Source organism: Scardinius erythrophthalmus (genome assembly GCF_964197995.2).
Source record: "Scardinius erythrophthalmus genome assembly, chromosome: 12".
NCBI classification, from domain to species: domain Eukaryota; kingdom Metazoa; phylum Chordata; class Actinopteri; order Cypriniformes; family Leuciscidae; genus Scardinius; species Scardinius erythrophthalmus.
In genome coordinates this window covers 9,810,717-9,872,071 of record NC_138232.1, presented here as the reverse complement: position 1 = coordinate 9,872,071, position 61,355 = coordinate 9,810,717, and the positions used below count along the sequence as shown (strand labels likewise).

General features: G+C 37.3%; 3 protein-coding genes across 12 annotated transcripts; 1 reads left to right on the top strand and 2 right to left on the bottom strand.

The window, feature by feature from the left end:
- Positions 1-9,568: 9,568 nt before the first annotated feature.
- tcta (T cell leukemia translocation altered) lies at positions 9,569-11,808 on the top strand. Its single transcript, XM_081381452.1, has 3 exons — positions 9,569-9,965; positions 10,653-10,707; positions 11,213-11,808. Exons 1-3 carry the CDS (start codon positions 9,755-9,757, stop codon positions 11,253-11,255), a joined length of 309 nt encoding a protein of 102 aa, XP_081237578.1. The 5' UTR covers positions 9,569-9,754; the 3' UTR covers positions 11,256-11,808.
- glyctk (glycerate kinase) lies at positions 11,310-17,820 on the bottom strand. 9 transcript variants are annotated; one of them, XM_081381442.1, is made up of 6 exons: positions 17,389-17,820; positions 17,198-17,237; positions 15,437-15,847; positions 14,961-15,112; positions 14,260-14,435; positions 11,310-12,927 (listed from the first exon to the last, which is right to left on the bottom strand). In XM_081381442.1, exons 3-6 carry the CDS (start codon positions 15,799-15,801, stop codon positions 12,028-12,030), a joined length of 1,593 nt encoding a protein of 530 aa, XP_081237568.1. In that variant the 5' UTR covers positions 15,802-15,847; positions 17,198-17,237; positions 17,389-17,820; the 3' UTR covers positions 11,310-12,027. The 9 variants fall into 9 exon arrangements, with proteins under 9 accessions (XP_081237568.1, XP_081237569.1, XP_081237570.1 ...); XM_081381443.1 differs by having other exon boundaries at positions 16,844-17,237; positions 17,389-17,625; XM_081381446.1 differs by having other exon boundaries at positions 11,677-12,927; positions 14,260-14,405; positions 17,389-17,625.
- Positions 17,821-41,547: 23,727 nt separating this feature from the next.
- Positions 41,548-51,919, bottom strand: lrrn1 (leucine rich repeat neuronal 1). 2 transcript variants are annotated; one of them, XM_081380021.1, is made up of 2 exons: positions 50,384-50,522; positions 41,548-44,721 (listed from the first exon to the last, which is right to left on the bottom strand). In XM_081380021.1, exon 2 carries the CDS (start codon positions 44,491-44,493, stop codon positions 42,340-42,342), a length of 2,154 nt encoding a protein of 717 aa, XP_081236147.1. In that variant the 5' UTR covers positions 44,494-44,721; positions 50,384-50,522; the 3' UTR covers positions 41,548-42,339. The 2 variants fall into 2 exon arrangements, with proteins under 2 accessions (XP_081236147.1, XP_081236148.1); XM_081380022.1 differs by lacking the exon at positions 50,384-50,522 and adding an exon at positions 51,905-51,919 and having other exon boundaries at positions 41,554-44,721.
- Positions 51,920-61,355: the final 9,436 nt, after the last annotated feature.

The window sequence follows — 61,355 nt, the reverse complement described above, 5'->3', positions numbered from 1 at the left end:
AATAGAGAAAAACAAAACAAAATACAATACAATAAAAATATTACTGCCATTACATTATATAACTATGTAGCACATTTATTTCCATTTCACTGAAACATAAAACCTTTATAATAAGGCTACACACACAAAATGAAATAAATAAAGGAAAGATTCTCAGATGTTGTCCTTAGCCCACTTAAATAGCCTATGGTAAATTCAGCTAATTCGTCATATTTTTCTCAGGAATGCATGAGTCACTTCAGGACATGTCTGTGGTAAACAACTAGCGACATGGAAACGACTCTATAAGGTTACAGCATCCAACGATCTACCTACATCAACTGCAGTTCAAGTTCAGGCAATGTGAAACTTGCAATTCAATCAGCAGATTTCAAAGTAGATCTCAAGTAAGTAATGAATTGAAATCAATTCTCGGCTTAAATTAAATTAGCCATCTGAATTCAAATGGATGAGTGTTTACACTACAAGTGCAATGAGAACGAAAGTGACTTTGAACACTTTCACATATGGTGAATCTAACTTTTATTTTGGACCCCAAATACATCCGTATTTAACATAGTCCCATTTCAAACCTGTTGCCCGAAACAGGTAGCCTGGAAATCCAGACCTAAATCTAAAAGATTAATGGTCTGGCGTAGCCTAGAAATATAGACGCACCCTACCGGCAGCAAAATTTATTTTGTAGCCAGTGTAGTCTAGCAACTCTCCGTTGACTTTCGACGGTTTGGAAAAACCAAACTCTAGTCAGGCCAATCAAATCGTGTACAGAGTCGGTGGGCGGGCTTAACATAATGACGACAGAGTTGTGACAGTTCCGTGTGAATTCCCTGCTACTTGAAAACAAAGAATGGCGGCTGCTGCTGGCGAACAGCGGTCTTTCAGATCGGCTTTGGCTGCGACTCTGGAGGACTTGGAGTTAAGCTTTTCTTTGAGAAAAGAACAAAGAACGGCACTTAAGTCATTCTTAAAAAAGATGTGTTCGTAGTTTTGCTGACCAGATACGGCAAAAGTTTAATCTACTAGCTCCGCTGGTGGGAAAACGCTCTGGTTGGTTGTAGAGCTATCCTATTGCGTGCAGAGGGAATTTGAAAGACAACCGATTATTCCGGCCCTCGGATTGAGCCGTGCCAATGGTGAGTTGCCAGACCTAACATCTTGATGTAGGTCTGGCTTGCCAGGCTAGGTCTGGCGTCGACTAATGAAAATCGGCAAGCTCGAAGGGCGGCACCAAGCATGCATTTGAAAATCTCACTGCACGCAATTGGATAACATTACGACAAATCACAACAAGTTATCGCTTAGCTACCAGCGGAGCAAACTGGTAGCAGAGCCCGTCTACGGAGAGCCTGGCCACTCCCTATTAAGTCCTATTGTACCGAATTTTGGTTGTAGTTCCACCAGAGTTCCACTGGGGGCGATCACAAATGAGTGCAGAATGAATGGGAGTCTATGGAGCTAGACGGCTAAATTTGTCTCTTTCACCCGATTGCTGTTGAGAAATCTCAGATTTGATTGTAGGTTTTGCAAGTTCAACATGGGTTTTAGGTCGAAAGTTGAATGAACGAGTACTTATGTCCTTTCGGTTTCTTACAGGTTGAGGTTGTTGTTGCCCATAACACGCTAGCATTCTGCTAATGAACGCTGATTGGTCAGTGAATGACTGATTACGACCAGAGATACCGCTTGATGGCAACGTGTGTGTGTGTGTATTTTCGGCGTGGTCTTTTAAAAGTGTTTTTACCTGTGTCAGCTGTGTTGTCGATGCCTCGAGAGAAAAGAAAGTGCAGAGCGCGAACGCACCAAAGTGACTGAAGGTTTGCCAGAAAGCAGTATCTCTGGTCGTACGATGTGTATGACGTCATTGACATTTTAAAAGTTTTTTTAAAGCAAATAAGTGACTCTAAAAAATCTAACACCCAGCAATGTGTAATTTCTTTGCATCTCCATTCGAATACAACATTCAGATTACTAGACAAAAAATTATATCCTGAGAAAAGTGGATTTTGAGGGGTATAGCGCCATTGACCTCCATTCATTCTGCACTCGTACTGTGAGCGCCCTCATATGGAACCAGAGTGGAACTGCAACCAGTTCAGAAGCCGGAAGTCTACTGAGAGTGGAAGTTCTCCCCTTATTAGACATTCTCTGCTGGTAGATTAGACTCTTACCGTATCCGGTCGGCAAAAAAGCAAAAACGCCCTTCTTGCAAAGGAACGATTCGAGCGCCGTCTTCTGTTCCTCTTTTAGAGAAAAAGTCTAAATTTTTCATTGTAGCGGCCAAAGCCGTTTCAAACAAATGGTGTTCATCCATAGCCATATTGCTTTGTTTACTAATGACTTTGACGTCGCAGCGCTGTCGTCATCTCGCCTCTGGCCCGCCTATATCAGATAACCCGATGTGATTGGTGCAGCTCAGATAGAGGGGCATATTTAATGAGCATCATTACTCGACACCAGAGTAACTCGCTGAGCAAATTCAACTTGTGCTCTCACGAGAACTCTGGATTACCAGGGTACGAAACAGGTGTAAACGGTGCTAAACAACCTCTAACATAAGATAGTTTTCTGATTGACTGTATTTACATCATTCTCACAACATCTACTGAAGCCATTAAAAAATGATTAAAAAAAAATCTAAAATGTAATACAATTACAGCTAAGCACTGATTATTTTTATGTTTTTAGGTGGTGTTTAGGTGGTGTTATTATGCACACTTTGTTTTAAGGTGCCCTCGTTACAGTGTAATTATACTGAGTAATACTAGTTAACAACATGTACTTACTATGTAATTAGGATTTGGGTTTGGATTAGGGTTAGTTGATTAAATTTGTAATTATGCATAATTTACTGTTATTACTATAGTAAGAACAATTAAGATGTGTAACAGTGACACTGTATTGGCTCATTTCCACTGAGCGGTACGGGACAGCACAGCACAGCACGGTATGCAACATAATTATTTCCCTTTCGATTGTCAGAAGTTGTGAATAGTACCAAAATACCGAACCGTACCGTATCACTTTTTTGGGACCCTTCCGTTGGGGTACCTGGCTAGCACAGTAGTCCGGTACTTTAAAGGCTTGTTTCCACCGAGCGGTACAGAACAGTATTCGATACAGTAGGTCTATACCCTGATCCGGCTTGCGTTTGTTGGCGGTATCAGGGTTACCATCCCAAATCTTACTGTAATGTACCCCTCGGTGGAAACGAGCCTTAAAATAAAGGGTTACTCTTTATTTTAAGGTGACATAGTTACATTATACTCACTCAAATCAGTACCGAGTAATATTCATGAACTAGGCTACATGTACTTACTACAAAGTTACGGTTAGGGTTGGTCTAGGTTAGTTACTTGTAATTATGCATAATTTACTGTTATGACTATAGTAAGTAGGCTACATGTCACCTTAAAATAAATTGTTACCAAATAAAGTATTACCTTAAGTTGAAATTGTATGTAGTTAATCGCAGTTAATAGCAATTAAAAACAATAAGCAATAAACTAGTTATATAACAACTATTACTTGCCTTCAAAATATTCCACAAAAAGAAACATTGAGGCCAATGAAAATTGCATTAGACAAGTAAGGACAGGCACTTTTCCCCAGATTCTTCAACAGGCTTTCTGCATACACTGTCTAAAGAGAATAAATGTAAGAAGGATGAATAGAGAGTATCCACACACACACACACACAAACATGGTCATATTGTCATCTAGGGGTACTCCACCTTTTCGAAAATCCACTTTCTTGTGGTTAAAAATGCAGAAGGTGTCTTTACACTTGTAGTACAGGAGTCCAGACAGAAGAAGAATGCCAGCGCATAGCATGACCAGCCCTGGAATAAAATATGAATTCATGCTTAGCAAGAAGGATTTCAATTGTAATTGATTAATAAATCTGGGGTGGAAGCAATGAAGAAAGAGTACATAAGCTGTAGAAGCGGTCTTTGGTGGGAGAGGAGGCCGTAGTTCTTGAAGGGGCTGCAGAAGAGATGGTGGTTGTCTTCAGTGTGGTTGTCTTCAGTGAGGTTGTCTTCGGTGAGGTTGTCTTCAGTGAGGTTGTCTTCAGTGAGGTTTTATACACTTTGGTAGTCTCTTTCACCTCTTCTGCTGCATTTTTGCAGACGGCATCAGAAGTTCTGTTGCCTGGTAACTCAATCCCACTTTTGCATCTACAGATGAAAAAATGTGGCATAAAGAAAAAAAACATTCTGATGAAATTCTGTCATCATTTACTCATGCTGATATCATAACAAACCTGTAGCTACGACTTCCTTTTCTCCTTCAAAACACAAAGTGTCATTTTGATGAATAGTATTTTTCTTGCCCATGCAATGAAAGTTTACTTTTATAGAAAAGAATTAACCTTCTTCAAACTATCTTCTTTTATGTTCCATAGAAAGAAAGAGTCATACAGGTTTGGAATGACGTGAGGGTGAGTAAATGATGGGTGAGCTTTCCCTTTTGAAATTGTACTTCTGAATCATCAAAAATGCACAAGAGGGCGGTGATCATACATTGAAATTAAGCTGCTGAGGTGATTTATATGCTTTAGGGTCATCAATGAAATTCATTCAACTTTTTTTACTGAAGAATTTTTATGCTTTAGCTCCCCCTCATACATAGAGTAGGGTCTCCTTCGCATCTGTGAGCTCGGGAACATCGTTCTCGGTTGTCTTCCCTTGACAACAGCACTGGGTTTTTTTGCATGAGGCTATCAAACCATATATCTTTTGACATTAATTTCCTTTTTTATCATAAAAACTTACTCTCTCCATTTTTGACAAGTTGAGTCATCTTCGTCTGAGAAGTAGCCTTGGCGACATTCACTGCAAGTCTCTCCTAGAAGAGAGACATATATTCCAATTTTAATAAGATTCACTTTAGTCAGTTGATGTGATTCAGTAAGGTAGGATTTAATGTTTACCTCTTTCATCCACTTCAGAACCTTTTTCACATATGCAATTCTGTTCGTGACGATCAATGGGTTTAAAACCTTTCTTACATTTGCAGCGAATGTCTGTTGTAAATGTGCATTTATCGACAACCATACTACCTGAGGGGAAAAACAATATGTTGAAAATCTAAATACTGGACTGGCTTTTTCTCTGTCTTTGCCTTCATTTCCATATATTCAATATAGTGTTAGTTAAACACCACAGTATCTTATAGCATTACATACATTATACAGTAAAATTCTCAGTTACTGAATCTAGGTGCCTGGAACTTACCTTTTCCACATACACTGCAGTGTTTACAGTGAATATTTCGTCCACTTATGGGGTTGTAGTGATTTTTTTGACAGTCCTCACACTTCTGTGTATTGTAATCAAGCCTCTTACCTACAATTAACAGACATCATTTATGAGGCATTTCATGTGACAAATATCAATTTAGACACACCAGTGGATCCCAAATCCCGGTACTCAACCATAATCATACATACCTGCAGGGCAATCTTTAGCGCTTGCATTTTGTTGAAGTAAAAGCAAACACAGGAGAGTTGAGAGGACTTTCATGTAGAATAACATAACAGCAGAAACACCGTAGTATATTGTTGGAACTGTGTGTAACCCTCAAACAAGAAGAAATGGACTGAAACCTCAGACAAGGTGACATTTAACCTATCAACAGGAACCTCCCCCACTTTCTATTACTAACGGTGGAAAAAAAAACTGTAGGATTATTATAGTACAGTATGTTTCGTGTTTCTTGTGTTAATAATGTCAAAATCCTTAAGTTAGAGCCCTCTTTATATGCAAATATATATTTAAAAATAGCCATTATTCATCTGTTGAATTAAAACAAATAAAATAAAACCTGACACATAAAAATGCTTTAAATTAAAACTAAAAATTAAAAGCCATTTCTGAAGATTTGCCATTGCTACTATACTTTTTTTTTTTTTTTTTTTTTTTGCAGATTTACCATCCTTTTAATTATCAATTTCTAACCATATAACAACTGCTTCAAAATATATATATATATTTTTTTTTCACTTTTCACTTCTCTCTGTGGAACATTCTCTGGAACTAGATACTTCCTATTCTATTTCTCTCTGAAACAGAAGTAAAATCTACTGCAATTACTTTCATCTTGCAGGTTGCTAATCTCTGTCCTGTGTGCCACATTCATACAATTTTCAATGTTCTAACATATAAATGTTCTCATGATAGAATAGATAGGGAACATACTGTAAAATGAATTATTGAATTATTATTATCTCTGTGGACAGCCATTTAATATTTCTAACATGCCAAATTCAGACAACCTAGACTTAGGCTATCTAATGGCATTAATTCAGTTTTCAAGTTTACAAAATGTTTTCAAGATAACTCTGTTGTCACTTCTTTTTTTCTAAATGTTATTTTCTAAATGTTAGCATCTCTAGTTTTCACTTGATTCTTGAAAACATCAGGTCTGGTATACATTTATTTATTGATCTTGATGAGGCAATCAAATGAAATTACACACTCAGTTGTAATTTGTGAAGGTGCTCTCTATATTCTAATGACTCAGAGATGTTTTGCATAGGAAAAAACTATTCTTTAGATTTACTGAAAACAGGTAAGGTCTGACACATTTAGCAGAGTAGTTGAGGTTCCTTGGTTTCCTGGTCTGCTGTGCAAGAAAAAAAAAAGAAGGTTATGTTACACGTGTGTTCTGTTCTACTTTTTATCATCAGTTTAGAAAAAATATATATAAATTGGGTCAATTAGTACAAAAGAATTATAATATTAACAAACAATGGAGTCGACAAGGTGACACCAACATTGAAAACACTGGAAAACTAGTCAATGTAAAGAGAAAAAAAACTGCAACGAACTGCATTTTTGCAGAACAGAGTGCAGAGCATCCATTTACCATGACATAGTGTAGATTTTATCTTCAGCTTGTTCCGGTCGTCAAACAGAGGAGTCTGTGATCCTCTATGAGAAAGAGGATTTCAAAAGTCCTTATAAATATGTAAAGAGTTATGACAGACACCATAAAGAGATACAAAGGAAAAAAAACATAACTGAAAAGACACTTTGACTAAACTGGGTGTTTTCCCTATTTAACTGAGCACTGAAAACAAAATGACTGTGCTAATAGGCTTTTTGCTATACAGCTTACTCAGCTCCGAAGATAAAAATAAAAGATTGAATAAAAGTGATGGTGGGGAATGACACATTTTTTGGAGTATTTACTCTCAGTCAGTGTTGGGGGTAAAAAAAAATACAAGTGATGTGAATTACATTATCAGATTACTTTTTAAAGTAACTAAAAGTAGCGCATTACTTTTACATTTACAACAATATCTGAGTTATTTCCCCCCCCCCAAATAAATACTGAACATCTTGACTGAATTCAATTACTTGACTGAAACATCTCCTGACCTTCCTGTAACGTGTTCTGTTTTAGTTTTATTTTCTCTCTGTTTGCTCTGTTCCCGTTTGCCTGTTCTTATTAGTTGCCTTGATTACTCATTCACACTAGTTTTTTCCAATAGTTATTGATTTCATTCACCTGTTGTTTAATTAGAATCATCATCAGTTTTCCTCAGTTCTTTGTCGGTTATTGTTGAAGTTACATGTTTGTGGATTATATTAAAGTCTGTTTTTCCTTTTACTCCCTCGTCGTGCGGTTACTTGCAAGTTGCAACAACCCAGATGTCGCAACACAGAAGGAGACAGACAGGTGTTAAAGTGCAAACAGTGTTTATTGAAGCACAGTGGTGGTAAACAGTGGGAACCAGACGTGACGACATACCTCTGCTCACTGACATGGTTTCATTTTTTCAACCAAAATGTTTACCAGCACTTTTACAATTTTCTTCTTAATGGGACAACAAATTCAGAGTCAGTGCACTGATACTGAATTACTGTAGTTATATGGTAACTTTTTTTTTCGCCATTAGTCAACCAAACATCCATATCTCAAACTTTGGGGAGTTTGAACTCACATTTTAAAGCTCTCTAAAGCCCGATACACCACCAGCCAAATTTTCACACAGCGTTCTCAACTCCAAAACATGTAAACAATACTAAAAGATTATTACCATGGTGAAGTTTCATTTCATCATGGGTGCATGTCAAATGAAGACTTTCCCCGTTTCAGATGCTTGAATGAAGAGATACATTATCTTATTTCAATCAAATGTCAAACCACTTGAATGGTTCAATGGGCCCTAAGGGTTCTTGACTCAATTTTAAGGAAACCTTTATGAAAAAAGTTTCTAAGGAGAGATGTCTAAATGATTGCAATTCAATACTTTTCAATATAGGCCTACTTTTCAATAGGTTATTTAAATTATTTCGAGTGATTAAGTATTGCAAGCTGTTTAATTCATAAAATTTAATCAAAAATTATTTTAAAAATCAAAAAACCTTTTCTTCTAAGACTGAAAAAATTGATCAACTCCATTCAGAGAAGTATACAAATCATTCCATGCACAGGTGTTTCTTAAACTATGGGCACTTTTGGACCTGTGGGCTTACAATCTCTCTTGAAACATACTCAATACTCAATCACACTCTCACATGCTTTTATTTTAATTTAAATGAATTTGTCCTCTATCAATATCCAAGTCTAGGACTATATAAAAACATCGCAGAATGTCATAAACATTTCCTCTACATCTCAATTTATGTATAGTGTTCCATTTATTTAATATGTGTTTTATTCCATGGTGGGAATGACTCTACAATTGTGGGGCAGTCATGTTTTTAAACAATTACATTTAAATAATTGAATTACACAATGTAAATTTAAAAAGTTTTTCATCATGGTTTTAAACATATAATAATAATAATAATAATGTTATAATGGATATTCCTAGTCTATAAAGTCTGGGTTTTGGACATGGATAAAACAATATCCAACTATATAAAACACATATTTGTAGCAAAAGAAATTATGAATAGTAAAACTTTTAATGTCATAAAAAAGGGAAAAAAGACATGTTTGATTTCACAAAAATATGTCGCTTGAACATAAAAGTAACTGTTGAAAAAGTTAAAAGTTTAAGAAACACCCATATATCCACTAATTTCTGTGGAGAATCACAGATTTAATTATTTAAATACTTTAAAGGGACACTCCACCGTTTTTTTTTTTTTTTTTTTTCATATTAAACTATTTTATTCCCTTAACTAAGAAGACTAGCACTTGAAGTTGGGAGCACTGCAGTAAAAAGTCACTCCTGAAAAATCCTCTCCCTCTCACTTCTGTCATTAGAACCAACGTGACTTATAGTTATCCTTTTTACCCGCTTAAAAAAGCGCCACATTTTATTTGTGTCACCATACTTGGTCGTGTAACTAGTGTAACTGTATTTAAATAGTGAAAACGTGGAGGTGTTTGGTCGCTTCTAACTTCATCTCTGTTTGGTCCCTAATGAATGAACTAGGCTAAGCTAAGTGCTATCAAAGTGTCGCTAGAGCGATTGAGTGCACGCACTGAGACGAGAGAGATATGTATCAACTCGTCTTAGTTAAGGGAATAACATAGTTTAATACGAGAAAACGGTGGAGTATCCCTTTAAATAATTTGAGATTTAAATACTCACTCCAGCCCGACAGATGGTGATGATGACACAGCAAATATTTTCAAACCTCCATATGATGACGTCATCTCTATGCGAAGAAGAAGACTGCCGCTCCTCTTTGTTTACTATTAAAGATGGATGTTCAATCATATGTTTTTTCTGAAAGCACTGACTACCTGATTTAACAACCGACATTAGCATGTAAGGTAGAAAAAACACATCATGGAGGAATCGTGGGATTTTGAATTCTTGTCTCGTATGGTTGATAGTCTGGTTTCCTTTCTGTCCGAATTTGTGGACGATTGGCTGGCCAACGACATGAGAGTTGCAGTGTTTAAAATCCTGTTCAGCTGGCTTGTCATCAGTCTTATTGCTATCCACTTTGCATGGAAAGTGTACGGGAACACTGTCAACGATATGTACTACCGACAGGGTGAGTATTTTCTGAGGTGCTCCGCGTAATCCATAATAATAAGTCCTACTGTATAAAACGTTTTGTGACCATACACTGCCCGGCAAAAAAAAAAAAAAAGTCGCTGTTTGGATTTAAAATTGGCAAATGCTAGTTTCTAGCATGTTATATGTTTGAAAACAGTTCTTCTAACACTAATTGATGGAGTGTGTAGCTTTTCATTTGTTTGAACAACCAGCCTTAAACTGATGCACCACTTGATGGAAATAATTTTGGTCAATACCTTGTATTGACAATGCAAGAGTCCAGTACTCTGTAAAGTCTCTTCCAGCACATCCCAAAGACTTTCAATGAGTTTAAGGTCTGGACTCAGAGGTGCCAATTCATGTGTGAAAATGATTCTTCATGCTCCCTCCAACCATTCTTTCACAATTTGAGTCTGATGAATCTTGACATTGTCATCCTGGAATATGGCAATGATGTGGATGTTTAAGAAATGAAAAGCTACACACTCCATCAGTTAGGGTTAGAAGAACTGTTCCCAAACATATAACATGCTAGAAACTTAATAATCACTGCAATAATGATCCAATCATAGACTCTTAAGCATTTGGCTATTTAAATAAGAATTTTTTTGGGCCTTTCAGTGTATATTGTAAAAAAGTAGTAGGCCTACTTGGTCTAAAGATGTTTGTGTTCATTTCTCAGGGACTGGAGGACAGAATGGCGGGACCCCTGACACGGCGCCTCACCTGAGCGGATGGTAGTTGACCCGCCTTTCTGTTGTTCTCTTCATGAAAGATTTGTTGACCTTAAGTTACAAATGAACTAAACACTCAGGATTTCATTTATCTTTGGCTGCATTATGATGATTTCCTCATTGTAATTTGGAATATGATCAAGGATTTTGCGTGTAGAAAATTAGATTTTTGAATATTGAAAAATATAACATTTTAACTCAAATGGACTGAACAATTCACTGACAAGACAAATCTTTTCGTTCCAAGCGCTTCATTCGCCGAAGCGTCTCATAATGAGCCCTGAACCGATGAGTGAGCTGGTAGCATTATGACTCTGCCTAGGATTTTACTGATGGACAGAGAATGGCTTCACTGAAACTGTAATGAACAGCACTATTAATAAAACTCTATCAAAAGAAGTAGCTTGATATTAGAAACATCAGTATTTTGTTTTAGTATGCAGGCTAATTAGTACATAGCCCTTTTATGAAAACGCCTGTTAAATCCAATGTTTTCCATTTTTCCTAGGGAAAGTGCAGCTGGTGATGCCAAGAAAACCCACCGTGAGTGATGTACCTGCAACTGGACTAAGAGCACACAGAAATACACACACACACACACGATAGAGAAAAGCAATTGCATTCCTTCAAGAGCATTAAATGCATCAGAATTTGTGCTATTAGATCATTTTAACTTGTGAAGATGTCTGTGATGGACTGTGGTGCAAAACTCAAGGCCCAAACACATGAATATGTGCTCGAAAATACATGACTAAATGGTGCTGTGCACTGGAAAGGGAGCTCTAAAGGAGGATACAGTGATGTCTAGCAGCTCTGGCTCTTTTAGGATGTTTGTTTGGATTGAACTCTTGAAGCTAGTAGATAGCAAGACTTAAACAATTCTCACACCATATCATTTGACTAAAAACTGACAGGAATACTAGTCAAAATGCAGGTCCCAGATGTTCACAGTCATGTGGTCTGTTTGAAGAAATCAAACTGATTTCAGTTATATTAGAAAATAGACTTGATTGTACAGAAATAAGAAGACATTTAGTACCTCTGTGTCCGAAAGGTTACAGCTGTCTTTTTGCAGTGCAAATAATAAATACAATTTGTACCTAATTTTGTGTATTGGTTTCCTGTTATTTATTCCATGAATATTGCAGTACACATTAAAAAGCACCTTACTTTGTTTCAGGACTCATTAATGGGGGGAAAAGAAGTGGTTAAAATAAGTGATATTGTGAAAAATCTTAAAAAGTGCACTTCTTGTAAGACTACCTTAGAGGAAAAAATATATTCCCCCATAATTGTGTTGCTTCCAAACAAATCAACCTAAAGTCAAATGACTGGAAGTGTCTGGGGTGATGGTGGCAGCAGCATAACATGCACGTCCATCACATTGGTTCCTGTCAGTCCAGGCATGAGTAACCGTCGTCCTTCAGAGAGCTGTGTGAAAAATGTGAACGAATCATTATTGGTGAGAAAGCCATCAATGTCCAGACCTTGAGACATGGCCTCTTCCATCAGTTCCCCATCTGTGACGGCACCAGCTGCCTCAGTGGGGCCGTCCTGTCCATCGGTTCCTCCACTGAGAAACACTGCACCACTCTTCACTTCACCACCACTGAGCTCAAGCCCCACCCGCAGAGCCAACTCCTGGTTCCTCCCTCCCCTGCCCTTTCCTGTCAGTTGCACAGTGGGTTCTCCTCCAGCTAGCAGACAGGTCGCACCCCATCCTTCCTTCCTCTCCTCTACAAGCACGTTCATGGTGCGACACAAATCCCAGCTTTCTATCCCAACATCTGGCCCTAGCTGAAGGATCTCTGCAGCAAGCTCTGGTGGAGGTTCCTTTCCTGGGGAGCACGCAAAACTTGAGAGCAGCCCGTACAGTCGTGCAACGGAGCGAACGTCACCACACACTCCTGGAGCTAGAATGACAGGTCGAAGTCCTAATTCAATGGCCTTACGGCTTGCACATTCAAGAGCAATGGTGTTTGAGCCAATTACAACGTTTGAGACATGGTCTTTGACTTCATGTGGCTGTTCTTGCACCTGCAGTTCACAAGGCCTGGCTTTGCTAAGCACCTCTTTCACAGAGGAAGGAAGAGAGTCGGAGAGCTTATAACGATCCAAGATAGCCCAGACCTCCTCTGGCCGGGAGTCACTCCTGACTGTTGGACCGCTGGCTATCAAATCCAGAGGATCTCCAATAACATCTGACAGAATCAGCGCCACCACCTTCAAGACAATGTGATATCAGAGAGAGTAAATATTATGCTTTACTAACATCGTGGGGTATTGCTTAATATTCACTTTTCTCTGATGAACAAGGGGAAAGCTATTCAAAAAAACAATAATTTGCTATTAAATGAGTACAAGCAATGTGCAATTCTGAATGGATTCTTTTAAAAGACCTTTTAAAAGTGTTCTATGTCTTTGTTATGTAAGTGTGTTGTGTTTTTATGTAATAGTGTTGTTCAGAGCCATAGAGAGAAAGAGTTGTGACACTCCCATAGACCTCTGTTGTAAAAAATGGCGGCGCTTTTAACCGCCTACTTCGGGGATTTGAAGATCGGATTAGTTCCAGACACTGTCATTTGGGCGTTGGACCCCATTCATTTACATTGTTGCGCGTCGAGTTGTTCCAGAGGTAAGTTTCTGAAATATCGACCTCTTTTGAATTGTCAACTGTCTATATTGTATCAGAGGCCCTTTGCGATGCTTATACTGGTCTTTATTTGTATATGCACAGCGTAATTATTTATATTTTATCTTGGTTGTTTCAACCAATTTTCTAGCATTGCTTGCTAGTTAGCTAGCGCGACTTCGCCAGCTGTGAAGGTAGCATCTAATTAGTTCGGTAATGAATCGCTACCACCTTTATAGCAACTTTTTACAATATAGACAGTTGACAATTCAAAAGAGGTCGATATTTCAGAAACACGTAACCTCTGGAACAACTCGACGCACAGCATTCACCACTCAAACTCAGCCAACACATCACATAATGAAAAGTTAGTATATCCCAAAAATTCAATTAAATAAAAGTTGCTACCCATGCGAACATGAACACTAAGCTTTTCCCTCCAAAAATATAGCCTAAAACTTATCTAAGTAATTAGTAATATACAGTTTCTTCGTTGTCAAGCTGCCTCTCCAAATGCAAAACTGACATTAACAAAATGCAATAATGCAATAACAGCTGAAAAAGTACTTGGGTGTGTGTTTTATTTTATATTTACCGTTCAATAATGCAATCGCTGCTGTCTGTCCCATAGAAGAACATGGCAGCCAGCGTATGTTTTGGAACTATTGGGGCTTACATGAACCACGTGACAGCCATAGCGGCGACATCAAAGAGTGTCGCAACTCTTTCTCTCTATAGCTCTGGTGCTGTTTTACTAATACATTTTCTGGAGCTGAAGTTCAGTGTGTGGACATCTATCTTTTTTCTTCTTCAGTTTTACATCTTAAGGACATCTTAAGTTTTTTTCTTCTTTTGTCCTCACATAAGCCCAATTCTGGGATTTGGGAGTGTACACCTATTTTTTGATTATGTAATTGTGCTACCTTGGCTGGGTTGGCACATTGGGCAAGGCCTCCACCCTTTAACAATGACAGGGCTCGTCTCACTGTATTTAACTCCTGAATTGTTGCACCAGCTGCAGCGAGTTTTCGTGTCACATCCTGTTTCTCCTGCAAGGACATGGGTGGAGCTGGAGCAGGTAAAAGAGCAGAACCACCACCTGTGCATAAATACGTGTAAAAACATGAACATTTCAACAAATACAACTTTATAAAAGCTTGGGGTGAGCAAGATTATTGAAAGAAATTAATACTTTTTTTGAGCAAGGATGCATTAAATTGATCAAAACTGACAGTAAAGACATTTTTAATGTTACACAATATTTATATTTCAAATAAAGGCTGATCTTTTGACCTTTCCATTTGTCAAAGAATTCTGAAGAAAAAAATATTAAGCAGCACAACTGTTTTCAACTTTGATAATAATAAAAAATGTCTCTTGAGCATCAAACTGACTTATTAGAATGATCATGTGACACTGATGCCTGGAGTAATAATTTCACAACATTACTGTTTGTACTGTATATTGGATCAAATAAATGCAGCCTTGGTGAGACTGCTTTAAAAAAAATAAAAAATAAAATAAAATAAATATTAAATAAAATTATACTGACCCCAAACTTTTGAACGGTAGTGCATGTTGTAAATGAAAACTGATTATACAGGAAGAAAATAAGTCACCGTACCAGAGATGAGCACAAGCAGCACATCTTTCTCAGTCAGACCGCTAGCCAGTTCTCGTATACACTCTGCTGACTTCAGGGCATCTCTATCTGGTAAATTGTGCTTTGCTCCTTCCATCACTGTAATTCTGCTGTGACTTTCAAGCATCATCTTCCTGAGCAGACATACAAACAAGAGTTTCTCAGTGAAAGACCTAAGTTAGCTGAAACCTGGAAGCCAGTTTGATGTCAAGGCTATATGGGTAAATCTCATGAAGTGTCCACATCATATTTCATTCCTTTTTCACAAACAGTCTACTTTTATTAAATTTATCCTTCAGTTTTAAAAGTAAATATAATACCTGGGCATTTCTGGCTAACCACTAAGCATTGTTTACGGTAAGTTAAAAAATCCCAGTTTATTGCTATATAAACTACTTATAAAGCTCATTTAACAGGCACATTAAAATATGTATTTTTTTAAACACTAAAATACTTACGCTTTCCCATGATTTCGCAGTGTATTCTGGATACCATGAGGCACACTGACCACCCCTTTAATTAGATGGTCCCCTACAATCCTCTCTGCTTCTGCTGCCATGCCCAGCACCGCCTTACCAAACCCCACCAAATAAAGGTTATTGGTAAGCGTGAAACTCTGTCCACCCACAAGTAGTTTGTCTCCATGTCGCTCCAGACTCCTGCGAACCACTGTGTCTGGCTGCACAGCTTCAACCGCAGCAGAAAACACAGCCCGGGCTCGCGTGTCTAATGACGACATACTGCGAGAGTACAACGATGCTAAGCCCACCCGCAGTGGATGCTGCAGGTGAAGAGAACGTGAGAGAGCAAGAATCTGAGCCATGTACCACTCAAACTATCCACATCAGATAAAGAGAGCCACTTAACACCTGAGGAGAGAAAGAGATTAAAACCAGGCTGATTATTAATAACCAATTACACAGATTTTAATTAGCACTGATTTATATCTTATTTATTACCCCCTCTATTTCACTCACAATTACTTTATTGTTATCGAAATTCACTTTGTTGATGTCTAAAGGTAGCATTAGAGGTTACCGAAATCTGTTACCCTCTTTTATTTCACACACAATGTCTTTTATTTCACACACAATGTCTTTAATGTTACCCAAATTCACTCTGGTGATGTCGAATCTCCTGTTTCATAACCCAAAAACCATTTTAGTTGGATGTGAACCACTTTGGTTACCAAAACTGACAAGGTAGCATTAGAGGTTAGCATTTAGCATTAAACTTATATCAGATCCTAAAAAGTGTATCCTATGTGAACAGACAGGTCACCAATCAGGCATTAGAGGTTACTGAAATCTATCCCCCTCTATTTAAAACATGCATTCAAATAATATTAGAAAGCATATGCTCTGATGTGAATAGCTGCAATTATACAGTATATAGTAGGGCCACTAAATCTAATGCTACCTTGTCAGATTTGGTGGCCCTGCTGTCTGCAGCTGTTCACAGCAGAGCAACATGCTTTCTAAGAAAAAGAAATAATTTAAACAGCACCAAAGCAAATTTGCATAACATTAAAGCCATTGTGTTTGAAATAATAGAGGGGTAACAGATTTTGGAAACCTCTAATTGTGCCTTGTCAGATTTGGAAACCCGCCTAAAATATGTAATATTTTCAGTAGGCTATACATACCCCCCCCCCCCCCCCAATACTTAAGCATACTCATTTACAAAATTTTACCAAGCAGGAACAGTTATCAACTAATGCAGATAATTATCTCAATAACAAAAATCTCTAAACTACCAATTGTAGTCAACTAGAAACTGTGAATTCATAATATAGGCTACATTTTCTGTCCCTTTTCAAACACCATTCTATCACAGTGACAGATTGTGATTTTAGGAAAACGTACCTGCACACTGTTCCTGGGAATTCTGAAGCTCTGAAGCTTTTTTATGAACTGACAAAACTTTTGAGAACTGCATTACACTGACGAGCCTGTGTACTAAACGAGTAATGATTGACTAGTTGACCATAGGGCAGAGAGTAGTTTCAGAGCTAGTCAGTAACAAGAGGTTTATGGATTAATCAAGGGTCAATCCAAAAACAGTAGAGGGGGAGGTACGACAATAGCCTTTGACACTTGTTGACTTCAGTTTTAGGCTAAGTCCAGTTAAAGTGCAGGGGTCAGTGTGGATGCACCACCCTTACAGGCATTGAAAACATACGCATTTCCCCACAAATAACAACAAAGGATCATTTTTACCTCAATTATTTTTCCATACTCCACCTTCTGATCACTTCAGCTATAGAAAACAACATAAAATAAAAAATACAACAGGAGTAAATAACCTACGTCTTGACGTCATTTTAATTTCCGTATTAGTCAGATATGTTTACACATTCATAATTCCTCCGCCCCTTTTCTCTCCTTGTTGGTGTACAAGATTGACTCACATGACGAACGAGTTACCGAAATAAAATACCCTCTCCATCGGTCGGCCAACAGACCCTCGTTCACGAACGGAAATGTCTTGTTCAGTGCCGCTCCAAATCGGTGTTTTGAACGAATCTTTTGTGAGCAAATCGTTTAAAACGCCGACTCGTTCTGTGAAGGGGGAGAGTTCGTTCGGTGGGTCTCTCTTTCCAAATGTAAAACAGAACCAAATGCTCCTTCACATCCCACGCAGGAATGCCATTGGCTGGATCTTAAGGCAGTCTAGGCAGGAAAACGAGTCAGCAGAGAATGATTCGTTTACTAACAAACACGATAACATAAACATTGCGTCACACAGCGGAGGTCAACTGACCTTCTATTACACACTTATAAAGTTGGAAATTCAAGTTGAATCATGAAACACATTATGCTACTTCAGCACTTAATGTCGTGATCTGTTTTGAAGAAGCAATGACATTTTTTCTTCAGAAGGTGGCAGTATTCAACAAGTAAGCTAAAACCATGACAACAAACACTTGGAACATATAACACGTTCAATTTAACACCAAAGTGTGCACAAACATAGTAATACTTCACAAAGCCTGCAGTTTAGCAGTTAGCCTATTTTATGTCACCAAACAAGCAGAGGTGAGCGCGTCATACTGTGTATGACATCATCCTTCCTGTTATCAGAGTCTCCCAGCTCCATCTGTTACTCACACCCATGGGGAGAAGAGTACAAACAAGCCCTCATTTACCTTACCAAACAACTTCATGAGCATTTTCACTGTGCAGGACTCAGGGCCTATTTTTATAAACCTATTCTTGTTCATTGTCCCTCTAATTTTCACGGGAAGCCAGGGGAAAATATGTTCTCCATGGGCCAGAAATGATAGCCTTAAATGAGCTGTATGTAAGAAATGTATTTCAATTAATCATAAAATGGCCCTGATATGTCACTACACATTAAGAAATCATGTTCATTTCAAATACTTAGGCTATATCACTGACAACAGTAGTACGGCCAGGATATTGTCATTTAAAAAGTGAAGTTGCAGCCCTCAACTGATGTTGATGTTGTCATGTTGTGTTTTGGCCTGATGCACCACCCTCCACCGATCTACCAATCACGAAGTCAGTAGTGTTTTGGCATCCGGGTTGCCAGCTCTGCTCTAGTTATCACAGCTACGTGTCAGCCTACGTTCCTGCTGGATCCTGCAGCCTATCTCAGTAGCACCTCAATGCAGTACACGAGATCCGGGGGGCGGAGTTGGATCCAGATATAAGGGGTGGAGATTGGTAGGTTTAGGGGTGGGTTTAGGGATTAAGGGGTGGAGATGGGTAGGTTTAGGGATCAGGGGGTGGAGATGGGTAGGTTTAGGTATATGTAAGGTGGGAGGAGTTGGATCTGGATCCGACTCCTCCCCGTGGATTTCATGTTCCACAGTGAGGACCATCTCGCCTATCTGGCAACCTCGAGTCAGGGGGGAGGGGGAGGGGATACACCGCTCTACAGTAATTTGAAAGTGATTGCAGTACCAGTTTTGGCCACAATCTTACATACGGCTCCTTTAAAGTCAACATGAAATCAAAATGGACAATTCTTTTTTTCAACCTGTCACTCACATGAGTCCACAGCGATAGGTTAGCAAACCACAACCATTCAATCAATTACTAATGGTCAAAATAAATTTTTTTTCGTGATCGAGAAGCCATTTCACTCACACATCTCAACTTCCGTTTCATGCAGACTTTAAGAGAAATGAACAGTCATTATTTCAGTAATTTATATAAAAGTATGTAAAGTATAATATAATATAAGTTTTAATTGTTTAAGCTAATTTGCCATATTTTTCACGTCATAATCTGTCATTTTATAATGTTTTATTTGTTTTTTAAATATGCAACTAAATTTAATGGACATATTTAAAGCCTTGCAGACACTAGTTAAAAGGGCTGTTCTTGTTTGTTTGCGTTGCAGTTCTGTCATATTTGTTTGTTGTACTATCCATTGCAGCACTTTTTTGTGTTGTCATGGATAATTGATGTGTAGAAGGCTATGTAATTCTCAGGTGGCTGCAGATAGCAGATGGGAAGAGGTCACTGTGCTGGCTGATATTTCCATTCTGCAGCACCAGTGACCCTTTGTCATCCTCTATGCGTACACTCCCTTCGCATCCCCTTCGTCTCTTCCGTCCTTGTGGCAATCATATGCTCCGTTATTTTATAAAGGGCTCAAATTTGGCTAATGTGTTGGGTAGAATGTATCAAGCCATTGGAAGTTTTCCATCAGTGATCACTTATTCACCTGAGGCCTGGTGTGAGAGGATGATGGAACGACAACTGTACAGATGGCAAAGAGTTGGCAGGTGACTTTCAGCGGATACTAAGACAGGCTGCGATTTATGAATACTCAGCAATAAGCAGCATAATTTGCATGACCACAGGGTATCTGGCATCAGTGCAGGGGACAAGCTTAACTCTCTGAGGTGGCTGAACTCTCACTTCCAGTAAGTGACTAAGATGAATCACTTTACTGTGTGCAATTAGATCTTCTCACTTTTTCATTAAAGCCAATATAGGGAATAATGGTAAATGGAGAAGATGGAAACAGAATTAGCAGGCCCGAATACTTTATCATATTCCATTGCACATTCATCGCCAAGGTTTTTCCCCGATTGCACCATCGCTCTTGTTATTCAATTACAGCAAAAACAAAGAGAAATCACTCTTTCTTATAACTGTATTTGGCTTGTGAGTGGCCATCTTATTGCTTTTGTGCTTTAAATATCATGCAGTCTCTGGCTGTGATCTACATTCATATATTATGCAGAATATGCATGAAGCAAAGTTCTTTGATGCTTTGTATCTGGGGTTCAGAATGTGGAATATGTTCATTTGAATAGCAGCCCATAAAGTCATATGCTCAACACAATCATCATGCATGCACTGAGGATTATGTAGAGATTTCACCATGACAAAGATAAAATAAATAAACCTTGGGGTGAGAGCAGGGGCACCATGCACCCATTTTAATAAATATTTTAATTAAACAAACAAAATTGTGACTGAACTTTACAGACAGAGATCATCATGCATTTCAGTTGTTGTATGGAAAAGAGTTTAAATAATTTTGCTTTTATAGCTAAAATATTATAGCTTTAATATGTATTTAAATTAGCTTTAATTAATTTTTGTGTTAGGGTTAAACATTATAGAGTGCTGATGATGACGACAGAATTTTCAGATTTAAAGCAAATGATCTGCAGAAAATGCAACTCAATTATACCTACCAAATTTAGACATCCCTGAAATAAATAAATAAATAAGCAGTGTTGGGGAAAGTTACTTCTAAAAAGTAATGCGTTACAATATTGTGCTACTTCCTAAAAAATGTAACTAATTGCATTAGTTACTTTTCATGGAAAGTATGTGTTACGTTATTTGCGTTACTTTTTCTTACCTGGGCTGAGCTTGCTTGTTTGTTTGTTTTATTTGAAAAAAGTCATATTTTTGGCCAATGTAAAGACCCCTTTATACCTGAAGTGAAATGAATAAGCCTCAGTCTAAAGGAAATGCAAATTCACACCTGTAGAGGGCGCAGCGCAAACAAACCTTTCGGCTTTGTTTCCATTCTGGATCGCGGAAGAATAGGAAGCAGGAGAAGAAAGGTCAATCAAAGCCTCCGTTAGGAAAGGTTAGCAAAAATATTTATATATACCATAACGCTGCGGTAAAAAGGGGAAGAGACCAGAAGTCTTATTTTTAAATGGTTGTCAATGTAGGAGAGGCTTCACTACGCTAAAAAAAAATGCTTTTGTGGAAAAACAGCTTATCATTTAATTAACTGCCTATCAGCTAATCTTCAACATGCTTGCTCTTAAACATTAGTTTTGGATTGATCTATTTTTAAAGTTTACACTGAAAAAAAAATGCTGTTTTACAAGAGCGCATTCCGTTTACGCCGGCACTTCTCTCTCATTATGGTATCCGCAAATTGTGATTTACTGTCGCACAACTCTGAACGAAATCCAATGATGTCAAGGCTGCGATGTGATTGGTTATTAAGGCACACATGATCCAAGTTGGCTGTTACGCTTTCTTCAGTGTTTGAATCACGGACACTCTTATCTCCCAAGCGGGAAGGAAGTCGACCGGAAGTTGAAGTCGACCGGGTGCCGCCATCTTGTAGCAGAACTTCACTTGCGTTAGCAATCCCATTGACTTCCATTCATTTTGGCGTCACTTTGACAGCGAATAACTTTACATCTGAGGCGTTTGAAGACTCCATTTGTCCATTTTTTATTTCTAAAGAAACACGACAATGTATAAAATGCTCCATTACCTTGTAGCTTATGTTATGGCCCCGTAGAAGCAGTTTTTGTAAAAGTAGGCTAACGATTGCGTCATAACCATGCGACTCTCTGTCGCACACTAGAGAGATTACCGTATGGACGGGAGGAGAAGCTCGCGGGCAATCGGGGAGACGTGGAGGCAAAATGACAATATAATTAATCAGAATACTTAGCAAAAGTTTCTCCTGCTCCAAGCTCATGGACAGCTCCTAATCACACTCTCCGTCTCTGCAAGATTCGGAAGGGAATGATTCAGATTTCTCTTGGCACAGCTACTAGAAGACAGACGGGTTGCTCACGTGGTCCGTGTAACGCTTTGCTCGGTTTGAGTCTGCGCGTCAGGAAAGGAAGTGCTAAGAAATCGCTGAAAACGGGCTTCACTTGTCTCAATTGAGTTCCAATGGGGTCGCTGTGTCCATTTCTTTTACTGTCTATGTTATCTCCCAATAATAAGGCCATCTCTGGATCAACACTCAGCAAAAAAAATTGACAAATGTGATGTTTATCTAAAGTCTTTTTTGCTTGCTAATATAGTTGATTTGGATCATCGAAGGGCATCAGTATGGAAGCTTGTTTCCGCCACAAAAAAAAAAAAAAAAAAAGATAATTGCGACTTTTTATCTCACAATTGCGAGTTTACATCTCGCAATTCTGACTTTATTTCTCAGAATTGCGAGATATAAAGTCAGAATTGCGTGTTTTAAAGTCGCAATTGCGTGTTATAAAGTCAGAATTCTGAGATATAAAGTCAGAATTGCGTGTTATAAAGTCAGAATTCTGACTTTTTTTCTCCTCGCAATTGCGACTTTATATCACGCAATTCTGACTTTATATCTCAGAATTCTGACTTTATATCACGCAATTGGGAGATATAAAGTCAGAATTGCATGATATAAAGTCGCAATTGCGTGTTATAAAGTCAGAATTCTGAGATATAAAGTCAGAATTGCGTGTTATAAAGTCAGAATTCTGATTTTTTTCTCGCAATTGCGACTTTATATCACGCAATTCTAACTTTATATCTCAGAATTTTGACTTTATATCTCAGAATTCTGACTTTATATCACGCAATTGGGAGATATAAAGTCAGAATTGCATGATATAAAGTCGCAATTGCGTGTTATAAAGTCAGAATTGTGAGATATAAACTATTCTGAGGTAAAAAAAAAAAAAAGTCCGTCTTTTTTCCCCCTTAGAATTGGACTTTATATCTCACAATTCTGAGAAAAGATGTCAGAATTGCGAGATATAAACTCGCAATTATGTGTTATAAAGTCAGAATTGCGTGATATAAAGTCAGAATTCTGAGATATAAAGTCAGAATTGCGTGATATAAAGTCGCAATTGCGAGAAAAAAAGTCAGAATTCTGACTTTATAAGACGCAATTGCGACTTTATATCTCGCAATTCTGACTTTATATCTCAGAATTCTGACTTTATATCACGCAATTCTGACTTTATATCTCAGAATTCTGACTTTATTTCACGCAATTCTGACTTTATATCTCGCAATTCTGAGAAATAAAGTCAGAATTGCGAGATGTAAACTCGCAATTGTGAGATAAAAAGTCGCAATTATCTTTTATTTTTTTTATTTTGTGGCGGAAACAAGCTTCCATACATCAGGGCATCAGTCAATACATGGAAAAACATTTTATTTAAAAATAAAGGTAACTCAGATATATTGTTTTAAATGTAAAAGTAATGCGTTACTTTACTAGTTACTTGAAATGTAATCTGATTACATAACTTGCGTTACTTGTAATGTGTTACCACTAAAACTGTAAATAAATAAACACTTTTTCATTGTATTTTCATTATAAGTTGCTTTCAAAATCCACATGGCTCAAAAAGTCTGAGGGTTCACTTATTGCTGGGGTGTCTGGACGAGAGGATATGTCAACATATTACACATGAACCCGTGAATAATAAAAGAAATAAAACACAAACCATGTCATGCTGTTCCCTGTCAGTTAGCTGTTTTTGCAGGGCCTCACAGAACAAAAGAGATTTCACAGACTTCCTGTCTCTCTTCATTACCTTAAAAGGCTGATTATTAGTGTGACTATGCCTTTGCCAATTCTCAGAAAGGCCACCTACAGTGACTCTCCTAAAGTTCCTCAAAAGGTCTCAGGTCTTCTGACAGCTTAGAGTTTTTACAATAAATAGACTGAATAGGAGAATCCATGCGTCACGTAATGAAAGAGACAGATGGACAGAGACAAAAGAGAAATATGTGGAAAATTTGGAAACGGGACAAGCTGAAGGAAGAAGGAATGAAAACAAACACAATGGTGATCTAATTGAAATTTTAGTTAAATAATCTTTAAATGGACAATCTTTATGAAGGAAATATAGTGAATATATTGGGCAACAGGATGCAGGTAAATCTCCATGGGGCAGCTTCCAGTGCTCTGCTGCTAGGCAACTGCTTGGGCACTATGTGACTCTTCACATGACTACATTTCCTCTGAAGCAATTAGGACAAATTCAGAACGTTCAGCTTTTTTCCTTAGTGCCCAGTATCTATATTTTTTTTAATCTTAAGAGGACCTATTATGCAAAATTCACTTTTGTATGGTATTTGGACATAAATGTGTGTTGGCAGTGTGTGTACACAACCACCCTACTGTGATAAAAATCCACTCACTCCTTTTTTTTTATCCCCATAAATCATAAGCAGTCTCTCCAAACGACCTGTTTTCAGAATGTGGCTTTAGTGACATCACTAAAGCCACAGGCCCCACCCACGAGTGTTGACTGACTAGACCCACCCTGATCGAGTTCACTGCGAGTTGTACACATCAGCCATTGCTGCAATGCACTCACGAGAAGCGTCAAAGCATCTCCCAAGCGTTGAAGGTGTTGTAGCTGGATGTATTCATTCACATAGCTCTCTCTACTCTTGAAATCTGCCAGCCACTGAAGACGAGGTGGATTCATTTTGTTTTCAAAGAAAATGCTCCCTCAACTCTACAGAAATTTATGTAAGTTACTTATGCACTTCTTATACTGTTTGCTCAGCTCTAACAGTGATTTTCTGAAGAAAAACTGATGCTTCATCTTTTGTGTGACATACAGTAAACTTTATTAAACTCATCAGTATATTTTGTGTCATCATTCAGACAATTCAGATCGTCAGACGGAGTCCTACAGCAGGCTTGCATTTATAGTGTATGCAATGCCAAACAGGTTATAATCGTAATTAAACTAAACTATACCTGTTCCAACTCCATACAGCATATATTCTCTGACTCTGTAGGCATTTTTATGGTCGAAATTAACACCCTTACTGTGACTGTCTGTTTTATTATTATCATCTTCCCTGTTCTGGCTCTGATCGCGGCTGCTTAGGCTCCGCCCCCTGTGCCGTGAACCAGCAGCTCATTAGCATTAAAGGAGAAGCACTAAAACGTGCTGTAAATAAAATTCTGTTGGGTATTTTGAGCTAAAACTTCACATACACACTCTGGGGACATCAGAGAATTATTTTACATCTTGTGAAAAGGGCCATAATAGGTCCCCTTTAAATCTGCTAATGCAGACAAAAGGAATCCCAATGAGCTCATTTCCTTTCAGCCTGGCCTTGGTTCTGCAATTCCATACATCCAAATTGATAGCCTATTAAAAATTACAGGCACTGATCTGTTATGATCTGAGTTAATAGCAGTGAACAAAATTTGAAAAATTGGTTTGAATACCACATCTGCACAAGTGCAGTTGTCTGTATCGCGCCATGCCAGAAATGCTTAAAATCATTTTGGAATGTCATTTTGTAAATTATTATCATTATATTTATGATGATTAAAGGTCCCATATTATGCCCCTTTTCACAAGATGTAAAATAAGTCTCTGATGTCCCCAGAGTGTGTATGTGAAGTTTCAGCTCAAAATACCCAACAGATAATTTTTTACAGCATGTTTAAATTGTCATTTTTTGGGGCTCAGAAAAACGCGCTGTTTTAGTGTGTGCCCTTTAAATGCAAATGAGCTGCTGCTGGACGACCCAGGGGGCGGAGCTTCATGAGCTCGCGCTCAGTCTGTCAGGACAATTTCATCGGAATGATGATAATATCAGAAACTCTCAGTAACGGTGTTCATTTCGAGTCGGACAATAATGCCTACAGAGTCAGAGTGCTGTATAGAAATGAAACAGGTATACTTTAGTAGTTTAATTACGGTTATTATAACGTATTTGTCATCTGCTTGTATGTATCCATTATTTATTAATAGCCTTCAAGTCTGCTGTCTGAATGATGATCAAACATATACTGATGAGTTTAATAAAGTTTATTGTACATCACACAAAAGATGAAGCGTCAGTTTTACTTCAGAAAATCACCGTAAGAGCTGAGTAAACACAATAAGTTATAAGAAGTGCGCAAGTACATACACAAATTTTGGGGAAGTTGAGGGAGCATTCCTGTGGGCGGAGGTTAGTCAAAAAACGGTTCTAGTGACGTCATTAAAGAAGGAAGTAGAGGGATGTAGTCCAAACGAGCCGTTCGATGTAGGCAACTTCTGTTAAATAAAATATCTTGCTTGGCATTGAACTTTGAGCTTTATAATTTTACAGATATTATTTATGCTCTAACAGCAACATTACACACTAACTTAAGTTTGAAACATGGGATCACGAAGAACGGGACCTTTAAGGCATAAATAAAATACACTACCAATCAAAAGTATGGGATCTGTTAGAATTTTTTTTTTTTTTTTTTTTAAGTTCTTATGCTCACCAAGGCTGTATTTATTCGATCAAAAATACAGTAAAAAGACCAATATTATGTAATGTGAATAATCCTGTGATGGATGAATTTTCAGCATCATTACTCCAGTTTTCAGTGTCACGTGATCCTACAGAAATCATTCTAATATGCTGAATTGGAGTTCAAGAAACATTTCTTATTATTATCAATGTTGGAAACATTTGTGCTGCTTAATATTTTTGTGGAAGTCATGATACATTATTTCACAATTAATTGATGAGTACTTTTTTTACTGTCACTTTTGATCAATTTAATGTATCCTTGCTGAATAAAAGTATTATTAAAATCTTGAACAGTATAGCACACTAATATATATAGATATACTGAATTCAAGCTGTCTGAATAAGCTCTTTGTTCTTTTCGTGACTTGTTGGGCAAGTTTAGGAAACCTGCGTAGACATTTCAAATCAATTAAGGTTTTTACTATTTTTTACTGTAAATGTAGGAACTGTTGTTTTAGCGTGCATGATTTTGAAAAGAAGTGACCTTTCAGTCATGACGATAGCGTAGTTCCTCTGAGCATCAACCACATCCTGCTTCCTGTTCAGTTAGTTTGCTCGAGCAGAACCCTTGGTATCTTCTAAGAATGGACAATTCCATTACTCTGCACATCTGAGTAACAGAAACAGAGATATGTAGAGATTATGATGCCAGTGCAGGAAGAGTGTTGCCCATTTATGGACCTTCATAAGCAAAGTGATGAAAGAAGCAAGTGTTGAATGATTAAATTTGATTTATATGCATAATTTGTTCAAGGGTGGTTTGCTGCTACAAAACTGTCAGTCAGTTTCAAGGTAAACAACAAAAAAAAGTGGACGCTAAAATGCTATTTATTATCAGAATGACTCCTGAGACAGTGCTTCGACCTGTAAAATATGCTTGACAATGCATAAAAGTATCTCATTGTGAGGAATCTGTTTCAGTGATTCCAGCCTTTTTAAGCTAAGAGAAGATGAACGTGAGCCTCCTATGACCTTTGACCAAGGCAGATAGAAAATCAGTCCACATACACTCCCCATGGGTTGAAACCAATCACATGCACCCATGTCTTCAGAGATTGTCTCCTCTTTGACAGTTTTACTATCTTTTAAAAATTAAATGGGATCTAAATCATGTCTAGGCAAACAGAAACTGAAATAACTCAGGCCATAATGACGTTTAGCATCCCCTTCACTCTGGAAGTATCCCCTGAGCGCCAATCTGTATTTACAAATAATGTAAATTATGTCAGTGTGAATATATTGTGACAGCAGAATCAAGTGAATGTAAATCTAGCTATACCTTAACACTGTAAAACATACAATCGCAATATCAAACGATTAACTTTGTTTTCTGTTTCGGTCAAATAAATAAAATGGTTTTCATTGATCTCTTGAGACAACAAGACATAAAACAAAGCAAGTATAAAATATGTTTCTCTGAAATATGAACTACTGTATGGGTCAGTTGAGGTTTTTAAGGATGTTTCCTGCAGACACATGTAATAATTCAACATCATCTTCACCAGAGGGGTCCAGTGCTGTGGCAGCATAATTACTGTTATCAGGGACCCCTCTCTGGGTCGAGTGCGAAACAAACCCAAGGGTGCACAATCAGCCAGAAAACAAAGATTAAATCTGTAGCGCACACACACTCACACTTTGCTCTTAAGGGGTGCTCTTACTTTGCTCTTTGCTCTTATTTAGCAAATCATTGGTTAAAACATTCACTGCTTGTCTGTTCCTCCTAAATCTCGTTCCTTATTCTGTGCATCTGATTCCACAGCTTTATCCCCCTCCATCTTTGAATAACACTGCAGGATTAACCGTGATAAAACTACAAAGAACTTTTTCTTTCACAAGACTGATGGCTTAATCCACTGAAGGAAGCGAGTGAATCCTAAAGATTTCCCTGTCAACATAACACATTTAGCAGAGCCCAAAATAGCCTTGTGTTTTTTAGTGTTTGTGCATTAGAATATTTTCTGGATCTTATTTACCAGACCACTTCATTACACTGAGGTACATTACAGAAAATGGTTATGGAAAACAGAATGGATTGCCATATGAGCAACAGTTTCCAGATTTCTTTGCAGGCATTTTTTCCCGTGGAGTTAATTATTATTATTTTTTTATCTAGCAGTCTTTTCAAAATGAGTGTAAAAATACAGGACAGCAAAGTTATTTTTCCCTCACCGTTGTGTATTTACTCAGCTGTGGTTCCTCCATTAATGAGAACAGCAGGACACAGCTGCAAAATTCCAAAGCATTCCATGCCTGCCTTATTTCATCATCTATCATCCTGTTCCGACCAAATTGTCTAATTGGCAAACCAATATTTGTATAATATAACAATAGCACAATGTAACTATGAATAAATGCTTAATTTGCTCGTACACATCATCTGCCTAAGTATTTACCTATATCACACTTAGTTATTTCATAAGAATATTCACTAAATACATTCAGTAAATATAATCAGATTATAGATTTTCATCAATGTTATTTTAGTAATATTTATATAGCCTAGTATCATAAGTTTGTATTCATATTTTGAATTAGCTTTTACTAATTTTGCCATGTGCTTTTGTCGTTTTGCATTTTTAAATATTGCTATTTTGGGTGATTTGTATAATTTTGTTTTAGTTTTTATTTATTTCCAGTTAGTAATCTGCTTCAATGTAAGTTTATTTTTAGTGCTGTCACTCGATTAAAAAAAATAACTATATTAATCAATTTTATAAGTTTTTAATATATTTTATAATATAATAATTTCACAGTTAATCTCCAAATTAATGTAGAAACAACATAAAGACAGTATATTATTTCCCCCCCAACAGCGCATTCTCTTTGTCGCGCTTGAATGGTACATGTCATATAATGGTACATGCACTTTTACAAGTTGATTGTACTGAAATGTGTGTTGGCAGTGCCTGTACACAACCATCATAAAATGATAAAAATCCATCCAGTGTTTTTTTTTTTTAATCTTCTTATATGTTTCCCCCCATCTCAAATCAAGCCGTTTGACCGTGTGACGTCACACGGTCGGACGCCCCCTCCCACGATTGTTGGTTGACAGCAGCGTTTCAACACAGACCCGCCCTCGCTCGTGACTCAATCATAGTCCGCGCGTCATTGTTGATACGCTGGAGCAGAATGGCTTCTAAGCGATTGTGGTGTTCTGTTCTTGGGTGTAATAAGGAACACAGCAGTCATTCTGATATTCCTAAATCCGAACCGCTGAAGACGCAGTGGCTGAGTTTTGTTTTCGAAGGGAATATTCCCCACGATCAACGTCAATGCTTTCATGTTTGCGCAAATCATTTCACACACCAGACTGCTTTACAAACGAGGTCAGTAACGTTATAAAGCTGGTTTTGCTAAGAAGCCGTTCCTGAAAAAAGGATCGGTACCAACTATTCGTGTTCCTGCTGCACCTCCAGAAGAAGAAGTGAGTGTAACGTTTTATTAACCTTTATATTAATCTTTATATTAATCTTTGCAAATCGCTAGCACGCTTCACGATGAATGCGGCTAAGGTTTACACTCAGGGTAAATTATGGCATGTTTTCTATGTACGACGTTCTCAATATAATTCATAATCCCACGTTTATGATGAACAACACGTTATGGTTATTGTGTTATTATTACAAACATTGTATGCACAGAACAGAGGGGCGGGGTGAGCAAAGCTCATTATCATTTAAAGACACATGCACCTAAATGGCGTGCTGAAAACAGAGCTGTTTTTGACCAGGTAAAATGAGTGTTTTCTTACAATACTAATGAGAATTTTTAATTAATGTATATTACAAACTTTTAATTTAGACCCTAAAGAATCATATTAGCTTGTACAAAAATGGAATTATATGACCCCTTTAAAACCATTTGCATGAATAAGAGTGTGATCATAATGTAACGCTATCCAAAGGATGGCAGAAAATATACTGTAGATGCTACATTAATAGCGTTAAATGCTATTTAAACATGTAAAACTGGACAAAAATTAATACTAGGCCACTTATTTTACATAATTTTCAAGGCAACATTTCTAATTTTCATATAATTTTGGACAATGTGAATTGTAATCGCGATTTTTTTTTTTTTAATTCCATTCTTTGCGGTCGATATGCGCCCTCGATTCGCACTTTTGCCGATCCGCACTATCTCCGCAGCAGACTTCTTCCCGACAGTCAAAGCGGCGTCACGTCACGAAAATGCGCACTCAGAAAAAGACCGCGAGTATTCAGGGTGCCATTTGGGACATGCCCAGAGTCAAAGTCAACATAAGGTCACACATTAATGCTTACAGTGATGCCAGGAAATGCTGATTCTGCAAATGTTTCCTCCTCTGAAGCATGCACTACAACACAGGTATGGACAGCTGCATTCACTCTCTGTCTGTAAAACACAAACAGTTTTCATACTCAGGCACACAAAAGGTAAAGGAAGCCAGAGATGTTTAAAGAGAAGAAGCAAACCCTTAAGAGAACCCTTTCTCCATCACATTATAGATAACTTTAAACCGTCACAGAAATTAGGTCAACAGAAAAATGATGGAGTGGGGCTGCCTTTGATGCTGTCCTTCAACCCATAAATTCTGCATTGAGGGTGGGAACAGATACAGCTACTCATGGTGGAGAGGGGCGACTGGAAAGCAAGAGGTAAGGATTGATGGCTTTTCTCTGTACCGTGGCACTTTTATTGTGCAGGGACACCTGATAAGGGCCGGAGGTTCCCCTCATCCCATAATCAAGCTGTCCCACCACAGATACCACATCATTGTCCCATATGAGCAGGAAGTGAGAATCTGCCATGGTCAAATCATCTCTGCTTTTACAGGCTGCATCTATTCATCAGAGCTGTCTTCAAAATGTCAGCACTGAAGCAAAGTGATGAAGCATCTGTTCAAGCTAAGTAACTCACTTAATGCTCATTATGTGCAGATCTGGAGGTAAAAATGAAATATTTAGCTTAAAGGCGTAGATCACCCAATGAAAATTTTGTTATTTACTCACCCAGAATTTTCATTTTTGGGTAAACTTTCCCTTTAAATATGGCTTTAGTGACATGATTAAATTCAACAAAAATACATCAAATAAACATGGTTTAAAAAAAAAATCTAAAATGCTTATTTTTTCTCATTCGAAATGTAAAAATGGGCTTGACGTAACATACAGACAAATGCCTGATTAATCTCAGAGAACTGGCTGCCTGGGAAACTAAAAACACTCTGCAAGCCAATTGAAACTAATTAGGTCCTAAGAGAAATCTCCTCCAGTGGAAAATCACAGCACTCAATTCATACATTTATCAGTTAATTAACAATGCAGGAATATTTTTAATATCTGTGAAACTTCGCTTCTCCTATTTATTTGTAACCCATAGCATTTAAATAAAATATCAAATAAAATGTTCGCCTCGCTATGATTGGATATGATTGGAATGATAAATGCCGTATGGAAGTAAAATAATGACAAATGTTTTTGAAACAAAAAAGCACTAATCAATCTTCAAATGCTATTGAAGTTAGAAACGTGTGTACCAATGTCTTATGTAACTTTAGAGACGGTCCCTAACTTTTAAAAGTTGTGTTTGTAAATGAAACAACAAAAAAATATTTCTTCACTTTTTTTATTTTTGTAATGCAAGTTATAACTTGTAAATGTAATCAATAAATTACATCTGTACATTTTTACTTACTTATAACATTTTACTTAAATTTTCTTTTGTCCTGTTTACTACTAAGCTTGATGACTTATGATCCGAAAATAAGTTGACTATTTACAAGAACAGCTGAACATAAGTTTTACAAATAAAATAGATTGTGTAAAAGGATTATTGCCTTTAGTTATTATTTTGGAATGAGTATAAAAATGCTTAAAACAGTAACTTGATGAGATTTATAACGTTTTAATAAATAGAACATTGATAACATTGGTAATGTAAAATTACAAAATAGAATTGCATTGATTTATTTCTCTTTTCTTTATTTTTTTTTTCTTTTGATATAGCCTAACGTAATGTTAAGCCAATTTAACCAGGAAAATGCATCATTTTTAGCAGTCATTAGGCTATTTGAAAAATATTTGTATGTAACATAAATGCCTTTTCTGTCACTTTGATCAATTAATGCATCCTTGCTGAATAGAAGTAGGCTATTAATTTCTTGCAACGGTAGTGTAAATATATTTAAATAAATAATATATAATAATAATTAAATATAGCTTTTTAGATATAGTTACATTTTTTTTTAAATAAACATTGGCTTATTATTATTAAATACCTAGGCCTATACGTATAAATAACTTAGCTATGACGTGCTGTTCACGGCTAAAGGGCGTTGTTAGGGACAAAGCACAGATGGACTGTCATAAGACAGAAAGACAGAGAGGGAGGGACAGGTGCACTCTCTGCAGGAAGTCATGGAGGTCCACAGTATGAGTGTGAAGTCCCACTGCAACAGAATAAACATCACTCTGTAAAGATGAAACTCTCTCAGTCAGTGTCCGCTGTTGAGTAATACCAAACCCACCCTTTCATCCTCACCCTTTCATCGTAGCAGAGGTTATGTTGACACATGGGTCAGAGAACTCCCTCGCTTCATCTCTCTGTCACTGTCTCCATCTGTCTCTTCTCAGTCCCTCTTTCAAATAAGATGAATTAAACAAGAAAAATAGAAAGGTCAAGATCCTGAAAAATGAAAAAGTGAAGTTCTCAGATAAAAAGTGAAATATATTTTAATCAAAGATTGCTTGGCTGGAAAAAAATATTCAATTTAAGAAAAGAAACAACACTAGGCATTGCCTAAAATTAGGTTAATTTTTAGGAATACACAGTCTTCAGTCTCACATGATCCTTCAGAAAAATAAAAAAAAATAAAAAAAAAAAATATATATATATATATATATATATATATAAAAGATAGGTTCTCATTTTGCAGGACTTCTCACTATACTGTATGCAAACGTTTCTTTCAAGTGCACAAAGATTCTGTACTTTATTATGCACAATAGCTCACAGCTGTTTAATAGGCCACAAAAAATTAAACAGTTTATCTTTATGGCACTTAACGCTAATAACCAATTTAAAGTGTTTACAATGCAGGAGCTGCTGTACCTGTAAACTTAAAAGGGAATTGAAAGTGCACTATTTTCCCCAACCCTCAGAAGCCCACAGAAAAGATTAATCGAGGTCTAAAAATGGCTGCTGTGACCGTGTGGGTGATTGGCTTGGTAAACATGTTTTTTCAAAGTAGGACAGTTTCATCATTTGGAAAAAAGACAGATTCTATTTAAAACATCTCTCCCAAATTCCGAGGACATAGCTCGAGATAATTTAAACAAATAAGCTGAACAAAACAAAGTATATTCCACAGATCATTGAGTTCCATCTGCATTTATTATGCTACAGCATTTTTACCAAAATGACCTGTTTCCATAAAGCTCTTAAGTGGATTCAGGGCTGCTTTCAAGAGTATTTTATTTTTATTTCCGTAAGCCAAACTGAAGATGTCAGGCGATGCTCAGGCTTGGCTTCCCACACACTGTGAGGGGAGATTAAATTTTGATTAATTTCTCACAGCTAGCGGTGGCGGCTATGGGCTAGTTTGATGAGCAGTGTTGGTGATCCATGGCACAAGGGAGGTCACTAAAGATTCACTCTAGTCTGATGGGTCAACCCATGATTCTGTTTTATTCAACAGTACCATTAATTACTGACTTTAAATGGTTAGTTCAACCAAAAATGGAAATTCTGCCATTAACTCTGTCCCTTGTGTCGAGAAAGGAAAGACATTGTTAAAGTAATCCATGACTCCAGTGGTTTAACCTCAATTTTTATGAAGTGACGCGAGTACTTTTGTGCAAAAAAAACAACATAATTTACCACTTTATGTACAAAATAATATTATCCAAAGCGTGTTCACGGCAGGCAACAATGTCAGCTCTCACGTGAACACCTGCAGCGCATGTGCGTTGTGTTAATGCGCGAGTCTGAACACAACACGCATGTGTCATGATGCTCTCATGAAAGCGTGTTGCAGATCTTAAATAAAGTGGTAAATTGTGTTGGTTTTTTTGCGCAAACAAAGCACTCGCGTCAGGTTAAAGGAACACTCCACCGTTTTTTGAAATAGGGCTTATTCACCGTCTTTCCTACATTTAGATAGGTGGGCAAATGCATTTTTGTCTCAGTGCATGCATTGTTTTAGTTTGACAGGGTCGGCGCTAGCTTAGCTTAGCATAATGAATGGAATCCTTTGTTGCCAGCTAGCATGTCCTGAGTAAAAGTGATGTAAAAGTTACTTCTTGTGGCCTGCGTATTCACAATGATTACAAATAGCGATACAGATTAACACTAGGCGATTTCCTAGGCAGAAATGTTAAGGACTATATTAGGGGGAAGCACAGGCGAAGCACTGCTACTTGGGCGTGATATCTCTGTGCCCAAGTAGCAGTGCTTCGCCTGTGCTTCCCCCAATATAGTCCCAAGTCAATATCTGCATAGGAAATCGCCTAGTGTTAATCTGCATCGCTATTTGTACTTGTTGTGAATACGCAAGCCACAAGAAGTAATTATTATTTTTTTTTTTATATATCACTTTTACTCAGGACATGCTAGCTGGCAACAAAGGATTCCATTCATTATGCTAAGCTAAGCTAGCGCCGACCCTGTCAAACTAAAACAATGCATGCACTGAGACAAAAATGCATTTGCCCACCTATCTAAATGTAGGAAAGAAGGTGAATAAGCCCTATTTCAAAAAACGGTGGAGTGTTCCTTTAAACCACTGGATTACTGTAACGATGTCTTTCCATTCTGGACCTTTAAAGTGGTAGTTGTGTTGGATCTCTATGGAGGGACAGAAACTTCTCGGATTTCATTAAAAATATCTTCATGTGTGTTTTGAAGATGAACGAAGGTCTTACGGATGTGGAACGACACAAGGGTGAGTAATTAATGACAGAATTTTCATTTTTGGGTGAACTAACCCTTTAAGTTGTGCATGATGAAAACCGTAATGTGATTTCAACTGTATAGCCTACTTAAGAAATGTGTTTTTTTATATATATATATATATATATATTATTATTATTTTTATCTCTATATTCTCAGGTGATAATTGGGTGTTGATTAGAAACTTTTAGGGGATAAAAGAAATGACAAATCGACATTTTGGGATATGGTGGTACGAGAACTGTCTGCAACACCTTCAGAAAGTCCAGCATTTTTAATGTAGTCTAAAAACATGACAGGATGCATTTTTTTTGAAGTTGCATTTAAATTCCACAAGGCTCAAAAACCTGTTTGAACAGGTATGATGCTTCTGCGACTGACAATATTCACACATAAAACACATCACAGTACCTGTCAGATTCTTCTTCGGGATGCATGCAGAAAGGATTAGGCAGATGCTATATGGTTAATTTGCCATCAATATTCAGTCGCTTCACACTTAAGTCTTTTTTTTTTTTTACACCTCTGAGAGGCTACAAGGTGTTTTTTGCAGTTCTTTCCCTGCAGGGAGTTGACCTTGTCAGTGATATTTCTGTCTGAGTGCCTAGAGGCATCTCACAGACGCCACTGCCAGTTTTGGCAGGTAGAGAAATGGCGGGTTGCCGCAGAAACAGGACCGCCGGGAGGGGACATACAGCAGATTCCTGCAGACTGGATTTCAGCACGTCTGCAGAATAAAGATTGACTGTAAAGAGCAACTGCAGCCATCACTGTAGGATATTGGTCTTTTAATGTTGATCTGATAATCTGATTAAAATATGCTTCAAACATATCGATTAAATTTATTCAGTAGGCTAATAACCAGAATTTAAAATGTGATGAAAAAGTAAAAAATACAATTATACCTCATACTGTACCTCAGGTTACGAGCAGATGCCTGTGATAGCAGCAATTACATTTATTATTTTCTATTTAATACGCTTTATTATTTTATTATGACTATTAACTATTTAAAAACTAAAAAATCTTCTAAAAAATCCACAAATTATAAACAATGAAAAATGTTTACAGAGTCAATGAAAAGCAGTCGTGCAGTAAACAATGAATTTATGTATTAAAGTCACGTATGAAAATCCAAATTGACCATTCTTATTTTTTTTATGGAATATTGCAGTAGCCTATTTATTATACCGTATTTGTCTGTGCACATCATTGTTGTTTTTTGTTTTTGAATTCATGTGACCTCGTAATCTTTAATCAAAATAATGTCCCCTTCACTTGCCTTCTGATGATGTGTTTACTGGTGAGAGGGCAGGGAAACCTGTCACTCACATGAGATCCTAAATTTTTTCTTGTCCGAGAAGCCGTTTCACTCGAGCCACTTTCACACAGCGCATTGATCCCAGAAAATTGCCATCGAATTGCTAGAGTGCCTTCTATTTGAACGCAAACACGTCCCAGGGTGGGGACCTAGTAAAATTCCTGGGATCACGTTATCAGTGTATTTTCCAGAATCTCTATGTGAAAGCGGCTTCGGATATGTGTCTCAATAGGGAAGAGAAGACTATTGCAACTTATTTTTTATATTGACTTTAAAAGAACTAGTCCAGGGGTGCCCAATCCTGCTACTGCCGATCGACTGTCCTGTGCTGCGTTCCAGTCCACTTTTAGACACGCACTTGCACACTTCCCTAAGCACTTCCCCTCGGGGGAATCCCCGCCGCCATTTTGAAGTGCGTTCCACTTCGTAAAGTGGACGAGGGAAGTTTAGATGGACAGACCCTCATTCCCTCGATTTTGACTGAGGGAGCGAGTCTACTTCATATGTACACTTCAGGCACCTATATGTCCCACAATGCAGTACGATTGTGACGTCACCACAGATCTCGTCTAATCACCACCACAACAAACATCTCTATGATATATATATATCTTTTTTTTTATTGAAAACAACCCAAACACCATTCTGCTGCATTAAACAAATTCTTAAAGGGAAAACAAATGTAAAAAAAAATAAATCAACTACATAGCTGATTCCAAGCAATCAAGGGCTAAGGACATTCCAATTCAGTAGTGGGCACTCGCAATGACGTACATCCGAGTGAACGAGACGGAGGGAAGTTAGCAAGTGAAGGGCATGACAATTTTGGACTGGAACGCAGCACTGCACAGTTCATCTCCAACCCTAATCAAACACACCTGAAGCAACCAATTAAGGTCTTCAGGATCACTTGAAAATTAAAGGCAGGTGTGTTTGATTAGGGTTGGAGATGAACTGTGCAGGACAGTCGATCGGCAGGAGCAGGATTGGGCACCCCTGAACTAGACCAAAACACCAAGAACAGTATGCAGTCAAGATCAAGACTTGAACACTGCTAGAACAAGCCATGACATTCAGTGACATTTAAAGTATATTTCCTACCCTTTCAAAAGTCGACAACATCAATGGCAGGATGGACACTCATTTAATATTTACAAAGTAATATTACATCCTTCCAGCTCATAACCGGCCCTATTCTAGTCGTTTAGAATCTCAAAGCAGTGGCTACAATCTACGGTCAACAGGTCAAGTACACTTGCTTGTAGCTCCACCTCAAGCAAATAGATATCTTCATCAATATGAGGCAATTTACGTAAGAGATCCCACCAGTGAGCTGGCTGGGCATAAGAAATGGAGCTGTCCTAATGGAAAAATCTTGTTGGAGGAGCATGAAAGGTCATTTAATTTATTCCAGCTCCAGTGAACCATCTCTTATGCTCTTTAACCAACAGCTGTGACTGTGATGACCTATATCTACAGCTATTAGCGTGATGCTGGTGCAGATTCAACGGCACACCTCATCCATTCCATAAGGCCATGCTTGTGATATCATCACTATAATAATTATATATTGTATATATTATTGTGAGTGCAATCATAGAAGAGATAAGTAAACTGAAATTCAATTGAAAAATTCAAGCTCAGAAAATCAGAAAATCAGAAAAATGTATTCAGCTACAGTCTTTTTGGGTTCAGGTAAAATAATGCTCCACTTATGTTTCCAATGTTTCCAGTTCTCTCTGACGCTGTTGTATAAGAACAGAACTGAGCTGGACGATGACATAATTTTTTGCTAAACTGCTTTATAGATGAAATGAACCAATTTAATAATGGATGATCTTTACAACAGAACTAAATCAACTTTGAACTGACTTCAACTGAACATATAATGCATCTGTATTGTATAAAGCACTAGGCTATATAAATAAAGGTGACTTGACTGACAGACTAACAGACTGACATGACTTTCCTCAAATTGGTCTTTTTAAAACAAAATCAATGCAGTTGTGTCAGATCAATATGGGATTCCCTGGGGAGATTTCACAGCCTCGCGGCATCAGAAAGATCTCCCCTTTTTGTCAACACTGAGGAGCAACAGCCTGGATGACCTGTTAAATCGTTTCTGTCCAGACCTGATGATAGTCCACATGTTTGTCACACTTACTTCAAGACCCATGCTGCAACACTCCTGATTTTGGTACTAAAAGACACAAAAATTTATACCTAAAAATCGAGCCTATAAGAAAATGACCTGGCATTTTATTATCATTATTGCAAACCAAGTAGCGCAGATTTTATTGTATTTATTTCTATTTGTATAAAAACAGACAAATTAACAATAAAATATAAAGTCATATATCAACTTTAGATTATTGTATTACACTTTGGCTAATATTGTTGGGTATTTCACCAATTCATCTTTTTTTTTCAAGACTATTGCATCCTGTCAGTATGAGAACACTTGGCATGAAGTCAAGGGTAGCTGACAGAAAGCAATTAAATACCTGAGCAGCCCAAGGAGGAACCTCCTCCAGTTTAATCTTTGGCAAATCCTTAGCTCTGTGTGGGTGATTCTTAATTATTCCTCAGAGTCCTTTTCACCTGGCTCAACGTATTGAGTCTAGCAATCTTTCAGTCTCGGCTCACGAAAGAGGTATAGGTTATGTCCCCGAAGAGGCAAAAGAGCTTCATTAGAAAGTAATGTTCTCTCTATGATGAAATGAGTTGGTAATTGCTGATAAAAGTTTCTTTGGTAAGGAAGAAATTATGAGAAACTGTAAGATAGGTATAGCCTTAAAGGTCCCATATTGTCAAAAATGAAATTTCCTGGCTTTTTTCATTATAACAGAGGTCTAGGGGCTATGTAACTACCATATAAGTTTCAAAACAGTCAATCCACAGACAAATGCACACAGCCTGCATAACGTAGTTGTGACTTCCGTAAAAATGTGATGTCAGAACTTTTCAGTCACCACCACCCCGAGCAGGCGAGCACTGCCCACCATCCCTCACTCCTTTTGCCCAACCCCAGACAACATCGTTTCTGATCGAGCTACAACACGGAAACATGTCGAGAAAATGTCGTTCAGTCGATGGATGTAGAGACCTGCACCCCCGCGGGACCCAACGCAACAGAGTGCGGCGCGGGACTAGAATTGATGACCGAGTGTGGGCGTAAGATACTCGTGTGTGTGCGGGTTGCAGGGAGAATAAAAAGATTTGCGGAATCGCGGGACTCCTGCGAAAACAAAATATCTAAAAAATAAAACATCTAAAAACTAATAAATTGTTATTCATATGTTGCACAAAAGACGAAATAAAAACATTTACAGGACAGAACGAGTTTCTATTTAGCCTATAACATGTTTGCAGCGTTGAGCAATGTAGCCAATCACAGACATATACGTTGATTTCTTGAACGCAATGGCCAATGAGATGCATTTAAGATAGAATCCACTCACCGCTCAAAACTGAGTTTTTGCTCAGTGCTGAATTCTCCAGCATTCAGAATTCAGCACTGAGCAAAAACTCCTCTGATTATAACAAACGAAGTGTTGACATTATGAAAGATTTATTGTGCAGTCAGCTTCACTGATAATAACAGAGCTTTGTGAGATTGTGATGAACTGAGATGTCAGCTTTTTAGGAATTATTATGGGAGCGCACTTTGCACTATTTCTGTCATGCCAAACCATGCACGCAGTTGCCTATGCTTGCTTTTATGCTAAATTAACAGTTGTTTGTGAATGTTTATGCTTTAATAACAAATAATTTGTATCATTACCATCATTACAGGTGTTTTATTTACCTTACTTGTGAGCATCTCTAAGCCACAGCAGGCTACAGCATACATGACCCTAGTCACTTGTGGTTGGCCTGGCCGTGTGTCACTCAGAAAACAACCGGCCAATCAGAAGAGAGGCTCATGAATATTAATTAGACAGGCCAAAATCAACCGGTTCTTGGCAGAGCTCCTGAGAAAGGAGCTGTAAAAAATATATTGAGATGGTTTTTGGTACTTATACCACAAATATATATTCTTAAGGACACCAAAACCTAAAATAAAACTCCAGAAAGGTGTACAATATGGGACCTTTAACTTCATCTAACTGATTTGATTGAACGTTTCTCCTTAATTATTGTCATCTGGGATACTGACCAGCTCATTAGTTTATTGCATACTCACCAAAAATATGTGGACATTTAATATCGATGAGTTGAAATTATTTTATAATTAGAAAATAGAATCAGAATCAAGTAGCCTATTCTAGAGATTAGTTTGATCAAATATTCTATCAAACAATAGATATTTCGTATAGAGAACTGCATAACCAAATGGATCCTTGACACCAAAGGTGGGAGTCTTATTTCATTGATTAAAGATATTTCCAGAAATTGTCTTCTCCTTTCATCAGAGAATACTGAGGGATTTCCCACTCCAATAATTATATTGATAAGTAAAAACTGATTGCATTAGTAGTCTCTAGGCCAGATTTGTGAATGGGTCATAATTTCCCATTGGAGAGCTATTGAATTGCAAAGAGGCAATCAAACTGCAGGCATGAGCAATGTTTCAAAGGCCCAATATACCCCTTTAATGTAGTTTTGGGGAATTCTTTGAATTTATGAATGTCCTTAGGTAATTCACATACTGAAGCCTGTGAATGTTTGATATTAGCAAGAGACGTAGCATTTGGCTGATTAAAACCAAGCTGAAATAAGAAAATAAGATGTCTGAAATAATAATTACAAAAGATAGAACAGAAAATTATAATAATGACACTTGAAAATCATTGTATAAAAAATATCAGAACAAAACTGTATTTTATTTTTGTTTGCGCTGTAATATGCAACATATTTTGCATGTGTAAATTACAACAGAATTAACTGATTAACAGATTCTAGCCAATTAAAAAAAGAAGAATCTGAGTAATAAAAAAAAGCATTTTTCTACTACCTAATTATTTAACATTCACATTTCTATTGCTGGTTTACAATTCTTAAATCTGCAAAGTTAAGTTCTAAATCAAAAATTGCTTTTGAGAAAATCCAAAATGTTCAAATTATAGTTGATACAACATTACAGAACAATTGCTAACATTTTTCAATAGACAGTGTATCAAGTCTAAACTCACCTTGTCAGCTTAAACTGGAGTCAAAGACAAATTTGTTAATATATTTCAGTGCACAACAGTTAAACTGTCTTACGCAAGAGAGAAAGAAACAATGCATTCTCTATGAATACTGCCAAAGACATATCAATATTGGATCAGATACAGTACTACAGCATCAATCGACCCAAAGTCAATCCTTGACATTATCTATGCTGTGCTATGAAAATATAATGAACAAAAAGAAAAAGCACAGCTACTAACATGTCTCGGAAGCTAAACAAAGCTGCCATATTGAAAGTCAAAGAAGATGAAAAGGCAATACACCCTACTAAAAAGTCAGAGATATCAGTCTGAATAGTTGCTTGCAAGTAGGCAAAGCAGAAAAACGAAATCCGTGTATTTTTTTTTTTTTTTGCACAAATAAGTAAAGATGTGTCTTTGTGCTATAAAGATGAACAAAAGTCTGGTAAGCTTCACCACATGTAATAACTTCTTGTTGTGTCCACCTGTGTCGGCTTAGTGTCTGAAGAACCGTCCTTGTCCTTTTCACTGTCTGCCTCCCATAAGTTAATGAGGGGAGGATACAGTTCGTTTAGGGGGATGGAGGAGGTTTTCTGCATGTACTTCTTTAAGGAGTGATGGTAGTTCTTCCTCTTCCATCTCTTTGCAATGTACACCGTGATGGAGCCTAGGCTGATGATGGCCAGTATTGTGCCCATGACACCTGCCAGAGCCGTATTGGTGCCTTGCTCTGAGATTTCCACAGCAAATGTGGCGTGCTTGGTTGTGACGTTGACGCATGACTTTTGGGTCTGCTGGTGGATATTGGAGACCGAGAGACAGACCTCATACTCAGTAGCAGGCTGAAGGTGTGTGAGGTTGTACTCATGAACATCTACAGGAACTTTAGCTGTGTAGGTGATGTGAGGGTTGTCGATTTTCATGGTGGCAGACGACCACTTTAGATTGGACGTCATGACATTGGAGTTCACTTTCCAGGACACTAAAATTGAGTGGGACTCGGTTTGTTTCACGTAGATCTTCATAAGCTGGGTGCTATCCAGGAGAGTTCCATTGACTCGAATGGCAGTCACCCGAGTGTCCGCTCCTTCTGTATTTTGGGCCACACAGGTGTAGTGGCCAGAGTCGTCCACCTGAATATGTGATATGCGCAGAGTTCCTGTGCTGCTGAGTTGGTATTTATTGGACACTGTATCTATCATGACTTTGTTACCAGACGGGGTCACCCAGTATATTTCCGGTTCAGGTTCAGCCATAGCACGACAGTCAAGGTCTACCGTCATCCCGATGTCTAGGTTGAGGTGATTGGGGAATGTGTCGTGAGAAATCATGGGCAGACATTGGCCTGAAGTTTCAAGAGAAAGTATGTCTCTCACACGCTGACCTCTAACCTCAAGTGGCATTGTGCAAAACATGGAAAGAGGCTCCATAAATCGAATGGTTGTCTTGTTTGAGCTCATCCACTGAATTACACAGTCGCAGCGTAGCGGGTTGCTGTGGATACTGATCTCCCTCAGGTTGGGCAGGGACTCTGCCGTAGCCTGGTAGAGGGAGTTTAGAGCATTGTTATTGAGCATTAGACTCTCTAGTGACGGCAAGTCACGGAACGCTAAACGGCTCACATAGGAAAACTTGGGGTTGTTGGTGGCTTCGAGTTTGGTCAACTCTGGGAGGTTATCCAGGGCAAAGCGATCAATAGACACAAGTTCTCCCATGTTGTTAATGCCAAGTTCTTTCAGCCTTAGCATGTTTTTAAAGTCCCCCTCTTGAATTTTATGTATTGGGTTCTTGTTCAAATCCAGGAACTTCAGGTTTGGAAGCTTCTGCAGAGCAGTCTGTGGCACCCGAACTAGTTTATTGTCATAGAAGGAGAGGCTCTCCAGGTTGTCTAGTCCAACAAACGCATTGCCTGGGATATCAGTGAGCTCCATTCCTGCCAGGACCAGGCTTCTCAAGTTGGTAAGGGGTCTGAAGTTCAAATTCAGGATGCCGACCACAGGATTTTCCCCAATCATCAGGATCTCCAGGTTGGGGGTTGATTCAAACCAACGACTGTCAATGGCCTTGAGTCTGTTGGAGTTCAGATGGAGTCTCAGAAGGTTACGCAATCCGGCAAAGGCATTGGGTGCAATGGAGCTGATCTGATTGTGATTAATGTACAGCTCCTGTAGATTGGTGAGGTCTTGCAAACTGAAGTCAGGCATCTCGACTATTTGGTTTTCCTCCAGGTGAAGCGTCGTGAGTTGTGACATGTTGGTCAGGCCAATATCACGGATGTTGCTGAAGTTGTTCTGGGACAGGTCGAGTTCTGTGAGATTCAGTAACTGCTCCAGTTCCTCGCTAGTTCTGGCAATGTAGTTACTTTGCAGAAGCAACACCTGTGTGTCAGCGGAAAGGTTCCCAGGGATGCGTGTAAGGTGAAGGTCATTGCAATCAACGGTAGTTGCTTCTCTGTAGGTGGACTGGGGTGTGAACCAAGGCCGGATCTCACACACACAAAGCTGCGGACATTCTGTACTCTGAACTGAAGAGAGGCCAAGTAAAGCCAAAAACAGGAAGAAACAAATCTGGCCCTGCACAACAAAAAAGAAGGTCCCTCTTGCCATTCTGACTGTACGTGTTTATCCCTTTCAGATCTGAGCTGGAATTCCTATAGCACCAAAGAGATGGTGAGGTGAGATTCTCATTCAATAGAAGTGTTGCAAAACAGTCCTTTTATCCCTCTGCAAGCTTGAACAGCGAAGTCAAAGAGCTTCCGAACGATTTAAAAGGGTGTAGTTCCTGTGGGCTCATATAGGTTTGAAACTTCCTCACAGTGTGACTGGAGAGTTGGCCTATAGGAAAAATAACAAACAGAAAAGATTTGTGTTACAACAATCAATGGAACAATTCCATGACATGAAAAGTTATGTTATATAAGCTTATATAAGCATATTCAAATAAACGTAAAGTATATGAGATGAAAGCAGAAAGTATGGATTCAAACAATGGAAAAAATGTTAAATTCACATGACTAAAGCACAAATGCACATGACTGAAGCACACATTGCACAATTTTTGTCTAATTTTCTAGGTAAAATATATATTCTTGAAACAACACTTGTTTAAAGAATAAACAAGGAAAAACATCTTATTTTCAAGACACTTTAAAAAAAAAACAGGCAAGACAAAAATACACTTTTGCACTTTTTCTCAAGTAAACTAATCTTGTTTTAAAGATTTTTTAAAGATATTTTAAACAAGTAAATAAATGACAGACATTTTGCAAATAACATAATTTGAAACAGAAATTATATATAAATAATATGAATATATCTAAGCTTTTTAGTTAATACATTTTCAACTATAAAACAGTGTTAGAACAGATTTACAGTATGTAGATTACACAAAAATAGCTAAATAAACTAAGCATTATGAATAATGAAAATAAAACTTCTCAGAAGCAAGTAAATTGGAAAGAGATTTGCCGAACTTTGTGACAGAATACAGTTACAAATACCTGTTTTAATTTTTACAATAATTGCTAGATATCTTTTCTTCTAAATACAACATTTACGATAAATCATTATATGAGTAGAAAAGTAATATGTGAAGACCAGAGAGAGGGGCTTTTGTTTCTGATATGCTTGAAGGGGTGAATCAAAGAGGAAAGAAAGGGTGACCGAAAAGGAAGGAAATATTATTTCTCAGGTGATCAAACAATTGCTATTGTACACAAAGACCAAACATTAGTGAGGTGTAGAAATAATTACATACATTTATCCAGTCTTTCCTGTCAAGATGTTACCATAATACTGATTCAAAATGGTTTTCCGTCTACGTTAAATAACTACCTTTGCAGCATTCATGTAAAAAAAAACAAAAAAAACAGATATTATGCAAATGTGAACCATATAATACATAGTAATAATAATAATTTGTTACATTTATATAGCGCTTTTCCGGGTACTCAAAGCGCTTTACTTGGAAGGGGGAATCTCCTCAACCACCATATCAAATCAACATTATCAAATCAGGTATTCTGCAGGAAATGTTTTGTCCTAGATTACAGAAGACTACTAGAAGGAGTTTTGTTGAAGTTTGGAATGAAATAACCAAGCATATTAAGCATCCATCGCAAGCAATAGGCACAAAAAGGTGGCATGTTATTGTGCCTTTGACAGAGCAGTGAACGGGGCATCTGTTATCCCATATGGTGATAATGCTGATTCAATCACACAAACCGCAAGCCAGAGGGTCCCTGCCAAATACCACCTTCATTAAGAACATATACTCCTCCACAAATGCTCAGCATTGTTCATGTTTTAACTGCAATTATCAAAACAGTTGAACTGAAAGCATACGATTTAAAGACCTAAGATTCATATGTAGTACAAGAGGCAACAACATGCCAACTTCACTTCAGAGCTATTGGAGTCTCTCATGAAGTTGAATCCACCAACAAATACAAGCTTGGACAGGTTGAACAATTGTAAGTCTCATACTCCCCATGACAATGAATGGAGGAAACATGGTACAGCTGGTGTAAATGAGTCCTTTAATGTGAGATTGGAAATCAATAAGAGGCCTGATCTCCCCCCTGTGGCCAAAAGAACATCAGGGCAATTTAGAATGAAAGCTGACTGTAACTGCCAGTATCAGCAATTCTCATAAAAGAGTGTAGTACACAGATGGACCCGGCCTGTGTTATCTGAGATATCAGCACCGTCCTTAAAGTGTTTCGTAATGCAATACAAAATAACACCTCACACTGAAAGCGGAACTAAACTAGTAATGACGGGAGCGAAACCAGCAATAATTTAAGGGCAATTCACTATTTTAACACTGCAAAGGTCAATCAGAGGGAGAACTTCATTCAGTTGAACGCATGGGTTTGGACAAGAAAAATCATACAATCAAAATATACATTATCTACAGTAATTATCTAGCTTGTAATACAATATATCACACAATGACATGTGAAATATCTTAATAAGGTAATTAAGATGGAAGATAAAACTTTTCTGTAAAATTTAAAGAGGGGCAGAAAAATGAAAGGAAAGAAAAATAGAAGGACTAAAGTGTTCCATCATTTTCCAGGAATAGCAACTACCAATTTTTTATATGATCCATGCTTTTAATGACACTCAATTTCCAAGATGTCTAAGCAGTCTCTTAAAGGGATAGTTCACCCAAATATTAAAATTCTTTCATCATTGTAACCTATCCAACCTATATGATTTTTTCGTTAATTCAAAAGAATATCTTTTGAATAATATTTTTGTCCAAACACTGACAGTCAATGGGGTCCAAAACAACAATGGATCCCACTGACTTTCATTGTATGGAAGAAATAAATCAACTGAGTTTTTTAGAGTATCTATCTTCTCACAGAAGAAAGAAAGTCCTACAGGTTTGGAACGACATGAGGGTGAGTAAATGATGGAAATTTTCAGTCTGTTTACTGTTCTAGTATTTTCCATTGCTTAAAATCAGTAAACAATGGGTCATATGTGCCCTTATATTTTGCCATTTTCACATGAATTACGTTTCATTTTTACTAATATTGAGGTCAATCTCAGATTCAGCTCTTAATAGCAGTATTTACCAAAGTGGAGGCCAAAACCTTTTCATTAAGTAGGATAAAGTAATCCAGCGATCACAATTTCATTTAAGACAGAATGCTGGGGCTTAAAATTAAGCCACAATGTCAGCTCTGTGTTTTTTAGATTAAGGCCTAGCTGTCTGTCTGTAGTTCAGAGACATCACTTCAGTTTCATTAAGTCTTCTGTGAACCTTCAATTGATCTTTTGGCAGCCAAACTTGTTATCAAAGTAAAACTAATGTTGATGCATAGTGTTTTAAAATTACCCAGAGGCTTTAAATGTTTAAAGTATGGCCTTATAAATTAGGACATTAGATATTATAATATGATGGTTAAAAATGAAAACCTCATAAGGAAGTTAATACAAACAAGTAGAGGTATTTGGGGTAAAGTGTGTACAAGCTGCAATTATGAATCGAAGAAACGTGAAGTAACAAAATGTTTCTCAAAGCACCATTTGCCTAAGGACCACAAATACAACATCCTGATGATCTTCATAAATATGTACTCTTTATAGGTAAACAGGATCTGAGTCCAAATCTGCAGGCAAATTAATGGCTATTTACGCCATTCCAACCTCATTATGTGAACTTCTGCAGCCAGCTTGCTTCCTGTTGTCCAGCCTGTCATCCAGAACTTCCCCTAGTTTTAGATGACAAATGACATCTGTGAAATTCAATGGGAGCCTATTTGAAACACCTGCCATTTCAGATCACCGACAGATGCAGATCTGTTCTCTGCAGACTTCTGTTTTGAAGGCACGTCTGATCTATGGGTCACAGTACTGCTAGTGTCTGACAGGTTATTTTTTCAAGTTTGAAGAAAATGTATACTTTAAGCTAGCAGTTTTATTTGAACTGTAGCTAAACTGAGATTTGAGTGAAATCCATAGCTCAGATGATTACAACCATACAAGTCTGTCAATGAAACTTACAAAATGGCTGTAAAAACAAACCCTAAAGATAATGAAGACACATTCTCCTATCTTCTAACTAAAGCAACCTCACTATGCTTTCAAAATCTCAACTTGAGCATGGTAAAGTGCAGGTTTTAAATCTCAGCAGAAAATCAATATTCTAACTACAAACAACACTAATGGGTTCATGCTTGTATAAAAATATGGGTATTTGGATTGGTACACAAGCCTAAGCTACTAATGGCCAGGATCTGCACAAACATTAGAACACATCATTTGTTGTTCATGATTTGATTCAGTGATTCATCAAGCCACTTACTGAATAGCAACAGAATCATTCTCTTGTTGCTACAGATATAAACAGGGCTGATTGTGTTGATGTTTCTCACAGCCCACATGACTTAAAATAAACTTTATTTGCTTTTCTAACTCTCTATATGCACACGGTTTGCGGCAGAGGAAACACTGGAAATACATTCCCAGCATACAATACGAAAGTCCAAATAAACAAGTGGAGAAACTCAAAAGGCCTGCTAAAATGGCTTTTGACATCATCACCACCACCACACACAAAAAAACAAAACACACAAAAAAATATTGTCTCTAACTCCACAGCCCTTCTCTGATAATCTCCCTTAAACCTTAACAGAAAGTGAGTGAGAAATTAATGGTAATTAATTTTATTCTTGGATCAAAAAGGGTTTGCAAATGGCCAAGAGAGCAGATCTTTTCACATCCAACATCCAAGACCCTTTACGCTTGCCAACTCTTAATCTGAGGGGTATTATTAATTGCATGGTGAATCATAGCTTTACCCAGGGTTGAACTGTGGGGTAATGGCATGGGCGGTACTGTGCTGTAGAGATGGGGACTACTGTGAATGGCATAAAAACATTGATTGCCGATCAAATTGAGTCTCTGTGTCACTACACAAGGATAAGTGCTGAGGAGTAAATGCACAGGAGTCCCCAAAGGTCCCATTTCAGTTTCCAACTATTAGCACATAAATGTTGCTAAGTGAATCCCAGAATTTGGAATATCTAAAACTCAAAACCTCAAATAGCCTAGAATAATGGCATGTGAACAAACAATTTTAATTTAGTTTCTTCTAGTTTATAAATTTAAAATTTATATGTGTACATTACTAATGCTGTTTAAAATAAATATCTAAATACATAACTATTTTAAATTGATTTCAAAGAATTATTTTATTGAAATTCTATTTTATTTAAAAATGCATTACATTCATAATGCATGATTTTACAAAACAGAATAATTACAATTCATACAGTCCTGTCTTATTTATAAGAGCAGAATGTATTTTCCTCCTTCACCTGCTGTCCAAACAGATCCTTTGCAAAGTGATTTCTGAACCAGATTATGGTCACAGAATTAGTCAAACAGCTGCTTGGTCTATTCCACTCTTTATCTCTGTGACCAACACAAGAGCCAGACTTGTTCTTTTCACATGCAACTGACCACTGTTGCTTCTAATCAACAGACTGATACATTCACATGCACATTTATGGGAAAAAAACAATAACAGGCCTTTTACAGCTCCAGACCGCCTTACATCTGTCTATAATATCTTATGTCATGATAAACCACAGTCTACAGTACAAGGTAATGGAAGTGACATAATAATATTTCAATGACTATTTGAACGACAAAGAAAAAAACCTCTTATATATTTATATATAAAAGGGCTTTCTACACACATCTTCAAACAATACAGTAGTGTTTTCTATAAATATAACAGGTAAACATGACTACAAGAGCTATATCATTTCGAAAAATAATATTGATAGAACAGTAGACTGTCACCTATTGTATTCACATTATATTTTTTTCCTATTTTATTTTTATTTACATTATAAAATGTTCGTTATATAATATGAATTGATATTTCGGTTAAAAAAGTATATGAGGCATAAAATCCTAAAAAAAAAAATGTTTAATTCCACAAATTAAAAACATATTCAATTTTTCCACATACCTTTCAAAGATGTAACCACCTGCAGCCTACGCTATTGTCCTCATCTCATAATATGCCCGACATTTTCCCTTGCGTTGTTGTTGCTTATGAGGACGCTTCTCTTCAAATGTCAGAAAACAACTTCTGCAACAGACGCAACAGCTGCAACAAGGGGTGGCGTCCCCAGGGACAATACAACCCCCTCCTCAAACCTCATTATACATCCTTCCCTGACTAAAAGACGTCTTCCCGTGTTTATTGTCTTTCCTATGGAAGTTGTGGCGTCTTATTTCGAATGAGTAAGCAACGAAACATCTGCTAGAGTGCCTGGACATTGAGATGCAAATCACATTTCTGCATCGCCAACAAGACCCCATGCGCCTGCGGTAAGCCAGCAATAACGTGATCAGATCAAAGTTTGCGATCGATGTCCGCCACAATATCACACTCAGGAGACTAAATAGAACAAACGAGTCACTGCGAAGAATTTAAACTATACAAACGGGATAATTATGAAGAATTAGAAGTAGCCTAAAACTGTGGTACGCAACCAAATGCTTCATCCGTTCAGTTAATGCAGTTTTGCATTCATGTTTTACACAATGCTTTTAAAAAGTCGACCGTATCCCATTCCCTTCACGTTCTGCTTACTCCATAGCATTATCGTTGTGGCATTATCTTTCACCACACTATCGTTCTGACAAACCCTGCATGGATTGTGTGAACTCATAAACAAACCATAAATTATGAAAAATCCCACACGTTTTGCCCTTGAACATCTCAAGCAACAGCCAATGCGTCCTTGCTATTAAATGCAGTAAATCACGCCGCATGGCAAGCCATTTGAACAGTTATTTCTTAAAACTAACTTATCAATTTTGATCTTACTGGTACTTATTTTTATATTATTAGTAGTTATAGTTATATTGTAATTACCAGTAAGTTATCCAATATTGACTATCCACTCAATGCACATTTAATCCCCTACAAACTAGCATTTATTAGGCTACTAGTCAGCTATCCTAGTATCACATAACTATTCTATTGCTGGTAAAAATTCGCAAAATTTTGAATTCTGTTAAACATTTAAATATTGGGAAAGTTCCTAGTATCTAATGATTAAGTACTAATAGCCTATATCTAATAGTTACAAGTGAAACTGACTTGGATTGCTTACTAATAATAAAAAAAAACGAAGTACTATTTATTATAATTCTATAAATAAGTATTATTCATAAGTAAGTGCTAATATGAAAAGAGACAGTAGTTAAATGAATCAATGCTAAACTGGCTTGCCATACATCCAATCCATAAAAGAAGCCTCAAAAGCAAAGCAACACAGATACCATCTATTTTCATCTAACCAAGGTAACACATTTTGGGCTGAGTTGCACAGCTCATTATTACAGAATAAGTGGAAGTGGCTATTGTTTTGTTTTTTATTGCACCGTGCAGGATGGAACCTATGTAGTTGCACATGGTTAAGGTTTAACATGCAAAGGGAATAGCTATTTGAATGCTTCAAAATATATCTGAACATACCTCTTTGGCTTGGTACACGTTCCGAATGGCATTGAAGTCCTCCCTCCGCTCTGACTGGTTCATGCACTTACAGTATAGATACAGTATCTATGTCCTTGTGAACAGAAGAATGAGCACTTAAAGAAAATCCATAGATAATAAACACCATCACGTCGCTCATAAGTTCTGTATGATGAACTGCTTAACGATTACAGCAGCATCATTTCGTTACATCCACTCCGTAAATATGCATGTGCAACCTTCGCCAAGCGCATGGTCAGGTTTTGCATGGATCCTTGCAACAGAAATCCGCTGACTGACTCCCATCCGCCGCGTCTCCTTGTTACTGTGGAACCCGGGCTTCGTCGCCAAGGAAAATATGATGACAGCACCTGGCGCTGTCCAGGCGAGTCAGCTGATTCCCGAGCAGGCGATTGGTTGCTAGCCGGTGGCTGTCACTCGATTCCCAAGCAGAGCACCATCTGTTCAGGGATTGTTGTGATGCGAACAAAGGCGGGCATGGGGGAGCGCGGTGGGGATAACGCGGGGTGTGGAAGCTGAAATGCTAAGGAGGTGATATTCTCTTATGAGAACGTCTTCCACTGACTCCCTCCTCCTCTTTGACGTAGTGATGAGGACTCTGCATGGTGTCCCACTCACCAAAGATTTACAATGAGACAATGTCCCTTTGTTCGGTGCCTCACTTTGAGGAAAGTTTTTTTCTTCCTAATCCATCTATCTTTGTGCATTGTTTAGGCTAGATGACATTTTCAGACAAAATTTCCTGTTTTAAAACAAGGCTTACATTTGTTAACAGCTTAAAATAAAAACAAATTAATTCTGTGTGTGTGTGGTTATGATGGAAAAAGAGAATAGGGGGTTATATAACTTCATGCTCTAACATGCAAAATAATATTAATAAGTATATAAATAAATCTCATGAGACGCGGTGGATGAAAACATTTCTGATCTAATTTATTCGCCTGTTAATTAGTCTGCTCACAATAAGCACACTTAACGAGAAAAAAAATCATCATGCAGTAAGCGTGAATGTTTGAATTTTTATATATTTTTTGTTAATACATTGTTTTGGAGCGATCAGCGAACTCAGGACTAGGTTAACACCAAAAACAATAACTATAACAATAACTATATTAGCATTAAAAAGTTGCTAGCCACTGCCAGCATTTTTGATAATTTGCACAAAAGTTTCATGGCCCCCAGAATAGTTTTGTTGTATTAATATCTGAATATGCACTATAGCCTATCAAAAGAAAGAACAGACACTCTGCTTAAAAAAAAAAAAAAAACTGTTTTATTCAAGCGTCATGAATTATTTAATTTTTTTGTATCAACACTACGTTTCATAAATAAGCAACATTTTCAGCACAAAGCTGAGAAAATTGTGTTTTTGTGGGATTCAGAACGATGATCAAAACATGGATGGAGTAGATCAAGTGAGTCCATCAACACCCCTGCTTCACAGGCCTATAGCTCGTCCTGGGTCGGCATTTCATCCAGTAACATTAGGCAGTTTTGATTTATATGCTGTTTAATGGTGATGATCGCGTTATTTTACATAGGTCTAGATGCATATGCTTACTGTATGATATCGCTTGTTTCTGCTTCTTCGCCTGTGTTTTGATCAGGAGATTTAGTAATCTTTCAGAAGATGCTTAATAGCGCTGTATAAAATGAAAGCCAGAAATTTCCGGAAATGTTGTCTTACAAATGACGGAAATTTCCATCGGTGGCGGGGAACGAGTTAAATGTTCGAGCTCTCTAAAGTCGGGTGGATTCAGATTTTTTTTATCGATCATCAGCTGGAAAACAAAATCGTTCTGAAAGTAATTTCAAAGATGTCATTCCATTGTGTCATGTATTTGATGTGACTTCCCTATTCTCATATAATTAGAACGATTATTAAAACTTCAGTTATCTGTATCATCCTTGTTGTGAACAGGCCTTAACACATGCAAAAAAAAAAAAAAAAAAAAAACGAATTCAAAAGCATGCATAACTGAACATAATCTGATCTCCACTGAATTGAGATACCACAATTACCTAGAGAGTCAATGAGTTTAAACCACTGGATAAATGTGTGGGCGCTCTTTCTGAGTCACCTTCAGACATATAAGTAGAGAACTGGAGGCAAGCGGAGAATACAGCTCTTGCATTGCCTCCCCCATGGTAGGCTTTATCCCCACTGAAAGATACAGACAGATGGAGTGCTGTGTGTGTGGGTGCAGATAACAGGGAAACTTTTTGAGGTCACTGTTACCCTAAAGGCCTTAGCTGGCAGGTAAATAGAAATGCTGTAGGTGCATTGTCTAGATTTGAATTGTGATATGATGGTGAGGATCAAACATATGCACCCACATAACTAAACCTTTATCTTAGAGTATTTTAGAAAAAAAAAGCCATGCCACGATAAATCAGAGAATAACAACACTGTTTTGACTGGTATAAGCCTTTATATCAGAGGTGTCCAAACTCGGTCCTGGAGGGCCAGTGTCCTGCAGAGTTTAGCTCCAACTTGCCTCAACACACCTGCCTGGAAGTTTAAAGTATGCCTAGTAAGACCTTGATTAGCTGGTTCGGGTGTTTAATTGGGGTTGGAGCTAAACTTTGCAGGTTCAGGACTGGATGCCCCTGCTTTATATGGTAGCATGCAAGTCAAAGATATTATCTCATATGACTGAATGAATGTGACTATACATAAGGTTACACCACAAACACAAGAAGTAGGTAGAAACCGCTGCGCACTGGACCAAATTGACATTTTACAGTCTTGCTTCAGTTGCAAGAATATTCAGGTCACACTCATTGATTGAAGATATCGATTTATTCCATTAAGGTAGACAGCAAACAGACTAAGATATGTCTGCTTCAGAGGATTCCCTCAGCATGCTTACCCATGCCTAACACAGGCAGGTTCAGTCAGCCAACACACAAATATCTACCCCTTAAAAGCAGTTTACAATTTTATAAAGTAATGTCAAATACGACTCAGCAGAACACAACACAATATTCAAAAAATGAGAGCGATCTTTTGAATTAGTTGATTTTTCCATTTGCTAAATGATTTTCATTACCATTTTAATATGCAAACGCATTATTATAATGCAATATTGAAGCTATCAATTATTTGAGAAATAGTTTCCTACTCTTTGGATAAAATCAAGTTCTTGAATCTCTGAACCAGTCCTGCTGGCTTTAGAACGGCCACCATCTCCTTCAGACTGACACAGAGGTTAAGAGAAGTTAAACCGGAGCCTGGGGTAAATCTAATCTGCCACAATGACTTTTAAAATCATGAATTTGTTGTGAGAGGGTTCACAGTAGCACTGAGTCAGATGGGACCTGTGGCTATGGGGTGCTGGCAGAGGTCAGTCAGTCAATAAGGCCACATTAAAGCCTTGGTGTTCTGTAGAAGAGAGACAAGTTGTACATGGCCCTGTTCAGCAAATTGCTGATGCTGGTACATGCATTCAGTGCTTGTGAAATGGGTGAAACCTTTACAAGAGAATCAGCGTTTTTCTTTTGTTTTACCCTTGTCACAAACCCAGACTTTTAATATACTAAATAATACTAAAATATGAAAATCCACCATAAATGTTTTTATTACATTACATATATTTTTTACAACAACAACAATAATCTAATAAAGAGTAAAATAATCTATTTCAATTTTAATTGTATAAAAATTATGTGTTTAAAAAAATACAGTTTTTCACAAATTAAGATTGCCTTTCAGTTGTGACGTCATTTTTCCCTCCCATAAAGTTGGTTGTTAAGATGAAATGAGAACATAAGAGCAAGCCATTTTATTCCAAAAAATTGGTTCAGAATGTGCATAAAAAAATAAATAAAAAAAAATCACAATTGGATATAATTATAGAAAAATTAAGACCAGGACCAGAAGCCCCCATATTCAAACAGACACTACATATAATCCTCTGTGACTGCCTTTGCAGATTGAGTTTGTATAATGTATGTTCTTCCCCAGAGAACATTGTCACAACTGAGAAGCTGCTGCAGTGCAGGTTTATTTTAAAGCTCTCTGCTGAAGGGTTAACCTCCAGTCAGCAGTGAGTAAAGGAAATAATATGTTCAGTGTGAATCTGTGTAAATATGTGAGCTCATTTAGTGCATCCCTGCTTTCAAAATCTCACACACTCACCTAAACATAAAGCTACACAACCACACACACATAAACACAGAAATCCATAATCCAAAGCAGACAGGCCCCCGGTTTTCTGTGGTTCACTATTTTACAGAATCAACATCATAGACTTAATGTAATAACACAAAAACATACACACAAGCAATTTAAATAGCTCAATACATATGCACTTTTTCATAGACAAGAACATTTTTTTTTCTCTATGGCATTCTCATCTCTCCAGCCCACTCTTCCATAATGCATTGCATTTCCTCACCAAACCTCTCAGAGTCTACATGGAGAGAATCATCATTGCTCCAAACCTAGTCTCCATGCCTACCATTCTAGCCTGAATTAAGAGCTCCTGTACGACACTTTCAGGTGAATATGGGCAGAAAAATCTCACATTAGAGAGCAGTAAATTAAGTCTAATTTGAAAAAGGCGTAGGTTGAGTGAAGAGAAAGAATAACGCCCTCATTCATTTAAATTTAATTCTATCAGTGACTTTAACCAGGGGATTAATGGTCATGGGGAATGATATGTTGGCTCAAGAACCAGTGAAGGAGCAGATTAAATCCAAAGCATGAGAGCACCAGCTGTATTGCTATTTCTCATGGGTGGGAGGTGACAAAATCGCTGTGGTCTCTCCTCTACATATGGTGATTGATTATAGTGGTTTCTTTTGACTCTATAGTAATAACAATTAAATTGATCTCAAAGACTAAATTACATTAAGAAATATGACAAACATTTGTAGTAGTTAAAAACTCAAATGTCGCATTATTTTAACGTTAACTAAGAAAAATGCCACAGTTTTAAAGAATATACAGTATTAATCATTAAAACCATGGTACTGTGTCTCACGAAACTCTTAGAGATGGATGACAGTGCCTTCAGAGGTGCCCCTCCTCCTTCAAAACAAAGAGAGAGACTTGAGGGCAAAATCTCTTGTCTTGGGGTCACAATGGTGACCTTGTTTAGGGTCAGGGTTATGACCCCTTGCACAGAGAATGGATAAGAAGAGGAGAAAGGGTGGGGGAGATATAGGAGCGATCCTTTCAGAGCAAGGAATTCTCTCACATGCAGCAGAGAGAGCTCATGCTTGCACGGCAACGGTTGCCAGGCAGATTGGATGCCTTGATACTGGCTAACATGTGAGTTCTTCTCCTGATGGGGGAATCTAATCCGCTATAGCAAAACATGTTCACATGTCAATTCCCTCCTGCTCTCTCTCCTTTATATAAAATGCACAGTCAGACTGCAATTTTCCCCATTACAAACAGAATTATACTTCTTACTTTCTTCAAAATGGAGGTCAATAATCATGAATGTACAAAATGAATTAGTGCAATGCAGAGCTACAAATCACATCCACACACTTACAGACATTGTTCCTCCACTCAGGAAAATGCAATAACAAAACACTTGAAGCCTGATTAACAGAAGCAGAAATGTTTTGCATTTGTAGATCGAGTGGAATAAAAAAAAAGGAATTTGGTGAATTGACCAAGAACAGAGTTAATGGTCTTACGGTTTTTCAAAAACAAATTGTTTAATATATTGAATGTACTTTTAATCAGGACCAAAAAAGCGATTTGTGGCAATCAGATTTCATTTAAATGTGCTTTAATGGATGCAAAAAGCTTAAATATTGGAAAGACACTCCCATATACTCACCTATTTAAAATTTAAAGCTGAACTATGCAATATTTAATTGTTCAAGAGCATCTCCTGAAATCTTCTCCTTTCTAAGCGGAGGCAGTGTCTTCGCCGTGATTCACTTTGGCCCACATGTAGTTTAAATATTAACCAGCTCTGCCTGGTAACCAAATATATGCATATAAATATAAATGTAACAACTTAATGAGTCATTTCATATAAATATAGAAATTTTGATATTAAAATTTGAATGCATCCATTTAATATAGATCTACAGTACATACTTTTTTACAGTATATTTTATTCTAGCTATTTTATATAGAAAATATTTTGCAAGTTGTTTATTCAATGTTAAGAAACTGCTGTCTCTGAATATGCTGGGAAAAAAGAGTCCTCACAGGTTAAAGTGAATATTTCATAGAATGTTCAATGAACTATAGGTCATCTTTTAGTGAGATTTAAAATCCCCTTTTTTCTCCTCTGAAAATGTCAATATTTTCTCTATTTTTGATTCAAATAAACATCTTATAAATATAGATCAAATTTAATTTTAATCATTTATCAAACAAGAAATGAAAGCTACTGTATCTGATAAGCAATGCAGATGAGCATGTAAGCCGAATATATATAGAAACCTAACCAGATGAGTATATCTGCAGTATTTGCATTCGTTAACTGTCCTTTTTTTGCTCTAAATCGGAGGCAGTTTATCCCTCCGAATTTCAGCACCACGGATAGTGGTAATAAAATCATTTTTCGAAGAGCTCTAAACCACTGTGAGTCAGAAAGAGAGCAAGAAAAAAAAAGAGTCAAAAAAGAAGTAGTCAACCATTCCAACAAACTTTTTATCATAGGTTTCAAATCAGATTGTGTGCCACTTTCAACCATTGACCCCACCACCCGGCAAAACACAGAACTGATGTAAACATGAGTTAACTGTATAATCCAATGCACTGAGAGATTATATTTGGATTATATTTTACATTTCGTCTTTTAACTAGGACCTTTGTTCTTCTCAGCATCAAAAATAAGTTTTCAACACAATCCTTAAATGAGTTACTGTATGCGTCTGGCCAGTGTTGTGATGGATAATTCACTGGAAAAAAATTATATATACATTGTACATATACACACACTAAATAATATAATAAAGAATATATATGAAAGAAAAGGAGAAAGGTAATAAGCACTGAAACCATTGAATAAAATTCAATTAATGCACAAATACAGTAAACATGGTATAAGGACAATTAGAATTATTAGGACATCTGTACAAAATGCATTTTTTTTTCTTTTCCTTTTTTTTCTTTTTCTTTAATTAAATAAACAATCTGTTCATGGATTAAGAAATGGATCAGGATCAGGTCTCCTGGAAAAGATCAGAATCTTTTTATTGCCTTTCACATGGCAGAAGAGAGTCAGCTGCCAATTTATAAAGTATGTACTATTCCCTATCCTAAAATTACACTACAGATCATTCGGGATAAATATTTTACAGTACACATTAAGGCACTCAGAAATGTTGACTGCATATTTGTGGCTCGCTTAAGGCCACAAGGACAAAAAAGTAAATCTGCTACAAAAATAGTAAAACTGAAACTTATTTATTGATTTACTTTCTCCCCTTGTATAGCCAGTAACCATTACCTTTCAGAGCAATTCAACATTTTGTTTCGTCATTTATAATATATATATTAAACAAACAAAGGACCATGGCATATGGAAATTAACTGCCATTTCCGTGCTGCATGCTTTCATATTTTGGGTCATGTTTCAAACACCCCATGTGAAAGCAGCTCAGTCATTTGCGTGAATGAGGAAGCGTTAAAGGCTCAATATTGACTTTTTCCTCATGCACACTATGTAGAATTAAATTATCACAGATTGAGATCCAGACAATCCTTTATCTTGAATCCCTCACATTACTGCTTCCTCTCACTGTGCCTAGTGTTTGTTAATACAATATAAGGCTAAAATTGGGTACACAATGTCTTTCAGCAGATATGGGACGTCTCGTTGCAAAGCTATTGCAGTTTGGAGATTCCCATTATTTATTTATTTTCTCAAGCAGAGCGGTGTTAACTAGGCCACCTAAGAAGAGTGAATGGCTGGAAAACTATGTTAAATTATTACTCAAAATTTCAGGAAATTCACAAAGAGTAGTCACTCCTCTCAAAATAGGCAAAGCAGCTAACCATAAGATCGAATAAGGATTTTAGGAATTACCACGCCATGTAACAGATGGTAGTCTTTAGTCTCTGGTTGCTTTACAGATATGGTTAACAAAATGTATTTAACATGTATTTGAACATTTTGCTATCATTTGCATCTAAACATAAAATGTCTGATATCTTTTAAAGCAAAAAAAAAAAATCAGATTTTAATACATGATATAAACAAGGTACACAACAACACTTGTGGCAGTAATCATGACAAACATACACAGTTATGTAGTAAATTCAGCCCCTCCGCCATTTTAAATCCCATCAAGATGTCTTGCTTCTAAAAACAGACATATGGACATCACTATGCTATTGTTTGCACACGCTCCCTAGTTTAAGATGATTCTAACTAAACTACATGCATACTGTGGATTACACCTGCTAGTTTGAGGCAGAAAGAATCAGGGAACAATAGTCCTCTTTAAACTCTCTAGACTGCCATTCAGTATGCGTGAATTCTGCATGCATTCACTTTGCACAGCTGATTGGCATTTCAGACAGAAGGGGCTTAAAGTTGGACCACATGGGGCTTACAAACACTAGACCAAACTACCAGCCAATGTTAAAAACCCCCACCGCAAAGAGCTTAAGATACTTATAATGGTCGCTTGTACAACAGTGCTGTGATTGGCTTCTTCTCAACTTTTAAGTTTATAATCCATTTTGCCTCCTGTGAAATCTTGATTAAGTGCCATCTGCAATCTCCATCTTAATATGACTCAAATGCTTCATGTTTGGCTCTTAGACATTCAATGAATCTTGACTGATTTATATATTACATGATTATCAAACACACTTTCATTGTGGTTTTTGAAATATCATGCAAGCACAATCTTCATGCAGGGCCATTATGACCCGGCCTTATACAAATATGACATTAGCTGTCCGCTGTGAGAGTCCTCTGGGATTCTTATCAGTGTAACACATGAAAGAGGACAAAGTCGTAGACATATCAGATGAGAAAATAAAATCTGCAGACAGGCGCAAGCTCCCCCTGAGAGCTGTAAAACAGTACAAGCATAAATCTCAGGCACTTTTCAGGTTTATTTGTGGGTAGATAACAGACTCTAATTTGAAGCTGTAACTCTGTATAACTGTTTATTTCTACACAAACTTGTACATCACAGTACTGGTTTCCTGGTTCATTTCAAATCATAAATAATAATAAAAACATGTTTGTAAAAATACCTTTGGGGATTTAAGACAAGTTGGAGGTTATCCTTTAAGAGGATATTTTTAAGAAAATTCTTACATGAAATCAAATCTTAAAGGGGTCATATAATGGTACATGCACTTTTACAAGTTGATTGTACTGAAATGTGTGTTGGCAGTGCCTGTACACAACCATCATAAAATGATAAAAATCCATCCAGTGTTTTTTTTTTAAATCTTCTTATATGTTTCCCCCTCTCCTGAATCAAGCTG

Bases quoted from the DNA above. Each gene is read 5' to 3' on its own strand.
- lrrn1 (XM_081380022.1), bottom strand. From the start codon at position 44,493: ATGGCAAGAGGGACCTTCTTTTTTGTTGTGCAGGGCCAGATTTGTTTC.
- tcta (XM_081381452.1), top strand. From the start codon at position 9,755: ATGGAGGAATCGTGGGATTTTGAATTCTTGTCTCGTATGGTTGATAGT. The intron at 9,966-10,652 runs GTGAGTATTTTC...TTCATTTCTCAG, and splicing joins CGATATGTACTACCGACAGG to GGACTGGAGGACAGAATGGC. The intron at 10,708-11,212 runs GTAGTTGACCCG...CATTTTTCCTAG, and splicing joins GCGCCTCACCTGAGCGGATG to GGAAAGTGCAGCTGGTGATG.
- glyctk (XM_081381442.1), bottom strand. From the start codon at position 15,801: ATGGCTCAGATTCTTGCTCTCTCACGTTCTCTTCACCTGCAGCATCCA. The intron at 15,113-15,436 runs GTAAGTATTTTA...ATGTCTGCTCAG, and splicing joins CTGCGAAATCATGGGAAAGC to GAAGATGATGCTTGAAAGTC. The intron at 14,436-14,960 runs GTACGGTGACTT...ATTTATGCACAG, and splicing joins GCTGCTTGTGCTCATCTCTG to GTGGTGGTTCTGCTCTTTTA.